The sequence below is a fragment of the Salvelinus namaycush genome, chromosome 2, assembly GCF_016432855.1.
Source record: "Salvelinus namaycush isolate Seneca chromosome 2, SaNama_1.0, whole genome shotgun sequence".
Taxonomy (NCBI): domain Eukaryota; kingdom Metazoa; phylum Chordata; class Actinopteri; order Salmoniformes; family Salmonidae; genus Salvelinus; species Salvelinus namaycush.
The window spans coordinates 12,647,244-12,719,332 of record NC_052308.1 but is presented as its reverse complement, the minus strand read 5'-3'; the positions used below and the strand labels follow the sequence as shown (position 1 = coordinate 12,719,332).

Here is a 72,089-nt window from a genome sequence, read left to right as displayed (position 1 = left end):
GTCTACAATGATTATACACAGATAAGCACTCCATTGCAGGAAAACCTTCATCGGTGCCCTGCACACCTAAATACTAGCTAAAGAGTGCTCCGTTGCCATGGTTGTTTTTCTCATTGTGCTCTTCCCATAATCCCTCTCTGACACGCAGCGCTCTATAGAATGATAGATAATGCCAGGACCTGGATTTTTATGGAGGAAGACAAAACAATATTCCTTCCATCCTGAAATGGCTGCACATTTAGTTCTCCTCAGTTGATTAGAAGCATTTTTATTGTGTGGAGGAAAAAGGGAACTCAAAGAACACGTGTTTCTACAACCTAGGAAGGATTCTGTTTTGCCCTGACACTGTACAGTGTGGATTGTATACAGCCTTTAGTGTCTTTGATCACTTAATGCATTTGTGGTTCCTGTGTTGCTGCTGAAAGGTAGAGTATCTGCAAACCTATTTTGGAGACTGTGTCTCTGCATACCTCCTCTTGGGCTCTGTCTCTCACCCAGTGTGATCTCTCCTGCTGTCCTGTCCATCAGAGCATGGCAGCCAGGACAGCCAGTACAGCCCTCTCCCTGTGCCAGGCCTAATCCTCTTTATCGTAATGGCATCCACCTGCTATCAGCAGGATGGTGGGAACAATCGACCCTCTGTGTCTCTTTATCAACACGGCGACATCCCCCTTCAATATCTCACTGCCACCTGCTGTGACAGGCATCCCCTCTCAGCCTGATCCTATCAGCCACCCTGACCCTTCACTGTCCATCACAATCTCCTCCATGGAGTATGTTGCCCAGTCCTGCTTACTGCTTATCAAACATGATTTCAAATGAATAATATAAGAGGTGTCACCATCAGGCAGTAGGCCTAGCCCACAGACAAAAGTTTAAATCAGAGTCAATATTTTAGAATCATATAGTTGAGATTAAATCATATCTTAAATTGAGAGGTAGCAGAGAGAGGGGGATTCCATCTCTTTTTGTGGCATTTACCTTGCCCTGGGCACCTTAAAAGAAAGAAGGTGGAAAGATTTAATGTCATGAAATTATGAATGATGATGGTGATTGCAATAAAACCAACTGTACAAATGATGGTATGTTCTGTATTAAATGGGAACCAATCTAGTCAGAGAACACCTTACGTGACTTATACAAACATTTGATGTATATTGACATTGGCTTTGGTTTATTTTTCTTTCCATGTACTGTAGCCTACTTGGACTGGTCTCCGTAGACACAGTGTGACGCCTGCAGCTCCACAGCAGGGGAGCCCACAGGGAATTTTAGTTCAGAGGAAATTAGAAAGAGCAATATCATATGGTAAAAACAAGGTTCCCATCTAGCAGTGAAGGACCCACAGTATTTCTACACCCTGTAAAACTATGATGAGATCAATACATTCAGCTACTCCAGATGGGATTTGAAATTAGTTTTAACATGGTTGGAGCACTTAACTCAGCCTCAGCATGAACACAGTGTCCTGGTTTACTTCTTGTGTAAGACATTTCCATTTGTTATTGACTTTTACAGTTCATTCTTATCTAAAATAGTTATTTTAAAGTCACACGACATCGCCCTCTACAGGGTATGAAATGGATCATATTAGAGACATGATATAGTTTACCACAGTATGAGTCTTAATACCCATAAAACCTAGCGGTCAAACATGGTCATTTTTCCTATAGGGGATTTTAGAAACACTTCAAATAAGGGCTGTGTTTCGTGTAGACTAACCCTGGTGTGACGTTTTGATAACCGTGTAAATCTCTCTCGGACAAAGTGGCTTTTATCAATATATTCGCCTGTATTTGCTAATGCTAATTAGCTGCTAATGTGTCTATCATATAGAACAACAAATGCCTGTCTCAAGCTTCACGTCACTCACCAGGGCCATGATGATCTGGATGAGCCTGCCGAATCAAGGCAAAGCTAAAAATCTCTAGCTCATGGTTAGCTAATTAGCAACATTAGCCTTGCTAGATGGCTACATAAGCCATCTATTTGTCTAGCCATTTAAATGCATGAGAAATTCATGAAAACGAGTTTAGATTTCTTTGGCTTTTATAAGCCAACAGTCTAGCTTGATAGTTAACTAGCCAGCTAACTTTGATGGTGAAGCTAGGCATTCTTGATGAGTAGTCTGTATTTTTCAACCTACAGCTTGTTTTCCATCTTCTTTTTAAATAGTGAGTCAACATGTTTTCAGCACTTTTATTTCCATGACTGATCAAAACTCATTTTCTCATGGCTCTCTCTTGTCTCTTTGCGGCAGACATACACTGAGTGTACAAAACATTAAGAATACCTTCCTAATATTGAGTTGCGCTTTGGAACTCTCCATCTTATCTCTATGAACCCACCCTACCTTCACCCATTTCCCCTATGCTACTTCCTTCACTTGTTATTCTCCTGACTTGATAACATCTAGACTCAGTAACACGTTTAAAGATACTTACACACGGGCCGTGGTAAACGGCAATTGAACCATGAGAAAATCCGTCTACCGTGTGTAGAGAACAGCGTTCCTGGTTGTTGTCAGTTCAAATGTTGTCATTTAAACATAATCTTCTCCGCTTACTGCAGCCCGTCTGTAAGTGCATTAAAAGTGTTGTGGTGTACTGCTTTTGATACCTTTTTTCGCCTGTGTAATGCTGTACTCCTCTTATTCTGGGGTTCAGACTGAATGCAGTGCTAAATGTGCTGCTCACAATTGACAGCAGCAACATGGACCTGTTAAATTGACAAGAAGTATATTGATAGAGCTGCATTTAGGCATGGCTTCCTAGTTTTGAGTCTTAAGTGTGTTTCTCATTCTGCTGGAATAGTATTTTATATTAAACCTACTTTAAGCATCCAGTTGTTTCTCCATTTGTAACTGACCCACCAAAAATGACAATATGCTGTTTTACGTGTTGTGTTATTTGTGCTGGTCTAATTCCTAACATGGAAAAGCGCTCTCGGTTATAAATAATGAATAATATGGTGCCCCTCAATGTCCCAGGTTTGAGGCATTAGTGAATAAAATGATTGAATCTTTACTTCAAGTCACATGTTTATATGTTATGTATAAAATGCATATTTTATGCATTGTTTACTATTTAAATGTATTTAAAAGAATGTAATTGTTGGAGTTTGTGTGCTTGACGTGATTGATGGGTGACTAGGTGCATTCTTGTCAAATAAATATGCTTATTCATTCATGATTCTGCAATCAATCTGGCTTTGAATCTGCAACAGAACATGTCAACAAGTTAGTTCTGAATTGTGTTAATATAGCAGTGCATTCTGAATTGAAATAGATTTCACCTGGTTCCTATAGTTGGCAGACATTATAAGGGATTAAATATAGACTCCACCGGCTGAAGGAGAAGAGGATCTGGTATAATAAGAGCATGCTGCTAATTTCATCTAGGTAGCTAGCTAGCTTTTTTTGCAAAACAATTGTCTACTATTCATGGCACAATGTAAATATCTGACTGCTACTAGGATAGTATTCTGTAGAAGACACAAGACCAAACCATAAATAAGCCAAACAAATATTAATTAAATATGGAAAAGTAAATTAACATTTTCAATGTATCTTTTGTTTTGGATCAAGGTAGCTAAAAGCTAGCTAGCTGACAGCAAAGGTGCCGGAGCTTGCAGGGATTTATAGTCTTGCACAATGTCTACTTTGATGCTAATTAACATTTTCAAATCTGAGAGGAAATATCGCGAATACATTAAAGTCACCTGGTTCGAGAGAGATTTACACAGTTATCAAAACGTCACACCAGGGAAAGTCTACATGAAACACAGACCTTGTTAGAAATGGTTCTAAAATCCCTTATGGGAAAAATGAATGGTGAAAAAATGATTGGAACCATTTCCAGGTTTGACCTCTACGTTTTATGGGTATTATGACACGTCCACTGTGGGGCTATTTCTCTAGTTCACCCTCTACCCTTTTAGTCCCCAAACAAGCTCCCAGAGCTCTGGTCCCATACGCACATTAAGAATTGTCAGAATTGCTTCACATTTATCCACGATTACCAATATCAAATGAACCAGGGCTTTTACAGTACTGAAGGTTCCCATTTATTAAATATTCCAATAATGATATGTTTGTAAATCTTGTGTAAGACCCTCTTTTTTTGTTTTGTTGTTGTGATGTCCGTTATCAGTGGTTAATGGACGATGAGGCATTCTGGCAGCAGGCAGTTGCCTAATTGCCTGGAGCACAACAGTGGGAGAGTAATTACAGGGACACAGAGGAGTATATGACTTCATGACTGGCACCATTTAATGATAATGGGGTGCAACTCACAGTAATGTGGTCAGCCAATCACACTGGACTGGCTGAGACACATCTCAATGCAAACGAGCCATGACTGGAATACAGAGTAGCAGCTCGCCCACACAGCTCAGCACCGCTCAACACGGGAGTATGCATATCATTATGACTGTGACCCCCCCTCCTCCACCCCCCGCCACCTGCAGTGCCATGATTATGTCACCACGGATGGACAGGTTTAATTCTAGATAAACTAATCTCCTCCTGCTAGTAAGCAGTGGATGAATACTCAGAAATATCTAAGCTTTTACAAGCACAGATTGTCCTTTATGATGGCACAATGAAAAACTTTGCATTGACCTTGTCTAAATTTCACAAGTACCAGTATTCATAAACTAATTAGGAATATGCCCATTATATTAGACAGTCATTGCACATCATATAGACAATCGGTAAAGGGGATTATATACTGGTCTGGGTTATGTGTTATGTCACTCCTTATCATTTGAATTAAAAATAGAATACTGACTTCCTGACAAATTACACAGTTTTGAAACCTAAATGTACACTTTTTGCCTTCAGAACAGACTCATTTTTTCAGGGCATGGACTCGACAAGGTGTCGAATGTGTTCCACATGATGCTGGCCCATGTTGACTCCAATGCTTCCCAAGGTTGGGTCAAGTTGGCTGAATGTCCTTTGGGTGGTGGACCATTCTTGATACACACAGAAACTGCTGAGTGTGAAAAACCCATCGGAGTTGCAGTTCTTGATACACTCAAACTGCTGCGCCTGGCACCTACAACCATACCTTGTTCAAAGGCACTTAAATATTTTGTCTTGCCCATTATCCCTCTGAATGGCAAACATACACAATCCATGTCTCAATTGTCTCAAGGCGACAAACTGACACGTTTTCATTTTGGTCAAAAACAACTTTATATCGAAGAAATGCCTTTGATTTCGATGCGAGAAGACCATTAGACCCAAGATCGCATGTGATCGGGGATTTCTATTGGAGAATCAGTTTTAGCCTATCTTCATACTGTAATGTCTTTGGTTAAGGTTAAGGCTTTTTTAAAATCTGATTTTAAAAGAAGATCAATTGAAGAAATAGGCAGGTTTATGACTTTGTGGCTATGGTAACTAGTGATGACCTGCATTATGGGTAACTAACATCACAACAGTAGCTAATCAAATGTGTTGTACCGTGATGCGTTGTTATGGAGGTAAAGTCAAGCTGAAAACATAAGAGAAACTGATCAAACTTGCATTAGGTTTGCATATAAATGATTATAGCTACATCGATTTAAAACTTGTATGAACTAGCTAGCCAGCAAATTTGCCAAATATCTTGAACAATGATATCGTCTTCAGAATTTACCAACACTGGCTCTAACTTTTGGTTAGCTAGCCAGTTAACGTTAAGATCAAGTTGCTTGCTCTTCTCGTCTGAATAAATGAGCGCCTTGCGAGAGCACAACAAAGACTTATTGATGCAGTTGAGGCACCAAACCAGAAGAGTATTGACTATCCAAGGCAGCTTGGAGACTGACTCGGATGGGAAGACAACAAAAAACCGAGGTCAAACTAAAGAAAACAGACCCCCTGCAAAGACCATGATGACCTTGGTACTGCCAGGTCTGCTCTCAGCAAACCTACTGTACAGTTCAAGGAGAGAGACAACACTGAGACACAGGCCATAGCCCCACAGAGAACTGGATGTAGATAGCAAGCTAGCTAGCTATGTCAGGTGAATGCAAAATAACTGATGCCAGAGTATTTTTACATGCAAACTAATAATTCAATATTAAACTGATTATGTCAGATGGCAGAGTATGGCATTAGTCATGTAAACAGTTTACTCTGCTTGCAGTGGCGGTCGGTGACGTTTAATTAAGATGAGGGAGGACTCCATTTTTTTTTATGAGCATGGCCTTATTTCTATTACAGCATATTGGATGACTCTCATTCATATTCCATTCACCCAGCTCAATGTAACATCGATAGGTTTAGGTTATTACATTATACTTGAGTTTTCCCCTGTACCCATCATAAGGTTGCTACATCCTAGCCTATGAATGAAAGTTTACAACGTAGATTTATTTTTAAAATTTTAAAATTTCACCTTTATTTAACCAGGTAGGCTAGTTGAGAACAAGTTCTCATTTACAACTGCGACCTGGCCAAGATAAAGCATAGCAGTGTGAACAGACAACAACACAGAGTTACACATGGAGTAAACAATAACAACAGTAAACAGTAGATGCACAGGTTGAGACACAATTTTTAGTAATCAAGTTGACAGACAGTGACACATTCAATTCCACCTTGCACCTTGCAATTCCACCCTGCATCTAGATGATCTAGGGTGTAATCATTAGTCCAAGCGTCGCAAACTAGAGTTTCTATTGGAGAAATACAGGTATGTTTCTCCCCGTTTCGTTCCGTTTTCTTCCGTTTAAGAAATATTTTTCAACATAATCGTCGGAATGAATACACTCCTGATCAAATGGCCACCGGACTATTTACATTGACACCCAACCCCCTCCATTTGTTTTGTAAACTGCTGCTACTCGCTGTTTATTATCTATGCATAGTCACTTCACCCCTACCTACATGTACAAATTACCTCTACTAACTTGTACCCCCGCACATTGACTCGGTACCGGTACCCCCTGTATATAGACTCGTTATTGTTATTTTATTGTGTTACTTTTTATTATTTTTTACTTTAGTTTATTTAGTAAATATTTTCTTAACGCTTCTTGAACTGCACTGTTGGTTAAGGGCTTGTAAGTAAGCATTTCACGGTAAGGTCTACACTTGTTGTATTCTGAACATATGACAAATAAGGTTTGATTTGATTTGAAACACAGTTCACTTTCATAGCAGCCACATACAGCATGATCACTTTGCTCGTTAATTCCTTCTCGCATCTACACGCTCTCCTCTTCTCACCTTTTCCCTTCACTTTTGGACTTCAGCGCACAACACATCAGCTGTCTGTGACCAGTCGAAAAAACCTTTCCAAGCCAAACCCTCATATCATAACCGCTAAACGCTAACCGCTACACACAGCCTACATCATTGTCACTATATTAGCTAACGTCATAGTCAATATTGCTACTAGAGCTAACGTGCTAGTAAACCCGCTACAATATTGCAGTACAGTGTATAGTCAGCAAGCAGTGAAGTGAGTTTGGAAAAACTTTAAGTATGCATCTTATAAATAGTTTTCACATACAAACGTTATATGTCCGAACTCAGAATAAAAAAGTATTCGCAAAAATAACATGGTCATTGCCGATTTTCTGCATTCATCAAAAGTCCCATCAGAATCCTGACTTCAGATGTTTCCATGTAAACAAGATTATTAGGGAAATCGTTCTTCTTGCAAAGCATGTAAATGTTTCAAACAAACTATTATATTAACCTTATTATCCACAATAATCATGTAACTGTGCTCTAGACTAATGTTGGCATATCAGTCACATCATAAGATTTCCATAGAAAATAATGCTGAACCCGTTTTCCTCAGGTGAGGCAGAGGAATCTGTGAAAGTCCACCATCCCTTAGAACACACTACTATTTACACAGGACACAAGCTCAAACCAGGCCAAGCTGCAGAACACACTACTGTTTACACAGGACACAAGCTCAAACCAGGCCAAGCTGCAGAACACACCACTGTTTACACAGGACACAAGCTCAAACCAGGCCAAGGTGCAGAACACACTACTGTTTACACAGGACTTTTTCAAGATCGAGCCAACGGCTGTCTTGCAAGTCTGGTCAGATCACTGGATATTAGGAGGGCCTTTAGAAGGCCCATTCTCTATAATCAGGAGAGTGAACGGGTGATTTTGTTATTACAGAAGTGGTGTATGGACAGTTCTGTTCAACTCCATTACTATGCAATTAAAAAGCAACGACTAGGCTAATTTCCAATGGTCTAATTTGTTAGTCCTAATACAAAGTTGTTACTGTTGCAATTACTCTGTTACTATTATCATAGACCATTTAAAGAAAGACAGGTATATCTTCTCCCACTAGATGGCACTGTATCATCAAAGTGGAGCAATACAACTGCTTGATCCCACTGAACTCAATGCTGTGTTTTTATTGAGCAGCACATTTCACCTTTTATAGCCTCATTAAAAATGTTTCCCTCTTCTTGTGTCCATAGAGGGAGGTGGGTAACGACACATTCCAATCCCCTGGACTGGAGCAGACGTCAGCCTCAGAGAGACAGCAGCCTTTACTTGGCTATGACTGGATAGCAGAAATGAATTCTACACAGAAATAAAGCTAACCCAACCAGTTTAGTTGGGTAGCAGCTGAAATGTTTATCTGTTTGAAATTGATACACTGTTTTCCCTCCTCCCTTAGGGATTGTGGATGCATAGAGCTCCATGACAGTGATCTGCACACTTCCACAGGTCAACAAGCAGGCTAAGTGCATTTACTTAATCGAATATATTTTTCTTGAGCTGTGAATATGATTTGGGGTTCAAGTATTTTTAACCAAAAGAATATGAGGGCTATGACTGAAATAGCAAAGTATTATTATTTGATGAATGACTGTTGATATACCCTCCTTACAGATGATCTGAAGAGGACCTCTCACCCCCATCACTGTCAATACAGAAGGAAAACCCCCAGCACACCATGGGCATTCACCAAGTGTATGAGTAACTGTAGCAGGTTTTTGGATTAGACCTACATAATGTCACTATTGCTGACTGAAGAAGAGACCCTGAATAACTGTCCTGTCTGAATCTGATTCTCCTTGTTGTTTATGTACGTTCTGTTACAGGATCAGCAGCCGACTGTTCCCAACCATGTTGGATTTGTATTTATTAAGGATCCCCATTAGCTGCTGCCAAGGCAACAGCTACTTGTCCTGGGGTCCAAAAATATTAAAGCACTTACATTACATATAAAACATATTAAAGCACTTACATTACATATAAAACAAAAGATAAAACAGTACATCATATAACATTATTACATCACTACATGTCTACAATACAAAATGTTTAATACCACCATACAACAATGTCACAATGCATGATGGTGCATTTGTCTGTATCTTTGTGTGTGTTTCTTCACAGTCCCCGTTGTTCCGTAAGGTGTATTTTTACCTGTTTTATTTTTTTTTATTATACTGCTTGCATCAGTTACCTGATGTGGAATAGAGTTCCGTGTAGTCATGGCTCTGTGTAGTACTGTGCGCCTCCCATAGTCTGTTTTGGACTTAGGGACTGTGAAGAGACCTCTGATGGCATGTCTTGTGGGGTGCATGGGTGTCTATGTGCAAGTATTTTAAACAGACAGCTCGGTACATTCAGCTTGTCAACACCTCTTACAAAAACAAGTAGTGATGAAGTCAATCTCTCTTCCACTTTGAGCCATGAGAGATTGACATGCATGTCATTAATATTAGCTCTCTGTGTACTTTTAAGGGCCAGCCGTGCTGCCCTGTTCTGAGCCAACTGCAATTTTCCTAAGTCCCTCTTTGTGGCACCTGACCACACTACTGAACAGTAGTCTAGGTGTGACAAAAATAGGGCCTTAGGACCTGACTTGTTGATAGTGTTGTTAAGAAGGCAGAGCAGCGCTTTATTATAGACAGACTTCTCCCCATTTCAGCTACTGTTGTATCAATATGTTTTGACCAGTTTACAATCCAGGGTTACTCCAAGCAGTTTAGTCACCTCAACTTGATCCATTTCCACATGATTCATTACGAGATCTAGTTGAGGTTTAGGGTTTAATGCATGATTCATCCCAAATACAATGCTTTTAGTTTTGGAAATAATAAGGACTAACTTATTCCTTGCTACACATTATGGAACTAACTGCAGCTCTTTGTTAAGTGTTGCAGCGATTTCAGTTGCTGTAGTAGCTGACGTGTATAGTGTTGAGGCATATATAGACACAACGCAACACAGAGTGCCTGGATACAGCCCTTAGCCGTGGTATATTGGCCATGTACCACAAACCCCAGAGGTGCCTTATTGCTATTATAAACTGGTTACCAACGTAATTAGAACAGTAAAAAGTAGTGTTGTTGTTGTCATACCCGTGGTTTACAGTCTGATATACCCCGGCTTTCAGCCAATCAGCATTCAGGGCTCGAACCACCCGGTTTATAATCTCTGTTATTTGTCAATTGCTCATTCTCATTGCTTACCTGGCCAATAGTTCAACCACAAGTTTTAGTTCCCATCACAAGCCTTTGATGTTCCCTACAGCATTGTCTGTCAGGCTGGTCCAACACAGTCCCCAGCACTGTGCCCCAGCTCAGCAGCCTGGATCTGAGGAGCTGTGGATACGACGGCAGCATCCCTGGATTCCCCTTTACACAGCCACAGTCTAAGGAGCAGCAGGTGAGCCATTGCAAGATGTAAGAACAGATATCACAAGTCTTGGTGTTCATGGCAAAGCTTTGTGTGTCTTATGTTAGCATGTGTTTGTTTGGCATACTGGTATGGAGTGTGTCTGGTTAATATATACTGTATATCTATTTTTTTTCTCAGGATATCTGTGTCCAGAGTGTCTGGCAGCCAGCGCTCAACATGTCTCGTTTTCCCCCTACTGTTTCCAGGGCCTGCCTCCCAATCGCAAACCACACAGGCCGTCCTAACCTGTGTTCTTACAACCTAACAGCACTGTAAAATCTGTGTTAGTTGGATGATTTCATATTATTACCCGACTGAAATCTTTAATAATGATGACAAATTGAACCTCAGCAGTTTTTAAGTAGGATTCTGATTGACACTGTGCCTATTGAATCATTTTTAAAATTTTAATTCAACCTTTATTTAACTAGGCAAGTCAGTTAAGAACAAATTCTTATTTACAATGACGGCCTAAACCGGCCAAACCCAGACGGCGCTGGGTCAATTGTGCACCGCCCTATGGGACGCCCAATCACGGCCGGTTGTGATACAGCCTGGATTCGAACCAGGGTGTCTGTAGTGATGCCTCTAGCACTGAGATGCAGTGCCTTAGACCGCTGCGACACTCGGGAATCCACTCGGCAGCCATTAATGTATCTACATTTGTAAAATACGTTTATATTATGTGTTAAGTGCATTTGATTTTCATGTTCGCAATACTGAGCAACTGATTTTCAAGGGTTTTTCTTTCTTTCTTTTTTTACTATTTTCTACATTGTAGAATAATAGTGAAGACATCAAAACTATGAAATAACACACGGGGAATCATGTAGTAACCAAAAAAGTGTTAAACAAATCAAAATATATTTTAGATTCTTCAAAGTAGCCACCCTTTACTTTGATGACAGCTTTGCATTCTCTTGGCATATCTCAAGAAGATCTAAATGCATGTCTCCATGAAACTGATTAAGATCAAATGGTTGGTATGCAGATGCTGCATGGATGTTTCACTAGGTCAAATCGGAAGATTGATCATTCACGATTTACAGTGAGAAATATGAAGGGACGGTGATCAAATGTGTGCGTAAATGAAAGAAACACATGCGCAGAACGTGATTCAGATCTTCAGCTCTGGGGAAAAGGGATCCAGGGGGGCGAGACAGGGAGATTACCTACACATCCGCAGCCTCTGCCAAGTTAGAAAGCATTGGATTGGTGTAAACATGGGCAAGAGAGAGTTTCATTCCACCATATTCTTTGCACCAGTCTCCACGCTATTTCTTTTAAATCCAACTCACATTGAGATTGACTTTATAATTCTAACCTGACCCATTACCTAATGTATTACGGCCCTCACTGCAAGAAGTTACATCCCAAAAAACACACACAAAAACTATACAACACAAATGGCTCCTAGCCATGTATTCTTTCTGTCCCGAACATTAAAACTGAAACTAAATAATACAAAAATGAAAGAAATATTTTAACGCAAGTAAAATTAACTTGTAAATCCAATTTGAAAACTAACTGAAACTAAACTAGAATATTTTGAGGAAAAAATAACATTAAAACACAAAACTATAATAACCTTGGTGTAATTACTTCTGTCGAGATGCCCTCAATTTCATTAATTTTATTTGTCAGGCCTGACAATGTTCATAATTAATGAATGTGTCTTTGATAATCCCAAATGAAATTAGCTTTCACCTAAAAACGTTTTAAATAAAGGTATGTTGATGTCTTTGTGGTGATGGTTTATTGGGTTTCAAGAGAGACAAATATAGCTGACATTTGTGTAAGTGTTTTGCATACCTTAGAGGCAATTTGACTTGACTTATTATAACAGGGGTTTTCAAACTGGGGTCTGCAAATTATTATTCTAACAATACATTTTTTTAATTTTTGGTGCCCTGACTTCCTAGTTAATTAAAGTTTACATGATTAGTTTAATGACGTAATAATTACACAGAATTAATTTGATAAAACAAGTCATCACATTTAATGATAGTCCAGACACAACACTGGGGAAGTAGATAAATGGCTTCATTGACAAAATCTCGATCTATCCCTTTAATAAGGCAAAAATTACAGTCATTGGAACGAATTACAGGTTTTTTACTGTATAGAAAATTCTCAAGCTGGTCATCAAAGTGGTAATTTTCAGGATGGAAAAACAGTTAGTGCCAACTTAAATGACCAAAACCAGATAGAAAGCATGCACAGCAGATGTTGAACTATATCTATTCTTAAAGCGGCAGGTAGCCTAGTGGTTAGAGCGTCGGGCCAGTAACCGTAGGGTTGAAATATCGAATCCCCGAACTGACAAGGTAAAAATCTGTCGTTCTGCCCCTGAACAAGGCAGTTAACCCACTGTTCCTAGGCCATCGTTGAAAATAAGAATTTGTTCTTAACTGACTTGCCTAGTTAAGAAAAATTTTAAAAAGCTGCAAGATTTAACTTTTTGGGGACCCAACCAAATTCACAAAGAAATGTGAGTTAAGGTGCATTCGGAAAGTATTCAGACCCCTTGACTTTTTCCACATTTTGTTACGTTACAGCATTATTCTAAAATGGATTAAATCGTTTTGTTTCTCTCATCAATCTACACAGAATACCCCATAAAGACAAAGCAAAAACAGGTTTAGAGATATTTGCACATGTATATAAAAAAAACATGAAATATTAAATTTACATAAGTATTCAGACCCTGATTTCAAGGTTTTACTGTTAACCTATAAAGCGTTACATGGGCTTGCTCCTACCTATCTTTCCGAGTTGGTCCTGCCGTACATACCTACACGTACGCTACGGTCACAAGACGCAGGCCTCCTAATTGTCCCTAGAATTTCTAAGCAAACAGCTGGAGGCAGGGCTTTCTCCTATAGATCTCCATTTTTATGGAATGGTCTGCCTACCCATGTGAGAGACGCAGACTCGGTCTCAACCTTTAAGTCTTTACTGAAGACTTATCTCTTCAGTAGGTCATATGATTGAGTGTAGTCTGGCCCAGGAGTGTGAAGGTGAACGGAAAGGCTCTGGAGCAACGAACCGCCCTTGCTGTCTCTGCCTGGCCGGTTCCCCTCCACTGGGATTCTCTACCTCTAACCCTATTACAGGGGCTGAGTCACTGGCTTATTGGTGCTCTTTCATGCCGTCCCTAGGAGGGGTGCGTCACTTGAGTGGGTTGAGTTACTGACGTGATCTTCCTGTCTGGGTTGGCGCCCCCCCTTGGTTTGTGCTGTGGTGGAGATCTTTGTGGGCTATACTCGGCCTTGTCTCAGGATTGTAAGTTGGTGGCTGAAGATATCCCTCTAGTGGTGCGGGGGCTGTGCTTTGGCAAAGTGGGTGGGGTTATATCCTTCCTGTTTGGCCCTGTCCGGGGGTATCATCGGATGGGGCCACAGTGTCTCCTGACCCCTCCTGTCTCAGCCTCCAGTATTTATGCTGCAGTAGTTTGTGTCGGGGGGCTAGGGCCAGTTGGTTATATCTGGAGTACTTCTCCTGTCTTATCCAGTGTCCTGTGTGAATTTAAGTATGCTCTCTCTAATTCTCCCCTTCTCTCTTTCTTTCTCTCTCTCGGAGGACCTGAGCCCTAGGACCATACGTCAGGACTACTGGGCATGATGACTCCTTGCTGTCCCCAGTCCACCTGGCCTTGCTGCTGTCCCAGTTTCAACTGTTCTGCCTGCGGTTATGGAACCCCTACCTGTCCCAGACCTGCTGTTTTCAACTCTTAATTATCGGCTATGAAAAGCCAACTGACATTTATTCCTGATTATTATTTGACCATGCTTGTCATTTATGAACATTTTGAACATCTTGGCCATGTTCTGTTATAATCTCCACCCGGCACAGCCAGAAGAGGACTGGCCACCCCTCATAGCCTGGTTCCTCTCTAGGTTTCTTCCTAGGTTTTGGCCTTTCTAGGGAGTTTTTCCTAGCCACCGTGCTTCTACACCTGCATTGCTTGCTGTTTGGGGTTTTAGGCTGGGTTTCTGTACATCACTTCGAGATATTAGCTGATGTACGAAGGGCTATATAAAATAAACTTGATTGATTGATTGATTGATTCAGAACTTTGTTGAAGCACCTTTGGCAGCGATTACAGCCTTGGGTCTTCTTGGGTATCATGCTACAAGATTGGCACACCTATACTCAAGTAAAAGTCACCCAGTAAAATACTACTGTAGTAAAAGTATCTGGTTTTAAATATACTTAAGAATCAAAAGTAATAGTACATGCTAAATTATACTTAAGTATCTAAAGTGAAAGTAAATGCAAAAAAGTCATGTTAACAACGGCCGTTATGGTCGCTCGTCACTAAAGCGCTGCATATTTTATTACATTATTTTAAAAAGGAACTCTTAAACAACAAACCCAAGACTGACTAACAATGCCGAGTACCCAAGGAGGTAAGGTAAACGGCGCTTCTCAGACTTCTTCCCCTACAGTTAAGTGTCAGAAGACCGCCCTCAGCACTGAAACTAAGGCCTTCATAGCTGGCGCAATTTCTGAGGCGTTAGCCAAGCAACAGAACTCTCTCAAGGATATGCTACAACGGGTGTTAGCTGAGGCGGTGGAACCACTCAACAGAAAACATCAAGAGACTTTCGCGGCTGTTGAAGCTATTACAATCAACGTTGAGAGAAGGATGAAAGTGATTGACAATCTGCCTACTAAAGTGGACAATCTGCAAGGTGAAAATAGGGAAAGCAAACGGAAAATCAACGACTGTTCTTCACAACTGGAGAAGATGCAGCTCAAGATGGCAGAAAAGGGCGGACCGCTCACGTCGCTCAAATGTAAGATTAATTTATTCAAAAGAAGGAGACGAGACTGACGATCCCATTGAATTCCTACAGATCCCTAAATGGATCCCATCAATATCTCACAAAGTTGAAATAGAAAGAGCCAATCGCATCTACTCGGGACCTGGAACTAGTAATGCTTCAGACAGACCCGAGGACGCTGATCTTCAAGGTCCACCGATACAACGACCACCAAGCCATTCTACAAGGAGCCAGAGCAGCAGAGTTCATTCACCATGACGGTACGGTTCTGCGGTTTTTCTACAGCACACACACCTCTCAACGCTGCAAAGTCTTCAACGAGGTCGGGAACAAACTCAGACTGAGAGGCATCCAGTCATTCCTCACCTATCCAGCAACGCTCCGGGCCACACACAGGGGAGAGTGTCTGTCATTCACCACAGCACAAGACGTTGAGGAGTTTGTGGCATCACTGGGCGAGGACAACCACGAGCACTGCAGTGAGCACCACGCCACTGGTCCTGTTGTGAGGAGGAAGACTCAACAACGGGGCCATGCAAGCACCGGGGAACCTATGGATTAAGTGAACTGGTCAATATACTTTTTCCACAACTCCAAGGAGTTTTGAGGAACATTTGATCTAATTAACTTTACTTGTGATCATTATGAACTTCGACAACGGAGCACCAGCAAGCTAGCTAGCGAGAGAACTAGCTTTCCAGCTAGCTGGGTGATTGGGAAAGTTAGCTAGCTAACTGTTAGCTAGCTAACCAATTATCTCTTCAGTAGTGTTCAGTATAACCTACATGTTGTTGAAAGTTTATTTAGCTTCTATAAACTAAAATTGTATTTTACAACTTAGTTACGTTTACAATGTCGTGTGATAACTTTGTCTGGTGGTAGCTGGCTAGCTAACTGGTCTCATGTTGCTATGACAACAACTGCGTAGCTAGAGAAGTCAACTATCGCCACTGAATTATTTAGCAAGTTAACGTAAACTCACTCACTTTTGTACATTGCCTTGGTCCGTACAATTGACCTTATTTTAGCGCCCCAAAAACGTAATACTTCCTGATCAACTGTAATGTCAATACCATTGTAAAGCACAATTTCTTCCCTTTCCAACAGAATTCATGCCGAGACCTCCACGCTGCCCGTTTCTGCATGATTGAAGAAGGCAATGAGCTCCTTCGGTTCTTTTTGAAAATGGCGGGTGGGGAAGCGAAACTAATGCGTGATAGTGAGAAGGAGAGGAGATGTGTGGGAAAACGTCTTTTTTTCACTCAATCTGTCCAACTTATCACCTTATCGCCTCTAAAATGTAAATAAAACACTATAAAGAGTTTATATAATGTGTCATTACATACCTATTTGAAGGTTTGTGTCGAATTTGAATCGGGTTTTTAGGGCGGTGCTAAAGTGATCTTCAGAAGTAGACAGCGGCTTTGAGAGTGACGATCGCTTACAGTGATGATGCAAAAAAATAACTAGGTATCCCCCCCCTTAACTCCGTCACTGTCCATTTCTTGTTTTTAAACGATGAGAGAAGTGCTACACCTGGTAGAGAGAGATTGTAAGACAGAAATAGTTGCTTTATGTGTGCTGTACGTTACGGCATGACACGTCACGATGTAACGGAGGGTCAGTTTTTTTCAACTTTTCTCCAATACTATAGAGCCATTACCATGTCGATCAACGCTTGAATAGAAACGTAGTTCACACCCCAGATTTGGAAGTCAACACAGTCGCTACAGTCCCATTAGTTTTCTTTGCAGCCTCGTTTGAATGTCGCGTGTGCGCACATTTGTACGGAATGCGGTGAGTTTACATTAGTTCTCCATGTTTGTGCTACGTTAAGACTTAATCATTCAGTCAATTGAGCATTTCTTGTCGTTCTCATATCTCCATTGTGCCAGTTAATGCAAGATATTTAGGAAATGGAGTGAGACATTCTGGGGAGGGTTTTAGTGATAGACACCGTTGCGTTCAGTCACAGGTCTAACATTGAGTGGAGAGGGCAGACTGTTGTGTCCTAACCTGTCAGGGAGGGGAGGGATTCTTTGTTTCAATTTTTCTGATACATTTTGCAGGGTTATTGGGGTGGAATGGCAATTTGAAGGGTTTTTTAATTTGATCAAACAATGGATATGTTTATGTTTTTTTCTGGAATATCTGGTTTGCAATTATTTAGTTGACAAATGAATAGTCATTTTCTAGCTATCATAAGTTACTTTTCTCCCCTTTTATCCATCAAACGGGTATTCAAATCACCACAGATGGATCATGGCAAATTTAGTGGTAATGTCCTGTAATCTGAAGGGTTCTAGTTAGCCAAATTAGATAATTAAATGTCTTGACGTATTACATAGGAATAAAGTCGACATTGCTCTATTGCAAAATACATATTTTAGAGGGTGATGTCCATAAAAATAATCAAAATCTAAAGGGGTGCTTTTTTTTTTTACATAAACGCAATCTATCCCGTACAATTGAAAAACAATGATCAACAGGGCAGATTTACTTACATATGTTCCACTCTGTACGGAAGGAAAATAGCAGTTGTATCTATTTATGCTCCTAACTCATGACAAAGATTTTCTCCCTTCTGTAACCAGTAGCCTGATCAATTTATCGGATTATATGCTTATTATTGGAACTGACATGAATGCTATTATTGATTATAAGATTATCTGGACCTTCTCATAGCTCATCACAAGTGAATGCTTCCAATGCACTTAAACCATTTCTTAAAGATCTTAATGACTGCTGGAGATTTCATAATCCCACAACTAAGGACTATACATGCTTTTCTGCTAGATTTAAGACTTTCTCGAGAATTGACTATGTTTTAACATCTACTGATATTACAGGTATGGAATTTATAAAAACATTATCGTCCATTCTCTGATCATAATCCCATTCAAGATGCCGTCGCCTCGCTTCAAGTCCTTAGGAAACTATGCAGTCATTTTTAAAAATGTATTATTTCTTACATTGTTAGCCCAGAAAATCTTAAGTGTTATTACATACAGCCAGGAAGAACTATTGGATATAAGAGCGACGTCAACTTATCAACATTACGACCAGGAATACGACATTCCCGAAGCGGATCCTTTGTTCGGACCTCCACCCTGGACATTGGATCTAATCCCAGAGGCCGACCCAAAACAACGTCATCGCCACAGGAAAGGCAGACGGAGCGGCCTACTGGTCAGACTCAGAAGGCGAGCACACCACCCACCACTTCCGAGCAAATTAGTTGCCAATGTCCAGTCTCTAGACAACAAAGTGGACGAAATTAGAGCACAAGTTGCCTTCCAGAGAGACAGAGATTGTAACATTCTCTGTTTCACGGAAACATGGCTCACTCGGGATATGTTGTCAGAGTCGGTACAGCCCCCGGGTTTCTTCATGCGTCGCCCTGACAGAAACAAACATCTCTCTTGTAAGAAGAAGGGCGGGGGTGTATGCCTCATGATTAACGACTCTTGGTGTAATAATGACAACATACAGGAACTCAAGTCCTTTTGTTCACCTGACCTAGAATTCCTGACAATCAAATGCCGACCGCATTATCTCCCAAGAGAATTCTCTTCGATTATAGTCACAGCTGTGCATTCCCCCCCCCCCCCAAGCAGATACCCCGACGGCCCTGAAATAACTTCACTGGACTCTATGTAAACTAGAAACCACATATCCTGAGGCTGCATTTATTGTAGCTGGGGATTGTAACAAAGCTAATGGAGTCGCAATTCAACGGCCCAGACACGAGACGTATGTGGCAGGGTCTACAGGCAATTACAGACTACAAAAAGCAAACCAGCCACGTCACGAACACCGACGTCTTGCTTCCAGACAAGCTAAACACCTTTGTTGCCCGCTCTGAGGATAATACAGTGCCACCGATGCAGCCCGCTACTAAGGACTGTGGGACCCCCCTCTCCTTCTACGTGGCCGATGTGAGTAAGACATTTAAAACGTGTTAACCCTCGCAAGGCTGCTGGTCCAGACGGCATCCCTAGCCGTAGCGTCCTTAGCGTTCTCAGAGCATGCGCAGACCAGCTGGCTGGTGTGTTTACGGACATATTCAATCGCTCCCTATCCCAGTCTGCTGTCCCCACATGCTTCAAGATGGCCACCATTGTTCCTGTACCAAAGAAGGCAAAGATAACTGAACTAAATGACTATCATCCCAAAGCAACCACTTCTGTCATCATGAAGTGCTTTGAGAGACTAGCCAAGGATCATTTTGTCCACAGACGATGCAATTCGCCATCACACTGCACATGGCCCATGTAAGAATGCTGTTCATTGACTACAGCTCAGCATTCAACACCATGGTACCCTCCAAGCTCATCATTAAGCTTAAGGCTCTGGGTCTCAACCCCGCAAACTAACTGCCCTCCAGGACACCTACAGCACCCGATGTCACAGGAAGGCCAAAAAGATCATCAAGGACATCAACCACCCGAGTCACTGCCTGTTCACCCCGCTATCATCCAGAAGGCGAGGTCAGTACAGGTGCATCAAAGCTGGGACTGAGAGACTGAATAACAGCTTCTATCTCTAGGCCATCAGACTGTTAAACAGCCATCACTAACATAGAGAGGCTGCTGCCAACATACAGACCCAAATCACTGGCCACTTTAATAAAGGTATCACTAGTCACTTTAACAACTTCTTATGGCTGCAATCCCGTTAACGGGATGATATGACAACAGCCAGTGAAAGTGCAGGGCGCCAAATTCAAACATCAGAAATATCATAATTAAAATTCCTCAAACATACATGTATCTTATACCATTTTAAAGGTAATCTTGTTGTTAATCCCACCAAAGTGTCCGATTTCAAATAGGCTTTACAGCGAAAGCACCACAAACAATTATGTTAGGTCACCGCAAAATCACAGAAAAACACAGCTATTTTTCCAGCCAAAGACAGGAGTCACAAAAAGCAGAAATAGAGATAAAATTAATCACTAACCTTTGATGATCTTCATCAGATGACACTCATAGGACTTCATGTTACACAATACATATATGTTTTGTTCGATTAAGTTCCTATTTATATCCAAAAACCTCAGTTTACATTGGCGCCATGTTCAGAACTGCCTCCAAAATATCCGGAGAAATTGCAGAGACCCACGTCAAATAACATAAATACTCATCATAAACTTTGAAAGATACATGTTTTACATAGAATTAAAGATACACTTGTTCTTAATGCAACCGCTGTGTCAGATTTCAAAAATCTTTATGGCAAAAGCACAATATTCAATAATCTGAGAACAGCGTTCAGCCACAAAAGGAAGCCATACAGTTACCCGCCAAATTGTGCAGTCAACAAAACTCATAAAAAGCATTATAAATCTTCACTTACCTTTGCTGATCTTCGTCGGAATGCACTCCCAGGAATCCCACTTCCACAAGAAATGTTCGTTTTGTTCGGTAATGTCCAAATAGCTACTTTTGTTAGCGCGTTTAGTACACAAATCCAAACGCTCGTGCAGGTCCAGGCGAACGAAAACCTCAAAAAGTTATATTACAGGTCGAATAAACTTGTCAAACTAAGTATAGAATCAATCTTTCGGATGTTGTTATCATAAATATTCAATAACGTTCCAACCGGAGAATTCCTTTGTGTCTATAGAAGTAAGTCGATATCATGTGGAATGCGCGTGACCAGGACCTGGCTCTCTGCCATACCACTGACTCAAACAGCTCCCATCCGGCTCAACATCACAGTAGAAGCTTCATTCAACATTCTACAGACTGCTGACATCTAGTGGAAGCCGTAGGAAGTGCATACAGATCCATATCCCACTGGGTTTTCAATAGGCGATGAGTTGAAAATTGACCAACCTCAGATGTCTCACTTCCTGATTGGATTTCTTCTCAGGTTTTTGCCTGCCATATGAGTTCTGTTATACTCACAGACATAATTCAAACAGTTTTAGAAACTTCAGACTGTTTTATATCCAATACTAATAATAATATGCATATATTAGCAACTATGACTGAGGAGCAGGCCATTTACTCTGGGCACCTCTGTGCACCTTTCATCCAAGCTACTCAATACTGCCCCTGCAGCCATAAGAAGTTAAATAATGCCACTTTAACCATGTTTACATATCCTACATTACTCATCTCATATGTACAGTTGAAGTTGGAAGTTTACATACACTTAGATTGGAGTCATTAAAACTTGTTTTATATCTACTTTGTGCTTGACACAAGAAATTTTACCAACAATTGTTTACAGACAGATTATTTCACTTATAGTTCCCTGTATCACAATACCAGTGGGTCAGAAGTTAACATACACTAAGTTGACTGTACCTTTAAACAGCTTGGAAAATTCCAGAAAATTATGTCACGGCTTTAGAAGCTTCTGATAGGCTAATTGACATCATTTGAGTCAATTGGAGGTGTACCTGTGGATGTATTTCAAGGCCTACCTTCAAACTCAGTGCCTCTTTGTTTGACATCATGGGAAAATCAAAAGAATTCAGCCAAGACCTCAGAAAAATATTTTTAGACCGCCACAAGTCTGGTTCATCCTTGGGAGTAATTTCCAAACAACTGAAGGTACCACGTTCATCTGTACAAACAATAGTACACAAGTATAAACACCATGGGACCACGCAGCCGTCATACAGCTCAGGAAGGAGACGCATTCTGTCTCCTAGAGATGAACGTACTTTTATGCGAAAAGTGCAAATCAATCCCAGAACAACAGCAAAGGACCCTGTGAAGATGCTGGAAGAAACGGGTACAAAAGTATCTATATCCACAGTAAAACATGTCCTATATCGACATAACCAGAAAGGCCGCTCAGCAAGGAAGAAGCCACTGCTCCAAAACCGCCATAAAAAAGCCAGACTACGGTTTGCAACTGCACATGGGGACAAAGATTGTACTTTTTGGAGAAATGTCCTCTGGTCTGATGAAACAAAAATACAACTGCTTGGCCATAATGACCATCGTTATGTTCGGAGGAAAAAGCGGGAGGCTTGCAAGCCAAAGAACACTATTCCAACCGTGAAGCACGGAGATGGCAGCATCATGTTGTGGGGGTGCTGTGCTGCAGGAGGGACTGGTGCACTTCACAAAATAGATGGCATCTTGAGGAAGGAAAATTATGAGGATATATTGAAGCAACATCTCAATACATCAGTCAGGAAGTTAAAGCTTGGTCGCAAATGGGTCTTCCAAATGGACAACGACCCCAAACATACTTCCAAATTTGTGGCAAAATGACTTAAGGAAAATAAAATCATGGTATTGGAGTGGCCATCACAAAGCCCTGACCTCAATCCTATAGAAAATTTGTGGGCAGAACTGAAAAAGAGTGTGCGAGCAAGGAGGCCTACAAACCTGACTCAGTTACACCAGCTCTGTCAGGAGGAATGGGCCAAAATTCACCCAACTTATTGTGGGAAGCTTGTGGAAGGCTACCCGAAATGTTTGACCCAAGTTAAACAATTTAAAGGCAATGCTACCAAATACTAATTGAGTGTATGTAAACTTCTGACCCACTGGGAATGTGATGAAATAAATAAAAGCTGAAATAAATTATTCTCTCTAGTATTATTCTGACATTTCACATTCTTAAAATAAAGTGGTGATCCTAACTAACCTAAGACAGGGCATTTTTACTAGGATTAAATGTCAGGAATTGTGAAAAACTGAGTTTAAATGTATTTGGCTAAGGCGTTTGTAAACTTCCGACTTCAACTGTATTTCATACCATCTATTGCATCTTGCCTATGCGGCACGGCCATCGCTCATCCATATATTTATATGTATATATTCTTATTCCATCCCTTTATTACATTTGTGTGTACAATGTAGTTGTTGTGAATTTGTTAGATTACTTGTTAGATATTACTGCACTGTCAGAACTAGAAGCACAAGCATTTCACAACACTCGCATTTACATCCGCTAACCATGTGTATGTGACAAATACAATTTTATTTGATTTCTTTATACATTTCAAATCTTCCCAATGAAAAAGCGTGCACTGAGATGGAGGTTGTCACGCCCTGGCCTTAGTTATCTTTGTTTTCTTTATTATTTTAGTTAGGTCAGGGTGTGACATGGGGGATGTATGTGTTTTGTATTGTCTAGGTTTTTTTTATGTTTATGGGGCAGTGTCTAGTCTAGGGGATTGTTTGTCTATTGTTGCCTAGATTGGTTCTCAACTAGAGACAGCTGTCTATCGTTGTCTCTGATTGGGAGCCATATTTAGGCAGCCATAGTCATTAGGTAATTTGTGGGTGATTGTCTATGTCTATGTGTAAATTGCCAGTGTCTGCACTTATTTGTTTTGTATAGCTTCACGTTTGTTGTTTTGTAGTTTTGTTTAAGTGTTCTTCAGTACGTCGCTTAAATAAATAGATGATGTATTCACTTCACGCTGCGCCTTGGTCCTCTTCTCTTTCACGTTACGACGATCGTGACAGAGGTTTAATAATACTTTCCTACACAACTCTGACTTCATCTTTCAGTTTAGATCCAATGTAAAATAGTTTTTAGAAATAAGGAGGACTCAACTATGGTATGGTTAGCTGTTAAACACTACACATTTTTCCTCTAATTTACAGAAAATCAGTGAATTGGAAAATCATTGTAAAATGCAGGAAGACTCTCTTAAAAATAACTATTCAACAGAGAGAGAAATTGAGCTAAGAACAATTACACAGGAACTTAATGACCTGTTGCGACGTAGAGCAGAATTCATTATGTAAAGGGTACGACAAAAACACTATTTTCAAGGGAATAGTTGAGCCACTTACTGTCACTTCAGATTAAACATGCTGAAACAAGATTAATACAGTTGATCAGATCTACTAGGGGATTGAAATCTGGATCCTACAGAAATAAATGCAACTTTTAGAGCATATTATTCAGATTTATATAGTTCATCACACAGCTTTGATACTTCTGCTTGTCGGCAGTTCCTGGAGAACCTTACGTTGCCCAAACATTCTCAAGAATAAATAATTTTAATAGAGGAACCTGTCACTTTATCTGAACTGAAAGCTGCTCTTTTAAATAAGATAGATAAAAATTGCCTGGTATTGATGGAATACCTCCTGAACTCATTCTCAACTGTTGGGATGAGCTAGGAGCAGTTATTCTTCAATCTCTTAACATTGCTATTGAAAAAGTACAATTCCACAGAAACATCAATACAGCTATTATATCCCTAAGAAAGGAAAAGACCTCACAAATTGTGCTAATTTTCGGCCAATCAGTTTAATCGGAACATAAATGAAGATGTATGCCAAAGTTCTAGCCAAGAGATAGTTATTAACAAGCTCATACATCCTGAACAAACAGGGTTTATTAAGGGTCGTCAGGCAGCCAATAACGTGTGCCGCCTGATTCATGTGGTTGCTGAGGCTTCCTATCTGGATACCCCGTGTGCTGTGCTATCATTAGATGCAGAGAAGCCTTTGACTGCTTAGAGTGGGAATATCTATGGCTTGTTCTGGAACATTTTGGTTTTGGGACCAGATTTATACAAATGTTTCGCACCATGTATCTGAATCATTATTCTATTATATCTACTGGCACTACCCATTCTAATCCATTTATCATACAACGACGACGTAAACAAGGCTGTCCCGCCTCCACTATGCTATTTGCTCACTCTTGAACCGCTGGCACAAAGCATACGTCAACATTAGGATTCCTCACATATCAAAATCAAACAAACTGAACAAGCAATTTCTCTGTATGCAGATGACATACTGCTCTACGTCGCAAACGCTCAGAAATCCCTCTAGCCAATAATGTCTATTTTCAGATCAACTGGTCTAAATCAGCTCTACTACCTCTTAACTCAGCTATGGGAAGCGTGCAACTACCACCCATGATCCCAGTGAAGAAACAAATCACATAATTAGGCATTACCATATCCCCATCTATTCACACTACTGGCAGGAAGAACTACATAGAAACCTTTCAAAAGATCCAAAAATACATAAAAAGACGGTCTGATATGGCCACTTCTTTGCATGCTAGAATCTCAATTATCAAAATGAATGTCCTTCCTCATATCAATTTTATGAGTTCTATGTTACCACTGCCTTCTCCTATAGATCATTGGTCTAAACTTTACTCTGTCATAAAGAAGTTCATTTGGGGGAGAAAGTGACCACAGATTAAATATGCAACACTACAGAGAACAAAAGCATTAGGTGGACTTTCAGTTCCAAAACATTTTTTTTAATCACCTATCATTCCAAATGTATTTCCTGAAGACCTGGATAAACCCAGAGGCTTTCGTTCCTTGGCGTGCTATTGGCGTCAATAGTTTCACCAATTACATTACAAGATGTATTATTTTCTGGATTGACTCCTAGAAAATGTGCATTATTGTTTGGACCCATTATAGCACACTCAGTAAATGTGTGGAAAGCTACAAAGAAGCATATGAGATCTAATCTTAAATTGCATTCATACTCGCCAATATGGCGTAATAAATAATAATTATTGTGTAAGAAACCATTTATATAGTTTCCAGGAAAACCGCCAGTGTTTTAATGTCCAGGTTCATCATTTTGTCTTTACCTTCAACTCCGCCTATCCATGCGAGCCTATGGGGTCCCCTGGGGAGCAGAACTAGTCTATCCTTGCAGCCTATGGGGTCCCCTGGGGAGCAGAACTAGCAGTACATCCATTGGTCAAACTTCTAAATGGACATGTGCCCCTCAAAAGCAGTGGAGAGAGAGAGAGAGAGAGAGAGAGAGAGCGAGAGAGTACTGGGGGAATGGCTGCAGGTCAAGCAGACACCGGATGACCACTAGGGGGTGTGGCAGAAGCAGATGTGACAATTACCCCCCCCCCCCCATGGGCGCCACCTGGTGCACAACCCGACTTGTCAGGGTGTGAGGTATGGAAATCCTTTTGACCTGGAGTGTAGACTGGAGCACGGCAACGGTTAGCTCGGGATTGGGTCTTGGCAGAGGCACAAAGAACAGACCGGTTCCTCCTCCAGGTGCAATGACAACGGCGCCTGTGGTCCTGGACTGAGTTACTGTTAGATGGAGGAAGGCCAGTGATGAAGTCCTGAGCTATGTGTGACCAGGGGCGACTGGGTATGGGAAGAGGGCAAAGCCGACCAGACGTAGGTTTGATGGAGGTTTTGTTCCGGGCACAGACCGAGCAGGCTGAGATGAATTCCCGAGCGTCTCTCACCATGGTGGGCCACCAAAATCGCTGCCGCAGGAAGGCGACAGTCTGGTTCATGCCAGGGTGACAGGTGAGGTGAGTAGCATGGGCCAGCTGAAGAATTTCAGAGAAAACTGAATCTGGCACAAACAGAGCCTTACAAGAACCGTTTCCTGGATCAGACTGGTTCAGCTGAGCCTGACGAACACAGGACTCGATCTCCCAGGAGACAGCAGCAACGATGCAGGAGGATGGCATGATGGTTTCTGGCTCGGTACCTGTGTTGTCTGCGGTGAACTGACGGGAGAAGGCGTCAGGCTTGGTATTGTTAGATCTGGGACGAGAAAGGTTATACAACCTGCTACTGGGGAGGGGAGCTCCAGGCTGGAGGTCAATAGCACAGTCATACGAGCGATGAGGCGGCAGAGACGGGGTGTGGTATTTACTGAACACAGGAGCTAAACTGTGATACTCTGGAGGAACAGAAGACAGGTCTGGGGGATCTGGAATGGACTGGGGTACAGACAAGGCAGGTGGGAGGACAGAATGTAGACAATTGGAATGACAAAATGTACTCCAAGTAGTTACCCTCCCGGTGGTCCGGTCAATCTGTGGGTTGTGTAGTTTTAACCATGGATGGCCCAGAACCAGAGGAGAATAGGGACTGTCGATTATGTGGAAACTGATTTTTTCTTGGTGATTACCAGAGAGACGCTGGATGACTGGAACGGTTTTCTCACAGACACGGGAGAGAAGCTTACCATTGAGAGCGTAGGCATCGAGAGGTGAATTAAGTGGAACAGTGTCCAGGCCCAACTGGTTGACAACACCTCGGTCCAAAAAGCTCTCGTCGGCACCTGAATCTATAAGAGCAGCGAGAGGAAAAGCCTGACTCTGCCACACAAGGTTGGCCTCAAACAGGGGTCTGGGAGAAGATGGGCAGGCGATTTGACCCAATAGTATTTTCCCCATATCGCCTGAGCCTCTTCTAACTGGATGCAGGGAACAAGTGGAAACCAGGTGACCAACCTGGCCACAGTATAGACAGCTCCTAGTATCGACACGCCGCTGCCTCTCCTCCGGAGATAGACGAGGCATGCCGAGCTGCATGGGTTCAGGTTCAGAACATGCCTGGGGTTGGGATACAGTGAGAGGAAAATAACTAGACACTGAAGCAGATGTTAAGGAACTTGCAACCTTAACTACTCTCTCCCTCCGCCGCTCCCGGAGATGGTTGTCAATGCGGATAGTGAGAGAAATTAGTTAATCGAGATCAAGCTCCTCCCTGGACACCAACTCGTCCTTTAGGGTCTCAGTGAGTGAGTTCCGGAATGCTCCCTGAAGAGCCTCCTCATCCCAGCCGCTCCCTGCTGCGAGGGTGCTGAATTCACATGCCATTTCAGCAACACTCTGGGAGCCTTGATGGAGGGACAGGAGTCGTTTAGCAGCATCCTTTCCACAAACCGTGTGGTTTAAAACCTTTCTCATCTCCTCCGTGAATCTACTATAGGAGAAGCAAATGGGTGACTGTCTCTCCCACACAGCAGTGACCCAGGAAAGCGCTGCTCCACAGAGGCAACTAATCAAAAACTATATCTTGGCTCGTTCACGAGAATAAGAGTAGGGCTGTTGCTCAAATACTAGTGAACATTGTACCAAAAAGGCTCTGCAGGTTCCGAGATTACCATCGTAGCGCTCTGGAGTAGGAACAAACGGCTCCCGGGGCGGAGAGGAGGGACAGGTTGTGAGCTTTGGGCGAAGGTTTGACTCTGTAGGACAGACAGGTTCCGTGAAAACTCATTGATAGTCTCCAGAAGGGTTTTAAGAGCTTGGTAATGTTGATTGAGGGTAAACAGGTCTGGAGGGGAATCCAAGGGAGTGGTGGTATGGTGAGTCCAGAACAGGGTAGCACGGTGGTGAGATGTGGAACAGGAGACAGGAGCCAGAGTCAGGGCGGCAAAACTGCAGTGAGGATAAACAGCGTCAAGCAGGGAAACAGACACAGCAGGGTAACAGGGTCTTGAATAATAATAATGGCTAGAAGCATAAACTAACTGAGCAGAGATTACGATCTGGCAGAGTGGAAGAACTGAGTATTTGTAGAGGTCTTGATAATGGAACGAGTTGTAGCTGGTAGGGATCTGCTCTGACTCCAGCACACCTGTCTCCAACCACACAATCACACACAAACAGAAAGGGAGAGGGAGAGAGAGAGTGTACTGGGGGAATGGCTGCAGGTCAAGCAGACACCGGATGACCACCAGGGGGGGGGGTATGGCAGGAGCAGATGTGACAGGACCAAGGTGACACATGGAAAAAAGCAACAGTTGACATTTCTGAACACTTAACCAACGGGCCTTTACATCCATGAATGTGTATCAGTAATTTGTCACTATTTCTGAGGCTATATGATATATTGTTCAGCAGATTTACTATGTAATGTTAATTTATTTGTTTTTATCCCATGATTTATTTTACATGCTATCAGATTGCCGGTGAGGGGTGGGGGGGATTTTATACATTATAAATTAATAATGTGTATGAATCCTATGAATTGAAATAATAAAAACTAGAAAGTAAATGCTATAAATAATTTCAAATTCCTTATATTATGCAAACCAGATGGCACAATTGTCTTGTTTTTTAAATTTATGGATAGGTATGGGCACACTCCAACACTCAGACATAATTTACAAACAAAGCATTAGTGTTTAGTGAGTCCACCAGATTAGAGGCAGTAGAGATGACCAGTGTTGGCTTGATAAGTGCATGAATTGGACCATTTTCCTGTCCTGCTAAGCATTCAAAATGTAACTAGTACTTTTGGGTGTCAGGGAAAATGTATGGGAGTAGAAAGTATATATTTTCTTGAGGAATGTAGTGGAGTAAAAGTAGGCTTGAAAGTTGTCAAAAATATAAATAGTAAAATATAGTACAGATACTCAAAAAAACGATTTAAGTAGTACTTCAAATTATTTTCGCTTAGTTTCTTTATACCACTGACTGTGGGAAGGTCAACATTTTTAAATGGTAATTACTTCTACTTGACATTATCATTCACCTGAAGACAGGACAAGACGTGATTTTGTTTTTTGCTAACATATGATGGGGGTCCCTGGGTCGCCGGTTTGCCTGAGCGGGGATCCATGAGCAAGAAAAGTTTTTTAAAATCCCTGCATTATAACATGAATAAATCAACAGAGAGGAAGACCCTGTTTGAATACTCTTAAAAAGCAGCCCTCATCACTCCTTTCCTTTATCTGAAATAAGAATGGGTCGAAGCTATAGAGGTATGGCTCGGGAAAATGTCCCCTTTATCACACAATTGGAAATGTCTATACTAAAATCAACATTCAAGATCTTCAAGTTGGTTTTAGTGATGCAGTCAGCCTCTAGTAACGTGTCTGGGTACCAGTCTTTTTTGCTAACATTCTGCTATTTGACAAAAGACAGGAGTGGCAGGGAGTGTAACGTAATAAATGAACAGATGGCAACCAGGCTAAGCCTCTAGCGCTGTAAATTCTTCACCACGTGTGATCTGGGAAAACCAGAATTTAAATGTCGCGTAAATTCTTCAAATTCTTCATTACCTGTTATGTTACCCGAGTCGGTCCACGAGCGATTACCACAGATGGAAGTGGCCAACACCCGCGCTATGTTAATCTGCTTCTTTATTGGACAACCCACTGACGACATATCCCCGCCAAACTCGAACATGAACAAAACCTCCACTGCATCTATTTGAGCACCTTGATCAGAGAGAGATTCAATCAGGCATGGTAAATCAACACGTTTCGGCTTTTTTCTTTTGAATGACGACATTTTTTACAACTAGCATCTCAGTAGTTTGAAATGGATTATCAGCGCTGTATTATCTCATGTCCTTTGAGAATACTTTGCCTTTTTAATCTGGTGAGTAGCCTAGCCAACCGTATGTTTTACTGATGCGATTGGGTTTAGTTTAGGTAGACCTAATGTAATTGTATTTTTAATGAGGAGGATGATGAGACCTAGACAATTATGATGACTACATGTTTATGATTATTGTTTTAGACGATGATGGTGGTTTATTATCATTTGTTATTATGATTGTTGTTATTGGTGTTTTTATTTGTGTGTAAAATAAATATTTTATAGTTACAATTACAGTAGTCTGTCACATTTGACATTGTTATAAATTGCAGTGTAACCATTATTCTTAAATGTAACACTATTATCTCTTGGTTGATACATGTTTTAATAATGGAAAATAGCCTGCAGGTAAGTGAACAAGAAAGAAATGACTAGGTAGCCACTGCTCTTACAGGAACAGAAACCTTTTTAACCATAACCCCAGCGAGGCCTGCTGGTAATTGGTCCTATACTGCCAGTAAAAAGTCATTCTGGTATTGTACATAGTTATATGTAGAGCAGGTCATCCACTGAAATCAAGAATGCTCTCATAACATGTTAGTTAACACGGGGGGTTAGTTTATTGACTGTTTATAAAGCTTATCAATCTGAAAGAACTGTTCATATAAGAGTTTAGATTGTGTCGTTGTTATTTTGTGCTTAACAAACAACTTCACTTATGACAGCACTATTATTGATTTGGCCTAATGTTGTTTTGACAGCCATAATAAGCTTAATATGTGACAACATGAACTTGAATGTGGAGCTCAAGTTGACCCTTTGGAATTTGTCCACTTAGTCAAACAATCTTTCCCAATAGGGAGATAATACTATACTATTACTACAAATAATAATAATAACTAGTATTATAATACTATTAATTTTTTTGTTTTGTATAATTGTTTTTACCAATAATTTGTTGGTTTGTTTGTGTGGGTGGTTTTGCCAGGTATTTGTTGGTACTGTAACGACCCTGTGTCACATTGGTCACTGTTTTCTGAACTGGATACTGCTCTGTGGTTTTGAGAGGAACTGTAGGTGTCCTGTAGATAAGTGTGAGGTGGCCTTGGCATTTCCATCGTGCAATCGTGCATGCAATGTTCGTCATAGCTGACGTTCACTCTGGGAACTGAAATATCCTGTTGTTGCGAAATAAAATAATGATTATTCTAATGAAAAATATTCTCCCTCTCTCTCTCTCTCTCAGGTTTGCTCTGTGTTGTTGTCTAGCTGTCCTCGTACCTGTGACTCAGGTAAAGTAATCAGCTTCCCCCCTGATCTAGAGTGTAAAAATGTGGTGAAAGATTATACTTGTCTCACAGTAGTTACGTGTCCATCTAATTGGCAACATATCTTCATGCGAATATTCTGAAATCCACATAAAAACAACATGCGCATTTTCCCACCTGAGATGTTTCCATCAAATTGACCAGTTGCGGATAAAAGGCTGTGCGTGATGACGCGATGCATATAAAAATTACTTTTGTGGTTAAATTCTCATGTACCAAATAAAGAATACAAGTTAAATGGGTTTCCATCGAATTTTCAACTCTACTATTGGTTTTGTAAAAATAAATGACTGATGGTTTTGTTAAAAAAAATGTTTAGCCTTATATTGCAAATATATAGGCCTAAAACCGAGACAATAAAAATACACAGTGGCAGAATAAATTCAACCACACATTTGTTTCCTTCCAAAACCGGAAAGTCCACAAAACAAATTGCATGTACAAACAGTTACATGACCTGCAGCATGGTCAATCAATGTAATGTTTCAAGCATTTTCGGAATACTAAGGAACTATTGATTTAGAACCACCGAGTTCAGTCGCAAAGAAAACAGGAGCTGCCTCCACTATTCCAGAACCATTTCAACTTCAACATTTCAACGTCATCTAATTACCAATGCTTAGTCTAATAGAGTGAAAACTAAAACATACCAAAAACGATTTAGTCCAATCAACGTAAGATTCATATGATGTGGCTGTCCATGGTACTGATTTATGTGTGCAAATATGTGTGTGCGTGCAAGTAGAAAAAAAACATGTTGACTCACTCTACTTGTAGAGAAACGCCAACGCTATCCTTCTCTTTCATGTTGACTAAACGGTCTATGACTCTGTCATACAGTACACGCGTTTTAGTTTTGTTGTCCTAGGCTACCTGGCTAAAATACTTGCTCGCCTAACTTACTTTCATAGGAAAGATAAGCCAGGCCAGGTAGTTATTAACATTAGCATACTACATCCACTGTAACTACATGTTGAACTTCCATCCTCTCAGTCCAGGGGCACAATGTATGAATTTATGGTTGGATCAGAATCGCCATTATAATCATTTGATAAGTACAACCACAAGTCCACAGAAGAACAAATCATTGTGTGACTCCTAAATTTACTTCCATATGATGGTTATGCACGTTACTCGCATAAAAAGGTTGGATGGAAACGTGGTTACTGATACATGGTGAATTTACTTCATGCTTTCATTATGTAAAATCTTTTTTAACCATTCAGTAATTGAAAATTGATTCAAAACTGTCAGAAACTGCCACTTCAGAGCCTGTGATGAAACGTCATGGCACAGGAAGTAGCTGAGCACATGCAGGTAACTGCCAAAATAAAGGAAACACCAACATAAAGCGTTTTAAGGGTGTTGGGCCACCACCAGCCCCAAGACAGCTTCAATCTACCTTAGCATAGATTTTAAAAGGGTCTGGAACTCTATTGGAAGGATGCGACACCATTCTTCCACGAGAAATTCCATAATTTGGTGTTTTGTTGATGGGGGTGTAAAACGCTGTCTCATCCCATAATCAAATCAAATTTTATTGGTCACATACACATATTTAGCAGATATTATTGAGGGTGTAGCGAAATGCTTGCGTTTCTAGCTCCTGCAGTGCAGTAATATCTAACAATTCACAACAATACACACAGATCTAAAAGTAAAATAATGGAATTAAGAAATATATAAATATTAGGACGAGCAATGTCGGAGTCCGGAGTATAAATATATATATATGATGTGATGGAATGTATATTATGGACAGTATGTGGAAATAATATTTTGTGTATCTGTAGAATACGTAGAGTAGAATAGTACATACAGCAATAGTTGAATAGGATGGCATTGACTAGAATACAGTATATAAACACATATGAAATTAGTAATACAGCATGTAAACATTATTAAAGTGACCAGTGATTCCATGTCTATGTACATAGGGCAGCAGCCTCTAAGGTGCAGGGTTGAGTAACCGGGTGGTTGCCGGCAAGTGACTAAGTTCAGAGCAGGGTACTGTGTGGAGGCCGGCTAGTGAAGCCTATTTAACAGTCTGGTGGCCTTGAGATTGAAAAAACCCCCGCTTCTGTCTCTTGGTCCCAGTTTTGATGCAAGTAAACCCCCTATGCTCCTTTGAGACCCCGCTTTCAAAGTCACTGAGATCTCTTCTTCTAGCCATGGTAGCCAAAATAATGGTCAACTGGGCATTTTTATACATGACCCTAAGCATGATGGGATGTTAACTGATTAATTAACTCAGGAACCACACCTGTGTGGAAGCACCTGCTTTCAATACACTTTGTATCCCTCATTTACTCAAGTGTTTCCTTTATTTTAGCAGTTACCTGTAGTTTTCTGTGGTTTTCGTGGCATGTCATACTCTTTTTGGTCAGACAGAATCAGATACATAGTAAGACAGAGGGGCGCTGTTTTGCTCAATCAGATGCTTTTTCCGGTGCGAAATTTAAGGAAAGTTGGCGAGTGCACTGTTCGGATCAATGTTTTATATACTGTATACACTAGATGACTGACATTGGTTTGGATGTTGGAATAATTTTGGATAAACTTGCAAAGGTAACCAACTTTTCTGTCGCCGGCCCTGTTTGTTTACTGTCTAACAGAGACCAATTTAAGTACTTACTCTTCAACTTCCTTTTTCGTCCTATGTTGTTGCACAAACCACAAAACACTCCCTTATGACACAGCTGCAATATGTAACTTTTTGGGCGACCACAACAAATTCACATAGAGTGTGAGTTATAGATCTGTCATTCTCATTGACAGCAAGTCTAAGAAGAGCTGGTCATGGGTGCACCTCAGCCACGCTCAAGGTACTAAATGATATCATAACCGCCATCGATAAAAGACAGTACTGTGCAGCCGTCTTCATCGACCTGGCCAATGCTTTCGACTCTGTCAATCACTGTATTCTTATCGGCAAATTCAATAGCCTTTGTTTCTCAAATGACTGCCTCGCCTGGTTCACCAACTACTTCGCAGACAGAGTTCAGTGTATCAAATCTGAGGGCCTGTTGTCCGGACCTCTGGCAGTCTCTATGGGGGTACCACAGGGTTCAATTCTCGGGCCGACTCTTTTCTCTGTATATATCAACGATGTCACTCTTGCTGCGGGTGATTCCCTGATCCACCTCTATGCAGACGACACCATTCTGTATACTTCTGGCCCTTCTTTGGACACTGTGTTAACTAACCTCCAAACGAGCTTCAATGCCATACAACACTCTTTCCGTGGCCTCCAACTGCTCTTAAACGCTAGTAAAACCAAATGCATGCTTTTCAACCGTTCGCTGCCCGCACCCACCCGCCGACTAGCATCACTACTCTGGACGGTTCTGACCTAGAATACGTGGACAACTACAAATACCTAGGTGTCTGGCTAGACGGTAAACTCTCCTTCCAGACTCATATCAAACATCTCCAATCCAAAATCAAATCTAGAATCAGATTTGTATTTCGCAACAAAGCCTCCTTCACTCAAACTTACCCTAGTAAAACTGACTATCCTACCGATCCTCGACTTCGTATCCAGTCATCTACAAAATAGCTTCCAATACTCTACTCAGCAAACTGGATGCAGTCTATCACAGTGCCATCCGTTTTGTTACCAAAGCCCCTTATACCACCCACCACTGCGACCTGTATGCTCTAGTCGGATGGCCCTCGCTACATATTCGTTGCCAGACCCACTGGCTCCAGGTCATCTATAAGTCTATGCTAGGTAAAGCTCCGCCTTATCTCAGCTCACTGGTCACGATAACAACACCCATCCGTAGCACGAGCTCCAGCAGGTATATCTCACTGGTCATCCCCAAAGCCGCCAACACCTCCTTTGGCCGCCTTTCCTTCCAGTTCTCTGCTGCCAGTCACTGGAACGAATTGCAAAAATCGCTGAAGCTGGAGACCTACATTTCCCTCACTAACTTTAAACATCAGCTATCTGAGCAGCTAACCGATCGCTGCAGCTGTACATAGTCCATCTGTAAATAGCCCACCCAATCTACCTACCTACCTTTCTGCTCTTTTGCACACAAGTATTTCTACTTGCACATCATCATCTGCTCATCTATCCCTCCAGTGTTAATCTGCTAAATTGTAATTACTTTGCTACTATGGCCTATTTATTGCCTTACCTCCTCACGCCATTTGCACACACTGTATATAGACTTTCTTTTTTTTCTATTGTGTTATTGACTGTACGTTTGTTTATTCCATGTGTAACTCTGTGCTGTTGTTTGTGTCACACTGCTTTGCTTTATCTTGGCCAGGTCGCAGTTGTAAATGAGAACTTGTTCTCAACTAGCTTACCTGGTTAAATAAAGGTGAAATAAAAGTGGTAGATCTGTTCTATGTACGCTATTTCTATGCTTCCCGTTTTTAAGTTTTGTTTTTGCGTCTTTTACTTTCGGTATTGTACACCAGCTTCAAACAGATAAAAATACAATATTTTGGGTTATTGAAAATATATTTCACAGCGGTTTAGATGGTACAATGATTCTCTACACTTTACTTGATTGTTTTGTCACAAACTGAAATTAGGCGAACTATTATAATTTTAGCAACCAGGAACTGGAAGAGCGATGTCTGCATATTGCATCTTTAAAAGGAAAGATTGGTTGTGGTTTGCATGCAACTTCACATTCAGAACAGTCTTTGGGGAATAATTTATCTTCCATTCCTGGATCTTAACTTCAGTGAACCCATTGTACTTACTAAAGTGACAATGCATTGAGAGAGAGAAAGAGTTAGGGAAGGAATGAGTGTGTAATCAGGATGCTGATACATTATGTGAACACCTCTCTGTCATTTGTGTTTGTAGGCTTCATCATTAACAAGTGTAAGTGTGTCCCTTGTCCCGATGGCTACTACTGGTACACGCTTAATGGCCGTCCTAAGTGTGACTTCTGTACTGAAGCCTGCTCAGGTAACTTTTAGAGTTAGGCATTACCTTGTGTTAGTTCATTCCTCTACACAATAGACATCATACCCATAATTTGTAGTTTAACTCAAGGTAACAATAGTTTCATATAAAATGCTGTTGTTATTTTACTTTAGTTGAATAGAGTGGATAAACATATTCAGAGCAAATGTCTCATTGATAATTTGTGTGTTTGTGTGTCTTGTCTTTGTTGGTGGGCAAAGTTGATCGGCACTTGACACAGGTGAAGGAATGCCACCGGGACTCAAACCGTGAGTGCCACTGTGACAGGGGCTTTTTCTGTGCCAGCACTGCCCAATATACCTGCAGGAGGTGTAAACCGTGCGTGTCTGGCACCTTCTCCAACACAGCAAACCTAGCCATGTCCTGCAAACCCCACACAGTGTGAGTCCACAGCTACAGAACACTGGTACTGGGCACCACATGCACTGTACTGATTCACATGTTGTCTACCTATAAATATCTCAAATATGATGCTGTAGCTCCTTTTACTGGATTTGAGTCATTTGAAACTAACAATTGTACCCAAGGCCTACTTTTACAGTAAATGAAATGATTATTAGTACTAGTAGTATCGAACACTGTACTTTCTCATTTATATAAACAAGTTATCTCCTGGCTTCTCTACTACCAGTTGTGGCCATAAGGGAATGACCATGGTAACAGAGGGCACTGCCTCTCAGGATCGTGTGTGTGCCCAGACTTCCCCCGCCTCCCCTACAACTACTGCACCTCCACCTGCTCATAGCTCAAAGATGTCCCTTCGTTCTGCTATATCCAGTGGAGTCAGCACCAACAGAGAACTCCTCATCACGGGATCCGCATCTCGACTGGTTTGGTCTCCTGAGGGTATGGCTCTTAGAAAAGCTTTCTCATACTTGAGTGAAATCCAAGCATTTCCTGCTCTGTCCCCTGGAGCGTTTTAACAAGCTTCACCAGTCAAGTACTAGAGGTCTTGTTGTCCCGTGACGTCACCCTGCCATTTAATCACACATGTTGTCTATTTATTCCAGACTATCCTACAGCCCCAATGTACAAATCTGTAGACCGTTCATCAGCCGTTCTCATCAGGTCCTCTCTGTCCCAAGCCAGGAGAGACCCCTCCATCTCCCTCCCAACAAAGCTCACCACCAGGAGAAAGCCCTGCAAGGTGGACAGTGACACCTCACCTGCAGAGTCTGCCTCTGCACCCCCCCTTACCACAAAAGACAATGGTATAGTTCTCAAAAGACTAGAGTATCCCCTATCTCAATTTCTACTAGATGTGACAATTCATCATTCTTTCAGAAATTAATTTGTAGTTGGTGTAGTCCCTTAAATGATCTGTTATATTCAGTGAAAGTAACATAACACTGACAGGTTCACCACTACAGCCTGCTTCTGTCTCTCTGTTCACCCCAGACTCACCTCATCTACCAGTCCCAGCCTCTAGACAGAGCCCTCCCAGTCTCCCTTTGCTGCTGCTGATAGTTGGGCTCCTAGGGGTCACTCTGCTGCTGGTTGGTTACTTTGTGGGGTGTAGGGGGAGGTCACTGGAGTCCATGCACAAGTGGAAAGGTAAGAGAGTAAAGTGGTTAGATAACAAACACATATGCAGTGATGCATGGAATTTTTATATAAGACACAGTAAGTAAATAAATACACTAGCAACAATTATTGACAAAGCGAACACTAACACCACCTATACTCCCCTGCAGGGGGAGACAGTGAAACATTGTGTGTATACATACGTGGAAAAACAATGTATTTTGATTACTATTATACTCAGTCTAAAACTTGACCACTTATAAAGATAATTTTGATTCCTTTAGGTCCAATATTTGGGAAATATGTGAGTACAGTACTTATTCTCTATTTGCATAAAGTTTAAATCAAACTACTGTCTATTGTTGCTAGAAGTATAAATGTTGACTTCTCTACCTTGGGACGACCAGATTTGTAAGGAAAGTCTAAGAGGGAGCTATAAAGCGTGGGAGTGCCAGCCTTGTCCTGCTGCCCTACAGACGGCTTCCTATAAGCAGGCCAAGCTGCCACAGGAGAGAATCCCACACCTGGAGGCCCAGCATCTTCTGGGGAGGGAGACTGGGGGAGATCCTAGACGGGAGGGTACAGGGTCGCAACCTCCAGGGGGCATGCAGAATGTCTCAGTAGACCCCTCTGGAGGAGAAAACATTAGCAACATAGTGGGTAGGTGTAGTGCATCACTCTGCACTGTTACTGATTTATTAAATGCATGAATGTCATATTTTTACACTGTATCTTATGTTTGTGTGATGTGCAGACACATTTGGAGAGACATATTTTCTGCTACATTGTCCAATAACTAGGGCCTAGAGCCCTCAAACTCAACTCTGGACCTCAAAACGCTGGAACTTTTTTTCATAGTTGCCCTTTAATCAGGGATTGATTTAGACCTAAGACACCAGGTGGATGCAATTCATTATCAGGTAGAATAGAAAACCAGCAGGCTCGGACCTCGTAGGGTAAGAGTTGATTACCCCTGGCCTATAGGGCCGGGAAAACTCAGGTCTGGAAAAATGTGACTCCATGTTCTGCGCAAGGAAGTGAGTTTTTTTTCCACATGCGTCCGAGTTCACATTACCCTTTCCAGTTATTTTCTTTGGCCGTGAGTTGAGACATACTTCTTCTAGTTTGAACTTCCTGTTAATGTTTCCCTGCCAAGAAACAGTAGCACCAGTGCAGTGCATACTTTAAATCAGGGTCAGAGGTTAATTTAGTGAGGATACAGGAAGCCAGAATCATGCATACAAAAACAGAAGCATATGCTGCTGAGTGATGCCAGCTTTTCACTTCCTCTCTGTCATATTGTTAATTTATTACACTACTAAGTCCACCAGGTTTTACATCAGCATTTACTGTGCATAATATATATGAATTTGTGTCACCTGTTTCAATAGTTTAATCTAATAATGTTTGTGCTTGTTGGTGTTTGATTCAGGGTCCATATACATCTACTCTCCAGGGACGGTTGTCCTGGGATCCAACAAATCAGAGAGGGAGGGGGATCAAGGGGAGAGTATAGGAGAGGGCTGTCCCCTCACCAGCAAGCCCCAGCAGGAGTCCTCCTACCCCCTCCCTTGGGGCTCCGCTCTGGGGCCAGAGAGAATGAGTACGCCGAAGGATACCTGCAAAGAGCTGAGCTACCCCGTCCCAGCCACCAGCAATTGAAAACTAGAAAAAAATGGAAATTGAGGATTAATTTAGGGAAGAGTGTGAGGGGGAGCAAGTTCAGTCAATATCATACGATCTCTGAGAGAGTGGAGACTGAATATTATTTGCTACTGTAAAGACAGACTGAATTGCAAAATCCACAGGGGTCTATGGGCCTTCTATTATTAAAGAGTGACAACTTGTTTGAACTGTATGTTATGGTCTTACTTCACAGCAGCAGTACTGGGACAGTACCTAAGAGAGGAATGCATGTTCTGTTTGATATGCGGTGATGACGCTGTGAGTTGGAGTTTCCCATGCTAGGGTACATGTTCACAATGGCGCCAGACAGTGTGAGAGCTGCCCTCAGCGTTCTGCTCAAATTAAACTGTATCAACCACAGAAACCACAAAGACAAGCACTTCATACGAGGTGTGAAGTAACTTCAATAACCATGATAGTTGGGGTGTAAAGAGCATACCATTTTCATTGTGAAGTTATACATGGACTGTCTGGGCAATTTATACTCAAACATAGCCATGTTCAGCATAGGGCATATTTTCATTTTAATCATTTTAATGACAGCATCACATGATGACAATTCTACAAGGCTACTGCCTTAATGTCCTCTTACAGGGATGAGCAATAATCATACAATTCTCTTTCAAATAAAATGATCCACATTTGCAGACATGAAGCCGCATATAATTGCTATGTTATCAGTAGCCTACATCTGGTCACAAGCATTGTTCTGTGAATTTATGTTCAAGACATTGCTAAACAGTAAACTACATGTATGATCTCCAGTCTGTTCCTTGACAGAAATAGGAGAATATCAAATTAGGTGTCAAATGAAAGCTAAGGGTCTATATTTTTGGTAAATGAAGGCATAGATACATTTTTCAACCATTTCCATCTTAAAGGCTAGGCATAAGTAAAGGCATTGATTTCTGGACAAACCAATGGAAAAGAGGTCTTAGAAAACATATACAAGAAAAAGTCTTAAAAGGTATAGGAAATGCATCAAAGATGGAGGGGTCTCAAGAAGAGACCCCTCCATCTCCCTCCCAACAAAGCTCACCACCAGGAGAAAGCCCTGCAAGGTGGACAGTGACACCTCACCTGCAGAGTCTGCCTCTGCACTCCCCCCCTTACCACAAAAGACAATGGTATTGTTCTCAAAAGACTAGAGTATCCCCTATCTCAATTTCTACTAGATGTGACAATTCATCATTCTTTCAGAAATTAATTTGTAGTTGGTGTAGTCCCTTAAATGATCTGTTATATTCAGTGAAAGTAACATAACACTGACAGGTTCACCACTACAGCCTGCTTCTGTCTCTCTGTTCACCCCAGACTCACCTCATCTCCCAGTCCCAGCCTCTAGACAGAGCCCTCCCAGTCTCCCTTTGCTGCTGCTGATAGTTGGGCTCCTAGGGGTCACTCTGCTGCTGGTTGGTTACTTTGTGGGGTGTAGGGGGAGGTCACTGGAGTCCATGCACAAGTGGAAAGGTGAGAGAGTAAAGTGGTTAGATAACAAACACATATGCAGTGATGCATGGAATTTTTATATAAGACACAGTAAGTAAATAAATACACTAGAAACAATTATTGACAAAGCGAACACTAACACCACCTATACTCCCCTGCAGGGGGAGACAGTGAAACATTGTGTGTATACATACGTGGAAAAACAATGTATTTTGATTACTATTATACTCAGTCTAAGACTTGACCACTTATAAAGATAATTTTGATTCCTTTAGGTCCAATATTTGGGAAATATGTGAGTACAGTACTTATTCTCTATTTGCATAAAGTTTAAATCAAACTACTGTCTATTGTTGCTAGAAGTATAAATGTTGACTTCTCTACCTTGGGACGACCAGATTTGTAAGGAAAGTCTAAGAGGGAGCTATAAAGCGTGGGAGTGCCAGCCTTGTCCTGCTGCCCTACAGACGGCTTCCTATAAGCAGGCCAAGCTGCCACAGGAGAGAATCCCACACCTGGAGGCCCAGCATCTTCTGGGGAGGGAGACTGGGGGAGATCCTAGACGGGAGGGTACAGGGTCGCAACCTCCAGGGGGCATGCAGAATGTCTCAGTAGACCCCTCTGGAGGAGAAAACATTAGCAACATAGTGGGTAGGTGTAGTGCATCACTCTGCACTGTTACTGATTTATTAAATGCATGAATGTCATATTATTACACTGTATCTTATGTTTGTGTGATGTGCAGACACATTTGGAGAGACATATTTTCTGCTACATTGTCCAATAACTAGGGCCTAGAGCCCTCAAACTCAACTCTGGACCTCAAAACGCTGGAACTTTTTTTCATAGTTGCCCTTTAATCAGGGATTGATTTAGACCTAAGACACCAGGTGGATGCAATTCATTATCAGGTAGAATAGAAAACCAGCAGGCTCGGACCTCGTAGGGTAAGAGTTGATTACCCCTGGCCTATAGGGCCGGGAAAACTCAGGTCTGGAAAAATGTGACTCCATGTTCTGCGCAAGGAAGTGAGTTTTTTTTCCACATGCGTCCGAGTTCACATTACCCTTTCCAGTTATTTTCTTTGGCCGTGAGTTGAGACATACTTCTTCTAGTTTGAACTTCCTGTTAATGTTTCCCTGCCAAGAAACAGTAGCACCAGTGCAGTGCATACTTTAAATCAGGGTCAGAGGTTAATTTAGTGAGGATACAGGAAGCCAGAATCATGCATACAAAAACAGAAGCATATGCTGCTGAGTGATGCCAGCTTTTCACTTCCTCTCTGTCATATTGTTAATTTATTACACTACTAAGTCCACCAGGTTTTACATCAGCATTTACTGTGCATAATATATATGAATTTGTGTCACCTGTTTCAATAGTTTAATCTAATAATGTTTGTGCTTGTTGGTGTTTGATTCAGGGTCCATATACATCTACTCTCCAGGGACGGTTGTCCTGGGATCCAACAAATCAGAGAGGGAGGGGGATCAAGGGAGGAGTATAGGAGAGGGCTGTCCCCTCACCAGCAAGCCCCAGCAGGAGTCCTCCAAGCCCCAGCAGGAGTCCTCCTACCCCCTCCCTTGGGGCTCCGCTCTGGGGCCAGAGAGAATGAGTACGCCGAAGGATACCTGCAAAGAGCTGAGCTACCCCGTCCCAGCCACCAGCAATTGAAAACTAGAAAAAAATGGAAATTGAGGATTAATTTAGGGAAGAGTGTGAGGGGGAGCAAGTTCAGTCAATATCATACGATCTCTGAGAGAGTGGAGACTGAATATTATTTGCTACTGTAAAGACAGACTGAATTGCAAAATCCACAGGGGTCTATGGGCCTTCTATTATTAAAGAGTGACAACTTGTTTGAACTGTATGTTATGGTCTTACTTCACAGCAGCAGTACTGGGACAGTACCTAAGAGAGGAATGCATGTTCTGTTTGATATGCGGTGATGACGCTGTGAGTTGGAGTTTCCCATGCTAGGGTACATGTTCACAATGGCGCCAGACAGTGTGAGAGCTGCCCTCAGCGTTCTGCTCAAATTAAACTGTATCAACCACAGAAACCACAAAGACAAGCACTTCATACGAGGTGTGAAGTAACTTCAATAACCATGATAGTTGGGGTGTAAAGAGCATACCATTTTCATTGTGAAGTTATACATGGACTGTCTGGGCAATTTATACTCAAACATAGCCATGTTCAGCATAGGGCATATTTTCATTTTAATCATTTTAATGACAGCATCACATGATGACAATTCTACAAGGCTACTGCCTTAATGTCCTCTTACAGGGATGAGCAATAATCATACAATTCTCTTTCAAATAAAATGATCCACATTTGCAGACATGAAGCCGCATATAATTGCTATGTTATCAGTAGCCTACATCTGGTCACAAGCATTGTTCTGTGAATTTATGTTCAAGACATTGCTAAACAGTAAACTACATGTATGATCTCCAGTCTGTTCCTTGACAGAAATAGGAGAATATCAAATTAGGTGTCAAATGAAAGCTAAGGGTCTATATTTTTGGTAAATGAAGGCATAGATACATTTTTCAACCATTTCCATCTTAAAGGCTAGGCATAAGTAAAGGCATTGATTTCTGGACAAACCAATGGAAAAGGGGCCTTAGAAAACATATACAAGAAAAAGTCTTAAAAGGTATAGGAAATGCATCAAAACACAAAATTGTTTCCTTCTGTAAATTTAAGAAATATTGTCTTGTGCCTTGTAATTCCGTTACCCAAAACCCACATACTGTGTCGTTAAGATATTTTCTAATTTCTCTCCCTCATGAGGATGGAGGATAATGAAAGTTCCTAGAAGTAACAAGTATGTATTTCCCGTGTCACTACTTATATTTTAATTGTATCTTTATCTTTAACTCTGCATTGTTGGAAAAATACCGATAAGTAAGCATTTCACTGTTAATCTACACCTGTGGTTTACGAAGCATCTGACAAATACATCGATTTGATGGTAGACCTACCAATAAGTTTGAGATTTTGTTTAGGAATTATTACGTGTTTAGAAGTCGTAATTCCGTAACTAAATGGATAACTGCTGAAAGTAGAAAGACGCCCTCTGTTTCCTCAAACACTCAGCATTTCAAGGAAACGCTCACTTATCTTCCCGTCGGGGCGGTAATTCGAGCATTCTTCTGTAGGCTAGGCAATCTATGCGGTTTCAGTATTATATGGACTATTTCCTCAAGATCTTAAAGGGGCAATAATAATTGTATCAATCATGATACTAAGCACTGTAAGTGGCATCCTTACAGTAAGGATTCTTCTCGCGATCATGGTTCAGCCTGTTGAGAACACGGTAAGTGTCCTGCGGACTTTAAGGAAAGTTGAGTTGAGCGACCAAAAGAAGCGAGACAATGGTGTAATGGGGGAGGGGGCGGGGTAATGCAAAACGCTACAAAAAAAACGTTTACTCCAAACGGAAAATGCAAACGACAGTTTTTATAGGACAAATGCAGGTAGGTTCAGTGTTAACAGAGGCGTGTATTCAAATAAATTGACCAAACAAAATATGAAATAATGTATCTTTCGTGTCTCTGTGTTTCATGATGTTCTTTCATTTCGCAAGAGGCTGAATGTATCTCACAGGAGGAAGCGAACGAAACAGCGCCCCTGTGTAGGCCATCTATCTGATGCTGTCTGGTCCAAACGAAACGGGTATTACATTGTTGCCGCCATAGCATTGTAGGCAAGGGATGCCAGCGAGCATTTCGCCTCCCTTGATAATAAAATTATACAAAATTAGCCAATCAGCGTTAAGCTAAACTGAGCGAGCGAGCTCAACTGTGAATGGTCCTGGCACACCAAAAAAAAGGTGTCCAGGGAAGCCAGCTTGGATTTTGGCATCACTCCTATCATATCCCATTGAGAGCATACATCACTGACAGAAACACTTTAATTGTTGCATCTCGTTCTGTTGTTGTCCTCCAGTGGATAGCCAGCTAGCTAGCTACAATTGTCCCTTTCCTAAATTAGCCATGGATGGAGTTAGGGATTTGGACTTGTGGTTTAACCTAATTCTCTGTACTGGCCAATGATTATAATTGCGATTTTGATCCAACCATTAATTCATCAATTGTTGTCCCCCTGGCCTGAGAGGATGGAAGTTCAATATGTAGCTAGATGTAGAAGGCTAATGTTAACAAGCTAATGTTGCCCTTGAATGGAAGTTAGGCTAGCGAGCAAGCATTTTAGCCAGGTAGCCTAGGACAACAAAAAATTAAAAGTGTACTGTATGACAGAGTGATAGACCGTTTTGTCAACATGAAAGAGAGGAGGATGGCATTGGCGTTTCTCTACAAGTAGGGTGAGTAAACATGTTTTTCTACTTGCACAACATACACACACATCAAAACCATGGACAGCCACATCATATTTAGCTTACCTTGATTGGAGTAAATAGTTTTTGGTATCTTTCAGTTGTCACTATATTACAATAAGAAGAGGTGATTTGATGATGTTAAAATGGTGGAGGCAGCTCCTGTTTTCTTTGCGACTTCGTTAATGGTTTTTTATTTCATTTTATATTATATTTAACTAGGCAATTCAGTTAAGAACAAATTCTTATTTACAATGACGGCCTACCCGGCCTAACCTAGACCACACTGGGCCAATTGTGCGCTGCCACTATGGGACTTTGTTGTGATACAGCCTGGAATCAAACCAGGGTCTGTAGTGACGCCTCTAGCACTGAGATGCAGTGCCTTAGACCGCTGTGCCACCCCGGAGTCCTAAATTAATAGTTGTTTAGTGGTCCGAAAATGTCGGAAACATATACTTGTAGGTCATGTAACTAACAGTCTGTTACTGAACCGAATCCGGTACCTCTCAGTTTTGGTTTCGTTCCTGAACCCATTTACCAGGATCCGGTATCTCTCCTGGCATTAAAAATACTTTTCACTGTTTGCAATGTAAAAATTATAATAAAAGCAATCAAAGTTAGGCTAATTCAATTTGGCTCCTCTGTAATTCACCTGGCTGCCCTCTAAAAAACGTAATGTGAAAACGTGCATGATAATTGATTCTTGTTGTGCGGGCCTAGGTTTATGATTTGCGCAACATTGTAGCCTATATAGAACATCGTGTGGCCATTGCTGTGGAAAGAGAGAAGCGCGTTGTATCTCGCAGAGAACTAGAATGAGATTCACTTTCTACGATCTCTCTCTCTCTCTACTCTGATAGACATGAGCCTGCTACTCTCATCTCTCCAGCGTTGCACTTCATCATTTATTTCCTTATAGAATCATAGCAGAACGAAGGGGTTCTGGAGGTGCTGCAGCACCCAAGATACATTGAAAAATACATTTGCCCGAGTTATAGAATTACTGTTGTCTGTTAAGAAATACATTAAATAAATCCGAATACCACACCAGGAGCAGGCCTACAATTTAGCCCCAGATGGTCAATAGTTAATTTTTTTAATTACCTAGCTGTGGATCAGTAGCGGATTTAGGTATAGGCGTTATGGGCAGCCGCCCAAGGGGGCATCTTGCCGGGGGCGTCACGGGGAGCCCGCGCAAAAAAAATCAGAATGATGTCATTTGCGCAATCGGTTTTCTATTGCTCATTTGCACTTCACGACAATGATATCATGTCACCGTTGTTTGAATGTTAAATGACGAGACAGAGGCATTGATGCGAGTAACCAGTCTTGATCAGTACATTGCAATACATCCGGGTATCTCAAGCACACCGGTAAAAACACTGGAGTTGCAGTAATGAACATTTACCAACAGATGGCATCACTGTGCCATTTTACACCCATAACATATTCCTTTTGAAAAATAGGACAGGAGCTGTCAATTCACAAATAAAACAAACCTAGTAATAATTTCCAACATGAACCGTTTCGTTTTTTTCCCCCTCAGGTAACAACTTAACACATTTTGATACTTGCTTTACTTTTATCTCTGTCTGTCAACAATCCCTAATGGGAAACCTACAGATTAAGTCTTTTTGGTGGCTGGGACAGACGCCCGCAGCGTGAAAAGACAGGGGGCTTGTCTACGAGGACTGCGTGTTCCCGTCACCTGACTGTCTAAGGGGAGTATTGATGGGCGAGGGAGCGGCCGACCTGTGATCCCCTGGCTCTTCGCCTAGTGCCTCAGGCCCCATGGGACTTCGCTGGGGTTCCTTCTTTTGTCATGCGACCCCTATGACCATCATGGTTCTGAGTAGGTGCTGGCTCAGCAATCCGAAGGTCAACCCTGTTACGATGGTACAGTGATCCATTCATTTCGACCAAGTAGGAGCGTGGTGCCACTTTCTGTACACAGGATCCGAGTCTCCAGAGGCCCGTCCAGTCCCCTGGTAGTGGCTTCATTCGCACCGTTTCACCCACCCTGAGCTCAGGTAAGTATTTTGCTGATTTGTCGTAGATGAACTTGGAGACCTGTCTTCTGTGACGTAACTTCACCAGCACGTCTGTCACCACACATGGCTCCAGGAGAGTGCTGGCTACTGGCAGAGCTGCTTTTAAGCGGCGTGCCATGAGGCGCTGAGCCGGCTGCTATCCATGCTTTCTGTCGGGGTATTGCGCCACTGCAGGATTGCTTTCCAGGCATCTTTGCCCTCTCGCAGAGCTTTTTTGCAGAGGTTCTTTGCGATTTTGACTGCCGACTCCGCCTTCCCATTCGCTTTTGGGTGTCATGGTGATGAGGTGACGTGCTCGAATTCCCATTCTGCAGCAAATTTTCGGAACTCAAATCCGGATAATTGGAGTTCATTATCTGAAATTACCCTATCTGGCTGGCCATAGCGGGCAAACTGAGCCTTGCAGCGTTTGATCGTTGTCTCTGCTGAGAGGTCGGGGAGGAGGTCAATCTCCCAGAAGTCTGAATAATGATCGACTACCAGCAGAAAGTCTTTGCCACTGTGCTGGAAGAGATCTAGTCTTACTATCTGCCAGGGGCGCATCGGTAGCTTGTGGGACATCATCGTCTCTCTCTGTTGCTCAATGGCATATTCATTGCAGATTGTGCATTTACTGACATAGTCTTTGATTTCACTCTGCATTCCTGGCCAATACAGTGTGTCACGTGCTTGTCTGTAACAGGCCTCACCTCCTATGTGACTTGAGTGCACTCGCGCCAACATCTCAGGGTGCAGAGACCGGGGAATAATGACTCTCTGACCCTTGAATATTACTCCGTTTTGAACACTGAGCTCCTCTTTGACTGGCCAATATTCTCTGACGGCTAAAGCTGTTTCTTCCTTGCAGTCGGGCCAGCCCATCAGAATCACAGACCTCAATGCCTGGAGTTGCTCATCCCTGTCTGTGTGCTGTCTGATTTGTATAAGGTGCTGGTCCGTAACATTGAGGTAGTCAGCCTGGTTGATGTGTTCAACATCCACTTGCTCTGTTTGTAAGCTGCACGCTGCGTGTTGTTCATGCATGGAGCGTGTGTGTGTGCCTGATGCAGTAGCCCTGCTGAGCGTGTCACTCACATACATCTCTGGCTCTGACTTATACACCGCCTTGAGGTTATAGTTTTGTAGGGCCAGTAGCATGCTCTGCAGTCGTTTTGGGGCATTCAGAAGAGGCTTGCTGAATATAGCAATAAGGGGCTTGTGATATGTCTCTGCGGTAATATTGTCGTGCCCCTACAGGTAGTGGTGGAAGCGTTGGCATGCAAACACAATGCTGAGGCACCTTCTCTATCTGGGCATAGTTCTGCTCTGTTGGAGTGAGTGCCCTAGAGGCGAATGCCACAGGCTGGCCCTCCTGCATGAGGCAACAGCCAAGTCCATACTGGCTCAAATCACTCTGAATCGTGACAGGTTTTGACACATTGTAGTATCGTAGTACTGGTGTCTGGGTGACCAGTTGTTTTATTTCCCTCACCGCTGCGTCGTGTTTTGGGAGCCAATGCCAGATGGTGTCCTTGTCCATGAGCCTCCTTAGTGGCTCACACACTTCAGAGAGCCGCGGTAGGAACTTGGCCAGGTAAGTGACGAATCCGATGAAGCGCTGCACCGCCTTCACGTCAGATGGGGGGGTGGGCATTTCCAAGACAGCCTTCACTTTTTCAGGATCCGCCTTCAATCCGGTGGAGGACAAGATGTTCCCATGAAAGCGGACCTCTGGCACTTTAAACTGAAGATTTTTTATGTTTAGCCTTGGCTTAACCTGTATGCATCTGACCATCAGGGCCAGCAGCTTGGCGTCATGGTCACATTCTGCCTACTCATCACTGTCTCCACAGCCCACTACAAGGATGTCATCTGCTATGGGCTCCACGCCACTGAGTTCCATCAACAGCTCGTGCTGTTTCCGCTGATACACCTCTGGAGCCACGGAGACACCAAACGGGAGCTTCAACCACTTCTTCCTGCCCCAGGGTGTCCAAAAGGTGGTCATGTAGCTGCTGGGCTCGTCGAGCTTGCACTGCAGGAAGGCATCTCTGGCGTCCACGAGCGTGAAGACTCTGGCCTTCGGGAGCTTGTAAAGAACATCCTCCAACGTGGGCATAATGTAATGTGAACATCGCAGAGCCCGGTTGAAGTGTTTAGGATCAATGCATATTCGTAGCTTGTTTGGTTTCTTGACGATAACCATATTACTTATCCAGTCTGTAGGCTCGGTGACGGATATGATGTGGCCATCTGCTTCGTATTTGTCAAGCTGAGCCTTCGTAGCTGCTTTCATGGCCACTGGTACATTGTGGGGTGCACACTGGACAGGCTGGATTGCTGTGTCCAACTCAAACTTTTATTCTTAAGTAACAAAACCTGAACAGTCTTTCACATTTTTATATTGATAAGGTACAGTACATGACCAAAAGTATGTGGACACCTGCTCGTAGAACATCTCATGCCAAAATCATGGTCATTAAAATGGAGTTGGTCCCCCCTTTGCTGCTATAACAGCCTCCGCCTTTCTGGGAAGGCTTTCTAATAGATGTTGGAACATTGCTGTGGGGACTTGCTTCCTTCCATTCAGCCACAAGAGCATTAGTGAGGTCAGACACTGATGTTGGGTGATTAGGCCTGGCTTGCAGTCAGCGTTCCAATTAATCCCAAATGTGTTCGATGGAGGTTGAGGTCAGGGCTCTGTGCAGGCCAGTCAAGTTCTCACACACCAATCTCGAAAAACCATTTCTGTATGGACCTCGCTTTGTGCACAGGAGCATTGTCATGCTAAAACAGGAAAGGGCCATCCCCAACTGTTGCCACAAAGTTGGAAGCACAGAATCGTCTAGAATGTCATTGTATGTGTGGCTGAAAAATCCAGCTCTTTGGTCATTTTCCAGTACCCATGTTGGAGAGTCTCCGGTCGCCTAGTAATTTTCCAGTGCCCATACTATTTCCTTTGGAAGTAGGAAGAAGAAGCAGTATAAGGTTAAACATTAAACATATGTAAACAGAATAAAGGTCGAAACCATATGGAAGTGCAGGAGTGGTCCAACACAGAGTTAAGCATTAGACATAAAGAAACAAAACTACAGTTGAAGTCGGAAGTTTACATACACCTTAGCCAAATACATTTAAACTCAGTTTTTCACAATTCCTGACATTCAATCCGAGTAAAAATTCCCTGTCTTAGGTCAGTAAGGATCACCACTTTATTTTAAGAATGTGAAATATCAGAATAATAGTAGAGAGAATTATTTATTTCAGCTTTTATTTCTTTCATCACATTCCCAGTTGGTCAGAAGTTTACATACACTCAATTAGTATTTGGTAGCGTTGCCTTTAAATTGTTTAACTTGCCTCAAACGTTTTGGGTAGCCTTCCACAAGCTTCCCACAATAACTTGGGTGAATTTTGGCCCATTCCTCCTGACAGAGCTGGTGTAACTGAGTCAGGTTTGTAGGCCTCCTTGCTCACACACGCTTTTTCAGTTCTGCCCACAACTTTTATATAGGTTTGAGGTCAGGGCTTTGTGATGGCCACTCCAGTACCTTGACTTTGTTGTCCTTAAGCCATTTTGCCATAACTTTGGAAGTATGCTTGGGGTCATTGTCCATTTGGAAGACACATTTGCAACCAAGCTTTAACTTCCTGACTGATGTATTGAGATGCTGCTTCAATGTATCCACATAATTTTCCTCCCTCATGAGGCCATCTATTTTGTGAAGTGCACCAGTCCCTCCTGCAGCAAAGCACCCTCACAACATGATGCTGCCACCCCCGTGCTTCACGGTTGGGATGGTGTTCTTCGGCTTGCAAGCCTCCCCCTTTTTCCTCCAAACATAATGATGGTCATTATGGCCAAACAGTTGTATTTTTTGTTTCATCAGACCAGAGGACATTTCTCCAAAAAGTACGATATTTGTCCCAATGTACAGTTGCAAACCGTAGTCTGGATTTTTTATGGTGGTTTTGGAGCAGTGGCTTCTTCTTTGCTGAGTGGCCTTTCAGGTTATGTCGATATAGGACTCGTTTTACTGTGGATATAGTTACTTTTGTACCCGTTTCCTCCAGCTTCTTCACAAGGTCCTTTGAGGTTGTTCTGGGATTGAATTGTGCTTTTCACACAAGTACGTTTATCTTTAGGAGACAGAATGAGCCTCCTTCCTGAGCGGTATGACGACTGCGTGGTCCCATGGTGTTTATACTTACGTACTATTGTTTGTACAGATGAACGTGGTACCTTCAGGCGTTTCGAAATTGCTCCCAAGGATGAATCAGACTTGTGGAGGTCTACAATTTATTTTCTGAGGTCTTGGCTGATTTTTTTGATTTCCCCATGATGTCAAGCAAAGAGGCACTGAGTTTGAAGGTAGGCCTTGAAATACATCCACAGGTACACCTCCAATTGACTCAAATGATATCAATTGTGATACAGTGAATTATAAGTGAAATAATATGTCTGTAAACAGTTGTTGGAAAAATGACTTGTGTCAAGCACAAAGTAGATGTCCTAACCGAATTGCCAAAACTATAGTTTGTTAACAAGAAAATTGTGGAGTGGTTGAAAAACGAGTTTTAATGACTCTAACCTAAGTGTATGTGTAACGGATGTGAAATGGCTAGCTAGTTAGCGGTGGTGCGCGCTAATAGCCTTTCAATCGGTGACGTCACCTGCTCTGAGACCTTGAAGTAGTGGTTCCCCTTGCTCTGCAAGGGCCGCGGCTTTTGTGGAGCGATGGGTAACGATGCTTCGTGGGTGACTGTTGTCTGTGTGCAGAGGGTCCCTGGTTCGCGCCCGGGTCGGGGCTAGGGGACGGACTAAAGTAATATTGTTACATTGGTGCCGTGACCCGGATCACTGGTTGCTGCGGAAAAAGGAGGAGGTTGAAAGGGGGGTGAGTGTAACGGATGTGAAATGGCTAGCTAGTTAGCGGTGGTGCGCGCTAATAGCCTTTCAATCGGTGACGTCACTTGCTCTGAGACCTTGAAGTAGTGGTTCCCCTTGCTCTGCAAGGGCCGCGGCCTTTGTGGAGCGATGGGTAACGATGCTTTGTGGGTGACTGTTGTTGATGTGTGCAGAGGGTCCCTGGTTCGCGCCCGGGTCGGGGCGAGGGGACGGAGTAAAGTTAAACTGTTACATATGTAAACTTCCGACTTCAACTGTAAGTGGTATCTATGTGAATAAGCTAAGTTGAGCCAACAACGACCAGACTGTTTGGAGCCACATAGAATCTAGTCAAGGCAACTGCAGGGTACATAGGTTAGTCATTTCCAAGTGACACAGATCTGAACTGGTGTGGGACAGTGACCACATGCATTTTTACCAACCAATACAGAAGTCACAAACTATGTATATGTATTGGGAAGACATGGTTGTGTTCATTAAAATCTATTATCTATCTGAAATGTACTTATAATGGGAACATATATATGTAATAAATGTAGAATTTTTTTATAGACCTGTGGTTGCGCCACCAATATAATCTAACCTGAGCCAGATGTGGGCGTACACAAGCCAGAATTAAGTCATAAAGATAATGGCGGCTCACGGCCAAGGGGAGTTAATCATCTACATAGGAAGGAGGGAACATGTCTGATGGAAATGTGTAAATACTGATGTTCTGAACAGGAAGAGTCATTCAGTCATTCCATGGAATTGCTTGGCTTCTGTTACTCTTGTAGTAAAGTATTTTTTAAATTTACAAGTTCCGGTATCTGAGAAATATTTGATTCAATATTTCCACGACATATGCTGTAGCGCTAAGTTTTCCCTTTACTGGAACTAAGGGGGTAGACGGAACCATGAAAAACAACACCAGACCATTATTCCTCTGCAATCAAACGTTACAGTTGGCACTATGCATTGGGGCAGGTAGCATTCCCTGGCATCAACCAAACCCAGATCTGTCCGTCTGATTGCCAGATGGTGAAACGTGATTAAGCACCCCAGAGAACGCGTTTCCACTGCTCCAGAGTCCGATGGTGGCTTGGCATAGCACATGGTGATCTTAGGCTTGTGTGCAGCTGCTCGGCCATGGAAACCCATTTCATGAAGCTCCCGATGAATAGTTCTTGTGCTGACATTGCTTCCAGAGGCAGTTTGGAACTCGGTAGTGAGTGTTGCAACCGAGGACAGATGATTTTTACGCGCTGCGCGCTTCAGCACTGAGCGGTCCCGTTCTGTGCGCTTGTGTGGCCTACCACTTTGCGGCTGAGGCATTGTTGCTCCTAGACCTTTCCACTTCACAATAACATAACTTACAGTTGACTGGGGCATACATTTGACAAACTGACTTGTTGGAAAGGTGGCATCCTATGACGGTGCCACGATTTTACACACCTGTCAGCAACGGGTGTGGCTGAAATAGTCAAATTCACTAATTTGAAGGGGTGTCCACATAATTTTGTATTTATACACAGTACCAGTCAAAGGTTTATTTTTTTAAACTATTTTCTACATTGTAGAATAACAGTGAAGACATCAAAACTATGAAATAACACATATGAAATCATGTAGTAACCAAAAATGGTCAAATAGCCTTTACACTGCCTGGAGGTCTGTTTTGGGTCATTGTCCTGTTGAAAAACAAGTGATAGTCCCACTAAGCGCAAACCAGATGGGATGGCGTATCGCTGTAGAATGCTGTGGTAGCCATGCTGGTTAAGTGTGTCTTGAATTCTAAATAAATCACTGACAGTGTCACCGGCAAATCACCCCCACACCTCTTCGTATGCTTCACGGTGGGAACCACACATGCAGAGAGCATCCATTCACCTACTTTGTGTCTCGAAGACACGGAGGTTGGAACCAAAAATCTCAAATTTGGACTCATCAGACCAAAGGACAGATTTACCCTGGTCTAATGTCCATTGCTCGTGTTTCTTGGCCCAAGCAAGTCTCTTTTTCTTATTGATGTCCTTTAGTCGTGTTTTTTTTTGCAGCAATTCGACCATAAAGTCCTGATTCACGCAGTCTCCTATGAACAGTTGATGTTGAGATGTGTCTGTTACTTGAACTCTGTGCTGCAATCTGAGGTGCAGTTAACTCTAATGAACTTACCTCTGCTGCAGAGGAACCTGGGTCTTCCTTTCCTGTGGCGGTCCTCATGAGAGCCAGTTTCATCATAGCGCATGATGGTTTTTGCGACTGCACTTGAAGCAACTTTAAAAGTTCTTAGTTTTCCGCATTGACTGACTTAAAGTAATTTTGGACTGTTCTTGCATATGGTCTTTTACCAAATAGGGCTGTCTTCTGTATACCACCCTTACCTTGTCACAACACAACGGATTGGCTCAAACACATTAAGGAAAGAAATTCCACAAATGAATTTAAGGCACATGTGTTAATTGAAATGCATTCCAGGTGACTACCTCATGAAGCTGGTTGAGAGAATGCTAAGAGTGTGCAAATCTGTCACGGCAAAGCGTGACTACTTTGAAGAACACTTTTTTGGTTACTACATGATTCCATATGTGTTATTTCATAGTTTTGATGTCTGCAATATTATTTTAAAATTGTAGAAAATAGTAAAAAAATAAGAAAAACCCTGGAATGAGTAGGTGTGTCCAAACTTTTGACTGGTACACAGTGTATTCATCATATTATTCTTAAAAATCAACAGATGTGGCATTATATTTCATATTCATGGAAAAAATACAGGCAATGACTGCTAATGTTAGCAGTAGTACTCATACACAACTTGTACAAAACGTCAGGCCAGGGATCAATGCAATCCAGTCATCCTTTATGCTAATGTCCCGGCCTGAGTCTTTATTCTCAGATGGTACATGGCATGGAAGGTTGTTGATATGATTTGAATCACTGTATTGTTGAGTCATGATATGAATGACAGTTGAAAGTTCAGTTGGCATTAGTCTGATTCTGGTCTTGATTGACTTTGGTTAGGATTGGCCAGCCTGTGGGTAATGTAGTATGCATATATGGTTTTCTGTAGGGACACAGAAAAAGCAAATTATAACAAGCAATAATGTTAGTACATGAATGCATAATTAGGTTATCAAATGCTATAATTGTAAAACATTGCGCTATGAATAGCATTATTAAACATATCAATAGCAATTTGCAAAAAACATATTCATGATTAAGCTATACAAACATAGCAACAGCATAGCAAGAGCACAATAGGAATGGCAAAAGTGGGATGCTGTCACGTCATTCGTAATAATGAAGGTCGGACCAAGGAGCAGCGTATGTTGAGTTCCACATATTTTAATGAAAGTGAAACTTAAGTAAATACAAAAACAAATAAAGAATAAACGAACCGTGACGACAATTCAGTGCGAACAGGCAACTAAACATAAACAATATCCCAGAACCCACAGGTGGAAAAAATGCAACTTAAGTATGATCCCCAATTAGAGACAACGATTACCAGCTGCCTCTAATTGGGAATCACACACAAACACCAACATAGAAAAATAAACCTAGAACCCCACATAGAAATAATAAACTAGACTAAACACCCCTAGTCACGCCCTGACCACTCTACCATAGAAAATACAGGCTTTCTATGGTCAGGACGTGACAGATGCAATAACATGTGTGGTAGGCCAAAGCTAGCCCTTGATCATGACAAGGGCTGGGCAATATGGCCTAACAATCTAATAAAAGAAAACATATGGGCGATTCACGATATACATTTCAATTTTAATATTTTCTCTAAATAAGCGTTGTACAATTTAAAGGTAAAATACACTGCATTTCAAATATTCAGCAATAATCGAAGGAGTTCAGGGCTTGTGACGGGCTAAATAGAAGCCTTCCACAACCATAAGACCCACTAATCATTTAATGATTTTTTTCTAAATAGTTTAACCTGCTTTTTGCAATCATCCTGATCTGGCTTTTGAAAACGCACTTTGCAAGTTTAATTAAACTCAGCAAAAAAAGAAACGTCCCTTTTTCAGGACCCTGTCTTTCAGAGATAATTCATAAAAATCCAAATAACTTCACAGATCTTCATTGTAAAGGGTTTAAACACTGTTTCCCTTGTTCAATGAACCATAAACAATTAATGAACATGCACCTGTGGAACGGTCGTTAAGACACAAACAGCTTATAGACAGTAGGCAATTAAGGTCACAGTTATGAAAACTTAGGACACTAAAGAGACCTTTCTACTGACTCTGGAAAAACACCAAAAGAAAGATGCCCAGGGTCCCTGCTCATCTGCGTGAACGTGCCTTAGGCATGCTGCAAGGAGGCATGAGGACTGCAGATGTGGCCAGGGCAATACATTGCAATGTCAGTACTGTGAGACGCCTAAGCGCTACAGGGAGACAGGACGGCCAGCTGATCGTCCTCGCAGTGGCAGACCACGTGTAACAACACCTGCACAGGATCGGTACATCCGAACATCACACCTGCGGGACAGGTACAGGATGGCAACAACAACTGCCTGAGTTACACCAGGAACGCACAATCTCTCCATCAGTGCTCAGACTGCCCGCAATAGGCTGGACTGAGGGCTTGTATGCCTGTTGTAAGGCAGGTTCTCACCAGACATCACCGGCAACAACGTTGCCTATGGGCACAAACCCACCGTCTCTGGACCAGAAAAGACTGCCAAAAAGTGCTCTTCACTGACGAGTCGCGGTTTTGTCTCACCAAGGGGGATGGTCGGATTCGTGTTTATCGTCGAAGGAATGAGTGTTACACTGAGGCCTGTACTCTGGAGCGGGATCGATTTGGAGGTGGAGGGTCCGTTATGGTCTGGGGCGGTGTGTCACAGCATCATCGGACTGAGCTTGTTGTCATTGCAGGCAATCTCAACGCTGTGCATTACAGGGAAGACATCTTCCTCCCTCATGTGGTACCCTTCCTGCAGGCTCATCCTGACATGACCCTCCAGCAATGCCACCAACCATACTGCTTGTTTTGTGCGTGATTTCCTGCAAGACCGGAATGTCAGTGTTCTGCCATGGCCAGCAAAGAGCCCAGATCTCAATCCCATTGAGCACGTCTGGGACCTGTTGGATCAGAGGGTGAGGGCTAGGGCCATTCCCCCTAGAAATGTCCAGGAACTTGCAGGTGCCTTGGTGGAAGAGTGGGGTAACATCTCACAGCAAGAACTGGCACATCTGGTGCAGTCCATGAGGAGGAGATGCACTGCAAAACTTAATGCAGCTGGTGGCCACACCAGATACTGACTGTTACTTTTGATTTTGAACCCCCCTTTGTTCAGGGACACATTATTCCATTTATGTTAGTCACATGTCTGTGGAACTTGTTCAGTTTATGTCTCAGTTGTTGAATCTTGTTCTGTTCATACAAATATTCACGCATGTTAAGGTTGCTGACAATAAACGCAGTTGACAGTGAGAGGACGTTCATTTTTTTTAGAACCATGCATAATGCACAATCACTAATAATGACTAACTTCTTGTAGCAGGCATTAGGCTATAGAAAATGAACAATCTCAAGCCCATGCGCTAGTGATTAGCCAACTAATCTTTATATTTCAAGTTTAGCCAACTTGGATCTATTTGCTAGCTAACAAGGCTTAACACAGTTGAATTGTTATGAACACACCCGTGTCTGTCTCCAAGTGTTTGAAAAGCATATTAGCCTGTCCACTTTGTTCAGATGTTGACATCAAGTGACCTACCTTATTTCTCAGAATGAGAAGAGTTGCCAATTCCTTATACAATTGTGTTTTATGCTTATTGCACATTTATATATAAAACAAATACAGACTGAACAGCTAATAACAATCTTCAGCTAAAATGCTGCTTGCGGTACCCCAATGTCAGTATCGTTAAAAAAAGTTACATTTCTGTAAAATAATGTCTCAATGGGTTTTGATGTACGTATGACCGATTTATGTTGGACTTGGACCAAACCTCAAATGCAAATAGCGAGTTGAAACCGCTTGTCAGAGGGGAAGATGTGATCTCTCAACTTTGTGAGAGGCAGGGAAGGGGCTTGGTGTGTGTGTAAACCATAGAGAAGGAGGTGAAGCGAAAGGTTTCACTCTGGCATTAATAAGCCCAAAGCATTTCTAGGGGCTTATTTGGGACCTAAACTTGTCGCCTGCCTTCCCGTGTTCGGGACAACGACTCCCATTGTTAGGGCATCTAGTCATTATTTACAGATCTCTGGTGTAAATGGGGGGTGCAGACAGGACAGAAGGATCGAAAGCGACAAGACTAAAAATATAACACGAGAACAAGCTGACATTTTTATTTAACTAGGCAAGTCAGTTAAGAACAAATTCCTATTTTACAATGACGCCCTACCCTGGCCAAACCCTCCCCTAACCCGGACGACGCTGGGCCAATTGTGCGCCGCCCTATGGGACTCCCGATCACGGCCAGTTGTGATACAGCCGGGGTCGAACCAGGGTCTAATAGGACATAGACGCTCATAAAAATGAAAAACAACAAAATCTTGATTCTTGCGATACAGGCATTTGAAATAATGTGCAAAAACATACATTTGAATTAATTCGATAATCATAACGCTCAATTCCATTACATTACACATAAGAGTCATTGGACGAAGAAGTCTTCTGTACGGTTAGTTTTGTAGAGAGCCAGATGATTGGTCGCTTGCGGTACGGTTTTGGAAGCATAGGGACCTTCTTTCAGCAAGAAATAATAAAAACATTTAAGGTTAAATTGATACAGACCATTTGTAGAGTTAGTTTTCCACACAGCCATATCTGCATGTTATAGTGCTTGTTTACGGAAAACAGATGGAAGACAGAGGTGACCACCTGTGCTAATTAGCTATCTAGCGCACACCGAACACCTGTGTGTTCTCGGGATGTGTAGCAGAAGTGTAGTTATGGCGGATGGAGGCACCCATAGCTGTATGGATCTATGTAAAATTGCTACAATAAGCATTTTTATTTGAAGGATTCTTTCTCACTGATGAAAGATACGGGCCATATGTTTCGAAAGCCATATTGCAAGCAATGATTGAGGGTTCAAAATGGTAAAACAGTGTCGGGATTGTAGTTCACATGAGCCAGTTGTGGATGAAGCTGACAGCTGAAAACTGTAGGGAGAAGAAGAATCCCGCTTAGTGTTTTTAAGACCTAGGCCAAAGCTAGAGCAAGCTAAACTGGCAGTGGCTATTTAGTGTACCATATAGCATGTGGGGTATATATCAAACAGTAGATAAAACTAGTAGGCAAACCAGCCAGCAGTAGTAACTAAAAGCAGGCCTTCCTTTGCATAAAAAACAAGTGCACGAAAGTTGCAAACAATGACGTGTCAATTAACAACTACATGTAGCATCAAGAAAACTGATCAATTAATCAAAATGGCTGTTTTACTTGGACAATTAGCATTAGCGGCCAAAATGCTACACAAAACAAATGTTCTTATTGAGTTTCCTTCCTCAATGTGATAACATTGTGTACTCACATTTTCATTGACACACACACTTTCTTGGATTGTTTTGGAGAGTTTAATCTGAGCGTTTGGTGTGCTCTTAACTGTCTGAGTTTGTGAATGACCCAAATCCCAGGGAGGCACCTGCAAACTTGCCTAGTTTTATACTTTACCATAGAGTTTGCTAGAGGGCACACCTGCCACAAATTCCCTCTCTCCACCTCCATGCCTCAGCCTGGGGGAACAGTACAGCAGCACAATGATTGAAGTTCACATTTTGCGTTTAATATAAACATTTGTCTTCTGATATGAAGGTATGAAAAAATAAATGTGGAATTTCTAAAAAAACTTGCTCCCTAGGTCCTATTCAGACTTGAGATAAGTTGAAACATGAAACAATGTTTTTGTAAAAATGTTATTGAGTCCATGTTGTCTACTTATCTCAAGTCTGAACCAGGCCCCATATACTCAGTGTAACAAGGGTGGTTTAGCACAACTGTTTAGTCCTGAAGACTGGCTGTGGACTAAGGAAGTGTTTTGACAAGCAGGAGACCCGGATTCACGTCCACCTTCTCACATGAATAACAGTGATGAAGGCCCACTTTAGATTATATTAGATTAAACTTTATTGTCATTGAACAAGTACAAGTACAGTACAACAAAATGCAGTTAGCATCTGACCAGAAGTGCAAATAAAAGAGTACAAAAAATGTACATGTGAAACAATTAAGTACAATGTATGTTATTAAGTGGGATGTATAAATGTGCAATGAAGGCAAATGGCAAGTACAAATTGCAAGTCTAAATGTGCAATGAAGGCAAATTGAAAGTGCAAGGAGGCATGCATCTGAAATTCAGGGAGAGCAGCAATGAGGTTACCGAGGTAGACATGTACATGTACAACTGACTAATGTCCTTAATCAGGTTTTGCAAAGAAATGTCAGAGTCCAGTAGTACCGTGAAGAGTGCAAAGAGAGTAGTGCAACAAGGTTCCTGAGAGGCAGTACTAAGCGGTGGGCGGGTGGATATGGCTAGTGCCGTGTCACAGAGTTCAGCAGGGTTATAGTAGCTGGAAAGAAACTGTTCTTGAGCCTTCTAGTGCGGGAATGTAGAAACCTGTACCGCCTGCCTGATGGTAGGAGGGAAAACAGTTTGTGGCATGGATGTGGCAAACAGTTTGTGGCATCATCACTTCCTGATCGTGGGGGTGAGTGCAACAGGTCATTCAGGCTTGATGCGGTCGACTACTTCGGCACTGGCACAATGGTTGCGGTCTTAAAGCACGTGGGGACAACCGCCTGGGCCAGTGACAGGTTGAAAATGTCAGTGAAGACCTTGTCCAGCTGCCCAGCACATGCTCTGAGCACACGACCGGGGATGTCATCAGGACCAGCAGCCTTGCATGCATTCACCCTGCTCAGTGCAGAAAACTCATCTGCGATCGATAGTCTGAGGGGGAGGTCGTCTTGGGGGAGCTCAGCTTTGATGGCTGGATCTTTGTTGTCCCTGTCGAAGTAAGCATAGAGCCTGTTTAACTCGATGGAGCGATGGAGACGTCGCTGGCTGTGGGGTAGGGTTTTTTGGCCAGTAGTCTGTGATGGCTTGGATGTCCTGCCACATGCTTCGAGGGTCGGAGTTGTTGTTGAAGTGCTCCTCAATCCGCAGTTTGTGGTAATGTTTAGCCATCTTGATGCCCTTTTTCAGGTTGGCCCTGGATGATCTGTAGGCTTCCGCATCGCCAGATCTGAAAGCAGCGTTGCGTGCCTTTAGCAGTAGTCGGACCTCTCTGTTCATCCAAGGCTTCTGGTTGGGGAAGGTCTTTATTAGTTTATGGGTGATGACATTGTTGATGCAGATGTTGATGTAATCCAGAATGGAAGAAGCATATGTTTCAATGTCCGTATGGGAGTCAAGGGTGGCCTGAGTGGCAACCAATCTCTAGTCTGTGTGTTAAAACTGGTGCTGTAGTAATACGTCTGATCCCTCTGGCCACACTTTGACTGGCCTCACGTGTTTAATGAGGGGTAATAATGAGGGGTAAATACTTGGGGAGTAGGAAGAGTGAAAGGTGATCAGACTGTCCCGCGTGGGGAGGGGAATGGTTTTGTAAGCCTCCGGAATGTTCGTATACACGTGGTCTAGTGTATTGTCTCCTCCAGTTGGGGCAGGAGACATTTTGGTGGAATTTGGGAAACAGTTTTCAGTTTTCAGATTTGAGTGGTAACTTTACATGTTACCTCATGTTACCTCTGCTATAACATACATAACCCTAAACATTTTGATTGTAACATTATTTATAATCTCACAAAGTTGCCTGTAATTAGTGCCAAAGTCTACTCTAGGAAAAATATTACAATCCCAGTGTCTTCTTTAAAATGTGTAAAAATTCAAACGGATCACTAGAAAAAGCTCAAACGAAGTTTATTCACCCACTGGGTCATACAGCTGCAAAGACAGCATGATTACACAATTGCATATATTTATAACCTCCTACTCCTTACACATCTAGACAGCCAATACATCTCTGTTGCTAGGCAGGAACTTAATTGGTTCCTCTCACTGGTGTAGTCATGGCCCTGCCTGATGCTAGAACCTTTGTGGGTGTGGAAGTGTATGTGTGTGAGATAGGACTGTAGTAAGAGGGTCGTTGTGGTGGACCCCTCTGGCCCCCCTCCCAAGGGTTTCTTTTCACGTCATCTGTTGACTTGACCTCAAGCCGAATTCCTCGCTCCTCCCTAGTCCCACAGCTGGCCTGCCTTATCAGAGACTAACTATTACCCTTCACCTCCCTCCTTAAAAACATGGAACAGAATATGAACTTCCTGCACTTCCCCTTGTCTCGCTCAGTAACTTTCCATAAACCAAGTTCCTATCCACCCTTCATTGACACCAACATATATATTCCTTATACATGTAAGGTAATCAATAAGTCCTAGTATGGTAACATGAATACGTATATTTCAAGCTAGAATCCAACAGTCCCTCCTTTTTGAATAGTAGCTCCATACTGTTCAACATTATATAAACTTTGAAATGAATACATGATTAATATTCTCAGTTGATTTGTATGTTTACACCTCAGAGACGTATGGCCTCTGACTATGTAATCTGCTTCCATGGCATAAAGCCCTGGCCTCAAATTTATAATCACACTATACATACTCTATCTGCCATTACCTCTCCTGTTGTACAACTGATAATGCCATTTCAGCTGGAGCTTTTCACTTTCTCCTCCTTCTTTGGGTTCCTAAGAGAGTGATAGCAAAAGACTTGAAAAGAAAAAGAAACACAAAATATGACAAGTATTAATAATGCGTTAAGCTATGCATAATCATATATGGCAAAAACCGAAGTTTAACATGACGATTCCAACTCTCCCTTAGCCTGACTCTAGACCTTTGGGATACTGTACCCAAGAAGGCAAAGATATGCTGGCGCTTGACACAATTGCTTTTTTAAACTCTACAAACAATTGTTCACAATATTAACTCCACTCTAATTTCTCGCGAGGACACCTCTTCCCTTTTCTCAATTCTGTAAAGCTATTTCAGAATAAGATGGAATAAAGTGTCTCACGAAATTAAAACCCCTAAGGTTTTCTGAGCTTGCGAGAAGTGTTTGGCCGTGCCAATTTTAATTTGTTACCTTTTAGAATCCATTGCCCTGGCATTTAGCAAAAATTATCTAAACTCAAAATTGGTTCTACCCCAGCTACCATAAAGAATGAGCCCGGTATTATTACTGGACCTATTGTAAACAGCATGGGTAGTAATTGCATAGCTTTAGATTCTGTCCCTGTTACCCCACTAAATGTAATACTTTTTCCTGTCGCAAATTTAGCCAATTTGACGACCGCACAGATGCCAAATACCCCTATGCGTTACTCCCAACTCCAGACACTTTCAGGAGTGCTTGCTGTTGCTCACTAGTCAGTGAAGAAAATGTCTGCACAGCTGCACTTACCCCGGAATGAGCCGGTGCAGAGGCTCCAATTTCCTCTATATTAAAGTGATAGTTCGAAATTTTGGCAATGAAGACCGTTATTTACTTTCCCAGAGTCGGATGAACAAGAACTGCTAGCATGCTAACTGTTCCTGCAGATTTCCAGTCATTGAGCTAAGTTTCATTGGCCATGTTCTGTTATAATCTCCACCCGGCACAGCCAGAAGAGGACTGGCCCCCCCTCATAGCCTGGTTCCTCTCTAGGTTTCTTCCTAGGTTTTGGCCTTTCTAGGGAGTTTTTCCCAGCCACCGTGCTTCTACACCTGCATTGCTTGCTGTTTGGGGTTTTAGGCTGGGTTTCTGTACAGCACTTCGAGATATTAGCTGATGTACGAAGGGCTATATAAAATAAACTTGATTTGATTTGATGATTTCAAGTTTCAAGTAAAAAGTCATATTGCAACCAATGTGTTGTGATACGTGCGTTGTTTGCTCTTTAACCTGTTCATTCATTTGCTTTGCGACTGTGATATATAGGCCTTAAGGCTGAGACAATAAGAAGACACAGTGACAGAATAAGTTCAACCACACCTTTGTTTTATCATACAACTGGATGTCAACCTCTGTCCGGTGAAGTCCACAAAGCGCTGCCTCCACTATTCTAGCACCAATCAACGTAAGCTAAATATGATGTGGCTGTCCATGGTTCTGGTTTCTGTGTGCATGGGCGTGTGTGTGTGTGTGTGTGTGTGTGTGTGCGTTCACGTTCATGCAAGTAGAAAAACATGTTTACTCACCCTACTTGTAGAGAAACGCCAATGCCATCCTCCTCTCTTTCATGTTGACAAAACGGTCTATCACTCTGTCATACAGTACACTTTTAGTTTTGTTGTTGTCCTAGGCTACCTGGCTAAAATGCTTGCTCGCTAGTCTAACTTCCATTCATGGGCAACGTTAGCTAGTTAACATTAGCCTTCTACATCTAGCTACATATTGAACTTCCATCCTCTTTGGCCAGGGGCACAACAATGTATGAATTAATGGTTGGATCAGAATCGCCGTTATAATCATTGGCCAGTACGGAGAATTAAATACAACCACAAGTCCAATTCCCTATCCATGACTAATTTCGGAAAGTGCCAATTTTAGCTAGCTAGCCACCGGAGGACAACAACACAACGAGATGCAACAATTCGCTCAATGCGATTTGATTAGAGTGATGCCAAAATTCAAGCTGGCTTCCCTTGACACTTTTGAGTGTGCCAGGACCATTCACAATTGAGCTCAACTCAGTTTAGCTCAACGCTGATTGGCAAATTTTTTATACTTTTTCTATCAAGGGAGGTCAAATGCTTGCTGGCTTCCCTTGCAATCAATGCTACGGGCGGCAACAATGTCATACTCATTTGGACCAGACATCATCAAATAGATGGCTTACACATAGAGAGACAGAGGGGCGCAGTTTCACTCGGTTGGATGTTTTCTCCTGTGAGAGATACATTCAGCCTCTTGCGAATTCAAGGAAAATTATGAAACAGAGAGACGAAAGATAAATTGGTCAATTTTTGGGGGGAAGCCTGGCTTCCCTTGGCAGCCATGATTACACGCCACTGTGCACATATCCAACGAATTGCCATTACTGTGTTGTTGATGATTCCTTATACATTACTAATTGTGCATTTTTATTGTTTCTCTCTTGTTAAATCCACATCTTTATAACTACATGTATCAAGGCACAAGGCGAGACCCAGATGCAGACACAGGAGGCAGATGGTTGGAGTCTTACAATGTTTAATAATCCAAAGGGGTAGGCAAGAGAATGGTCATGGACAGGCAAAAAGGTCAAAACCAGTTCAGAGTCCAGGAGGTACAGAGTGGCAGACAGGCTTGTGGTCAAGGCAGGCAGAATGGTCGGGCAGGCGGGTACAGAGTCCAGAAACAGGCAAGGGTCAAAACCGGGAGGACTAGAAAAATGAGTACGGGAAAAACACACTGGTTGACTTGACTAAACATACAAGATGAACTGGCACAGAAAGACAGGAAACACAGGGATAAATACACTGGGGAAAATAAGCCACACCTGGAGGGGGTGGAGACAATCACAGGAACAGGTGAAAGAACAGGGCGTGACAACATGTTTAGAACTATTCCCACCATTCTTCTGGCTACTATTGGAATTAACGTGTTCACAGTGAATGATCGGCTTGCATCGTCTTTTGAACCAAAGACACAGGGACTAGGGTCGCATTCCCAGTGCATAATGTACATAGTATTCTACACATATTGTCTGTCCTGAAGGGCATCAAAGAATGAAGCACTGTCATCAGTTCAAGGTCATTTATATGAATGTGGCAGAGCTGTGGGGACCACAATCTTTTATTTCTCTTCCCTCGTGTAACTGCTCCCCACCCTGTGAGTGACGCCTCTGTAGTCACCACCTTCCTCAATGACACTAGCCCTAGGGGAGTGCCAGAGAAAAAGATTGAGGGTTTCCTCCAGTCAATAAAACTCCAGATTCACTTTTCCTGATTTGTTATGTGTTTGTTTTGGGTGGCTGCCATATGTGAAAAGGAAATGGCTGTTAAAGGCATTCTGTCCTAAAGGCTGCGAGGGAGGATGATAGTGTGAGGCCTTGGCAGTGGTATAGCTGTATTGTTCAGTCAGACCACGTAGCCAGTCCTGGCAGCTTATCAAAAGTCTTTCTCTCTCAATCTCTCTCTCTCCTGTCTCCTCCTACCACTTCATGTCATACACGAGATACTAGAGACACACATGTTTTTAAAATGTGTTTTACTGTCAGTACATTGTGTGTTTTACATGCCCTGTGTCTACTGGCAAATAATGACTAGACCACAAATGTTTCAGTGTATATTCCCTAGTCTCCAACAGATAGAATATAATAGGTCTTCTTCGGCCACAATATCCAACCCTTGGGTTGTACTAGAAGTTTAAATAGAAGAAAAAGGAAAATATTGGTGGACATGTTACTCATCATTCCTCCTTCTGATCAGGTGCACTTCATGGTCTCTTTTTCCCTACAGGTGTACACTCTGCCATACACACCAGACTCTGCTGAAGCCTGTCGCAACAACGCAGTTGAATACTATAACACACCTATAAACCTGTGCTGCAGCAAGTGTGTTCCTGGTAAGGGATGACCGTCAACATTAATTAAACTGTTTCCGTACATAATATGAAAGTCAGGATTTCAGGGATAGAAAGATGTACAGTGTACATGTACTGAGATGATTACTGTAAGTTATGCATTGTTATAAACTGTGGTTCGAGCCCTGAATGCTGATTGGCTGACATCCGTGGTATATCAGACAGTATGCCATGTGTATGACAAAACATTTATTTTTACTGCTCTAATTACGTTGGTAACCAGTTTATAATAGCAATAAGGCACCTCTGGGGTTGCACGTTGCGTCATGCCTAAGAATAGCCCTTAGCGGTGGTATATTGGCCATATACCACACCCTCCTCGTGCCTTATTGCTTAAATGTCATGACAGGGACACGCCTGAAGAATGAATGCAGCACTACCTCAGACACAGTGTGTGAACCATGTCCCAGTGGCCAATACAGTGGGACCTTCAATTACTTCACAAAATGCTTCAGATGTCCCAAGTGTTCAGAAGGTGGGTGGATTATATTGCAGTAAATGATTGGTCATGTTATATACAGTGCCTTCAGAAAGTATTCATACATTTCAACAAACATGAATGACATCGCATTTGCTCAGACACACGTTCCCACCGTATCCATACCCAATGTTGTTTCCCATGCCTGTAAGACTCTGCCCCATATGACTTCAGAATGTTATGTTGTTTCCCATGCCTGTAAGACTCTGCCCCATATGACTTCAGAATGTTATGTTGTTTCCCATGCCTGTAAGACTCTGCCCCATATGACTTCAGAATGTTATGTTGTTTCCCATGCCTGTAAGACTCTGCCCCATATGACTTCAGAATGTTATGTTGTTTCTGTCTGTAGCCAGATTTTTTTCATTATTTAAAAAATAAAGCATTTGATTCACTAATATATCTTGATTAGATAAGTATTCAACATGTCAATACATGTTAGAATCACATTTGGGAGCGATTACAGCTGTGAGTCTTTTTGGGTAACCCACTGGGCACAGACTTTTCCATGTTTGGTCAAATTAATTCCATCGAAATTACGTGGAAACAACATTGATTCAATCAGTGTGTACCAGTGGGAAGTTGCTAAGAGTTCTGCACACCTGGTTTGTACAATATTTGTCCATTATTATTTTTTCAACTCTTCAAGCTCTTTCAAGTTGGTTGTTAAACATTGCTGGACAACCATTTTCAAGTCCTGCCATTGATTTTCAAGCTGATTTAAGTCAAAACTGTAACTAAGCCACTCGAGAACATTCGAAGTAACCAATCACATCATCTGTTGGAGACAGACAGGTTGAGTGGCAAATTAAGTGAGCCCCTTGCCTCCATAAATGGAGCCACTCGCCCACCAACTGGTCATTCTCGCCTATCTTCGTTGTGGAAGTGACAGCTTTCACAAAAGCTCTCCTCAGCACGACTACATTTCTGGTTTCCTACTGAACTGTTCTCAAGCGAACAGTGTGATTAATGCAGCCAAACGTCGTACTTCAGCCCCTGTATTGTGGAGTAACTTCAGCCCCTGTATTGTGGAGTAACTTCAGCTCCTGTATTGTGGAGTAACTTCAGCCCCTGTATTGTGGAGTAACTTCAGCCCCTGTATTGTGGAGTAACGTCAGCTCCTGTATTGTGGAGTAACCATCCAAAGTGTAATTAATAACTTCACCATGCTCAAAGGGATATTCAATGTCTGCTTTTTTTTTTTTTACCCATCTACCAATAGGTGCCCTTCTTTGCTGGGCATTGGAAAACCTCCCTGGTCTTTGAGGTTGAATCTGTTCTTAAAATTCACTACCTGACTGAGGGACCTTACAAATAATTGTATGTGTGGGGTACAGATATGGGTAGTCATTCAAAAATCATGTTAACCACTATTATTGCACACAGAGGGAGTCCATGCAACTTATTATATGACTTGTTAAGCACAAAGGGGTTGAATACTTATTTACTCAAAACATTTCACATGTTTATTTTTGATTAATTAGTAAAAATGTCTGTATACTTTCTGAAGGCACTGTAACAGTGATTTAGATTTGTTGTATTTATTCCTTAGGATTACGTTGTGTGTGTGTGTGTGTGTGTGTGTGTGTGTGTGTGTGTGTGTGTGTGTGTGTGTGTGTGTGTGTGTGTGTGTGTGTGTGTGTGTGTGTGTGTGTGTGTGTGTGTGTGTTGATACATCTAATCTGTAATGAGCATCTTATTTATTTATGTGAGAAGACAAAGGCCTGCAGTATGCCCAGAATTGCTCCAGTACCACCAAAACCCAGTGTATGTGCCAGACTGGGATGTTCTGCATAATGGAACAACACCCAAACTGTAAGGAGTGTGTCAGTTATACACACTGCCAGCCTGGCCATGGTGTTGCCATAGAAGGTACTATTGCTAGACAGGAGTTCGGCCTGACCGTATTTCTCACAAATTCAACATGTTTCTGTCCTCATTGAAAATTATACTGAAAGTTGAAAGTTTGAATATGACTGTTCACTGTAAATGTGTTTGTGTTGGTGAATGTTTCAGGGACAACATATTCAGATGTGAACTGTGCACCATGCCCTGATGGAACCTTCTCTGACCAGCACTCCTACACCCAGACTTGCCAGCACCACACAGAGTAAGTGACACACACACACACACACACACACACACACACACACACACACACACACACACACACACACACACACACACACACACACACACACACACACACACACACACACACACACATATTAACTTTATTATGATAACAATGACACTGTATCCTCAGCTGTGTGTCGCAGAGAAGGGGTGTACTGACTTATGGTAACACCACCTCAAATTCGGTGTGTGGACCTAAGGTTAGACCACCGACCAGCCCATCGACCACAATTCCGACCTCTGGTACAGGGCATACCACACCAAGTCTACAGAGCCTGCATACAGAGGGCAAATCACCAGGCTTTGACCTTCATATAGGTAAATATAGGCAGCTAAATACAGATGTAGGATCTTAAATTGAGAAAGTTTGCTACAGCAAGAAAATAATCCTGCAGCAAGAGGAAATGTGAATTATTATGTGGATTACAATTAATGGAAATATTTTGTAGGGGTTGATACATTTTTTGTTATGGAAAATCAAGTCTGGCATTTTAAAGTGGAAATGACAAACTTTAGAAGTCTTTTTAAACCTAGAATACATTACACGTTTGCATTTCGTGCTGTGCGGGAGAATTTTCAGCAAATAAAGAGTGATCAAATTAAGATTCTACAACTGTACAGCAGTCCATGTGTCAGAGATATGAAGTTGTTGGACCACACTCAGGATTTTTACATTTCTTTGCTTCCATATCTCCTATGTGTGGATACCGCTTTGTTGTACCTCTGCTCCTGTGTCTATTAGTTTCAGGTGTTATCGGAGGTGTTATCGGAGGTATTATCCTGCTGCTGATCATAGGCACAATCATTTACAAGAAAGGTAAAGCATTAGAGACTAAGCACTTGATTAGGGTAATAACAATATAATTGACCGACTGTAAGGATAGATATGCGTATACCAACATTTTAGTGTAGGTTTACTATGTTCTCTTACAGTCTTCACAGGGTCCAGGCTTGTATCTTCTACAGAAGATAGAAATGGAAATTGGGAGGCCATTAAAGTGAGTTTTTTTGTTGCCATTTGACCTAAGTAAAGCATATGTTGGAGACAAGAACATTTCAACAGCTTCAACTCAATCTTAAACATATCACATATCTCTCTCTCTCGCTCTCTCTCGCTCTCTCTCTCTCTCTCAGTTTGATAGTGCCGGACCAATGGTTCTTCAGAACAGTTCATTCATCCACAGCTATCGGGAACAGCAGCAATGTTTGCTGGGAAAGGGAAACTGCAGCAATCCCAGTCAGGCAGAGAACCAGCAGGATACTAGAAGGACCTGGGTGTCAGGGTGCTCCAACAGCCTGGACGGCCTGTCAATAGGCCCCCTCCAGTCCACTCCTCCACAGCCCAGCACCCAGCCTAGCCCTCAACCCACCAGCCCCCAGCCTACCAGTCCCCTGCCATCTAGTCCCCTAGTTAATGTCAACATCACTGTTAACTACCCTGTGACCATAGGAAATGGGTCATGCTCCAAACCTACCAGCACCCACATAGACTCATCCCAGGCTGACCCTGAGCTCCCTCTATCAAGGGAGGAGGAGGTGTATGTCAACATGCCACAGCAAGAGGGCGGAAAAGAGGCACTTACGGCAATACAGGAGAGTGGAAATGATGTTTGAGGACTGGCAGCAGATAGGACAGCACCAGACAATAGATTTTGTTTCAATTATGTTTTTTCACACTGGTTGTTGTCTCTGTTTTTATATGAATGCTACTACTGTTGCTGACTGAATTGGTGGCGAGAGACTGCACAGAATGACTGTTCATGTGTCTTAGGCATGGACTTGTCATAATGTGCTGTGCTGGAAAGCCTTGAGCACCTGATTAGATTGTCAATGACTGTTCAAATAATGATTGATATATGAATAATGTATGTAATTACTGTGAATGTTGTAAATATACACTGAAAAAAAATAGGAAATCAGTCAATTGGAATAAATGAATTGGGCCTTAATCTATGGATTTCATGACTGGGCAGGGGCGCAGCCATGGGTGGGCATGGGATGGCATAGGCCCACCCACTTGGGAGCCAGGCCCAGCCAATCAGAATGAGTTTTCCCACACAAAATGTCACACCCTGATCTGTTTCACCTGTCTTTGTGCTTGTCTCAACCCCCCCCAGGTGTCGCCCATCTTCCCCATTGTCCCCAGTGTATTTATACCTGTGTTCTCTGTTTGTCTGTTGCCAGTTCGTCTTGTCAAGCTTACCAGCATGTT

General features: G+C 42.1%; 2 protein-coding genes across 4 annotated transcripts; both read left to right on the top strand.

Moving 5' to 3' along the window:
• The first annotated feature begins 17,209 nt into the window (after positions 1-17,209).
• On the top strand, positions 17,210-40,900 carry LOC120059193. Of its 2 annotated transcripts, none has more exons than XM_039008066.1 (10): positions 17,210-17,256; positions 31,718-31,763; positions 36,631-36,735; positions 36,954-37,134; positions 37,385-37,599; positions 37,764-37,964; positions 38,152-38,307; positions 38,562-38,581; positions 38,685-38,937; positions 39,710-40,900. In XM_039008066.1, the coding sequence occupies exons 1-10, from the start codon at positions 17,224-17,226 to the stop codon at positions 39,937-39,939; spliced, it is 1,440 nt and encodes a 479-aa protein (XP_038863994.1). In that variant the 5' UTR covers positions 17,210-17,223; the 3' UTR covers positions 39,940-40,900. The 2 variants fall into 2 exon arrangements, with proteins under 2 accessions (XP_038863994.1, XP_038863985.1); XM_039008057.1 differs by lacking the exon at positions 17,210-17,256 and adding an exon at positions 30,348-30,531.
• Positions 40,901-44,555: 3,655 nt separating this feature from the next.
• On the top strand, positions 44,556-71,869 carry LOC120059180 (tumor necrosis factor receptor superfamily member 1B-like). 2 transcript variants are annotated; one of them, XM_039008036.1, is made up of 9 exons: positions 44,556-44,740; positions 67,140-67,245; positions 67,613-67,738; positions 69,458-69,613; positions 69,758-69,851; positions 70,008-70,195; positions 70,620-70,694; positions 70,811-70,875; positions 71,012-71,869. In XM_039008036.1, the coding sequence occupies exons 1-9, from the start codon at positions 44,663-44,665 to the stop codon at positions 71,489-71,491; spliced, it is 1,368 nt and encodes a 455-aa protein (XP_038863964.1). In that variant the 5' UTR covers positions 44,556-44,662; the 3' UTR covers positions 71,492-71,869. The 2 variants fall into 2 exon arrangements, with proteins under 2 accessions (XP_038863964.1, XP_038863973.1); XM_039008045.1 differs by lacking the exon at positions 69,458-69,613.
• The last annotated feature ends 220 nt before the right edge of the window (positions 71,870-72,089 follow it).

Excerpts from the sequence above, each read along its gene's own strand:
- LOC120059193 (XM_039008057.1), top strand. The coding sequence starts at position 30,472 with ATGGATTATCAGCGCTGTATTATCTCATGTCCTTTGAGAATACTTTGC. Across the intron at positions 36,736-36,953 it reads CTGTACTGAAGCCTGCTCAG|TTGATCGGCACTTGACACAG; the intron begins GTAACTTTTAGA and ends TGGTGGGCAAAG. Across the intron at positions 38,582-38,684 it reads GTCCAATATTTGGGAAATAT|ATTTGTAAGGAAAGTCTAAG; the intron begins GTGAGTACAGTA and ends TGGGACGACCAG.
- LOC120059180 (XM_039008036.1), top strand. The coding sequence starts at position 44,663 with ATGATACTAAGCACTGTAAGTGGCATCCTTACAGTAAGGATTCTTCTC. Across the intron at positions 67,739-69,457 it reads ATGTCCCAAGTGTTCAGAAG|ACAAAGGCCTGCAGTATGCC; the intron begins GTGGGTGGATTA and ends TTATGTGAGAAG. Across the intron at positions 69,852-70,007 it reads ACTTGCCAGCACCACACAGA|CTGTGTGTCGCAGAGAAGGG; the intron begins GTAAGTGACACA and ends CTGTATCCTCAG.